This window comes from Cervus canadensis, chromosome 2 (genome assembly GCF_019320065.1).
Source record: "Cervus canadensis isolate Bull #8, Minnesota chromosome 2, ASM1932006v1, whole genome shotgun sequence".
NCBI classification, from domain to species: domain Eukaryota; kingdom Metazoa; phylum Chordata; class Mammalia; order Artiodactyla; family Cervidae; genus Cervus; species Cervus canadensis.
The window spans coordinates 20,427,925-20,492,155 of record NC_057387.1 but is presented as its reverse complement, the minus strand read 5'-3'; the positions used below and the strand labels follow the sequence as shown (position 1 = coordinate 20,492,155).

At 40.7% G+C, this 64,231-nt stretch overlaps 5 protein-coding genes and 1 long non-coding RNA gene across 6 annotated transcripts; 4 read left to right on the top strand and 2 right to left on the bottom strand.

Moving 5' to 3' along the window:
* Window positions 1–8,172: 8,172 nt before the first annotated feature.
* Window positions 8,173–9,674, top strand: LOC122434996 (small proline-rich protein 2D-like). Its single transcript, XM_043458830.1, has 2 exons — window positions 8,173–8,296; window positions 9,019–9,674. The coding sequence occupies exon 2, from the start codon at window positions 9,038–9,040 to the stop codon at window positions 9,281–9,283; it is 246 nt and encodes an 81-aa protein (XP_043314765.1). The 5' UTR covers window positions 8,173–8,296; window positions 9,019–9,037; the 3' UTR covers window positions 9,284–9,674.
* LOC122435029 lies at window positions 9,043–25,084 on the bottom strand. Its single transcript, XR_006267562.1, has 2 exons — window positions 24,990–25,084; window positions 9,043–9,149 (listed from the first exon to the last, which is right to left on the bottom strand). It is a non-coding gene; the product is annotated as an uncharacterized LOC122435029 (long non-coding RNA).
* Window positions 24,072–25,484, top strand: LOC122435000 (small proline-rich protein 2E-like). The gene is made up of 2 exons (XM_043458845.1): window positions 24,072–24,156; window positions 24,859–25,484. Exon 2 carries the CDS (start codon window positions 24,878–24,880, stop codon window positions 25,094–25,096), a length of 219 nt encoding a protein of 72 aa, XP_043314780.1. The 5' UTR covers window positions 24,072–24,156; window positions 24,859–24,877; the 3' UTR covers window positions 25,097–25,484.
* A 15,444-nt stretch (window positions 25,485–40,928) lies between these two features.
* Window positions 40,929–42,343, top strand: LOC122435013 (small proline-rich protein 2E-like). Its single transcript, XM_043458856.1, has 2 exons — window positions 40,929–40,978; window positions 41,715–42,343. Exon 2 carries the CDS (start codon window positions 41,734–41,736, stop codon window positions 41,950–41,952), a length of 219 nt encoding a protein of 72 aa, XP_043314791.1. The 5' UTR covers window positions 40,929–40,978; window positions 41,715–41,733; the 3' UTR covers window positions 41,953–42,343.
* A 5,522-nt stretch (window positions 42,344–47,865) lies between these two features.
* LOC122435005 (small proline-rich protein 2E-like) lies at window positions 47,866–49,319 on the bottom strand. The gene is made up of 2 exons (XM_043458855.1): window positions 49,226–49,319; window positions 47,866–48,494 (listed from the first exon to the last, which is right to left on the bottom strand). The coding sequence occupies exon 2, from the start codon at window positions 48,473–48,475 to the stop codon at window positions 48,257–48,259; it is 219 nt and encodes a 72-aa protein (XP_043314790.1). The 5' UTR covers window positions 48,476–48,494; window positions 49,226–49,319; the 3' UTR covers window positions 47,866–48,256.
* Window positions 49,320–59,939: 10,620 nt separating this feature from the next.
* On the top strand, window positions 59,940–61,393 carry LOC122435022 (small proline-rich protein 2I-like). The gene is made up of 2 exons (XM_043458864.1): window positions 59,940–60,067; window positions 60,793–61,393. The coding sequence occupies exon 2, from the start codon at window positions 60,812–60,814 to the stop codon at window positions 61,001–61,003; it is 192 nt and encodes a 63-aa protein (XP_043314799.1). The 5' UTR covers window positions 59,940–60,067; window positions 60,793–60,811; the 3' UTR covers window positions 61,004–61,393.
* The last annotated feature ends 2,838 nt before the right edge of the window (window positions 61,394–64,231 follow it).

Genomic DNA, 64,231 nt, shown 5'->3' with positions numbered 1-64,231 from the left:
AAAAAATAAAGAATAAAAAGATATGAAAGTTCTATTCATTAATGCATTGACAACATGTCAATGCACCAAGCTGGACAGTTAAGAGGTGTACATTGGGGAGCAAAGTGTAATATGGGTCTGGAAAATCTGTAAAAGGGGCCTGGAAGTTTGAAGGAAAAAGTAGAGAATAAGCATTAAAATATTTTTTAAAAAGATAAATGTCTTTTAAAGTCCTAAAACATGTTTGGAAAGAGTAGAAGAAGGCAAATATATCAGATTAGTCCTAAGTTTAAATGCCACCTAGATTTCTATGCCAACTAAATTTCAGAACTTTCTTCTCTCATCCTTTCTTCCCTCCCACACCTACTCTCAACCACTTATATGTGACAGTGTGAGTCTTAAATGGTATCTTAGATTTCTTTTTGGTTTCATGAAATTTAAATCTGATATTTCATTATGAAATAAAAAGATTTATTTCCTGATAAAAGAATTTTAAGTACATGAGAGCAGTCTAAGGAAATGTTGGGGGTGAGGAGAGATGAGTTATCCTGATTTCATTAGAAACGTGTTTCCACATTCTACAGTAACATGAACTTTTGTGGTGGCTCAAATGGTAAAGAAACTGCCTGAAAAACCCAGTTTGATCCCTGGGTCAGGAAGGCCCCCTGGAGAAGGCAATGGCTCAGTTCAGTCCCTCAGTTGTGTCTGACTATTTGTGACCACATGGACTGCAGCAAGCTAGGCTTTCCTGTCCATCACCAGCTCACGGAGCTTGCTCAAACTCATGTCCATCAAGTTGGTGATGCCATTCAACCATCTCATTCTCTGTTGTCCCCTTCTCCTCCTCCCTTCAACCTTTCCCAGCACTAGGGTCTTTTCCAGTGAGTCAGTGGACTCTCAAGAGTCTTCTCCAACAACACGGGTCAAAAGCATCAATTCTTCGGTGCTCAGTTTTCTTTTTATAGTCCAACTCTCGCATCCATACATGAACACTGGAAGAACCATAGCTTTGACTAGATGGGCCTTTTTCAGTAAAATGACATCTCTGCACTTCAATATGCTCTTGAGATTGGTCATAGCTTTTCTTCCAAGGAGCAAGTGTCTCTTAATTTCATGGCTGCAGTCACCATCTGCAGTGATTTTGGAGCCACCAAAAATAAAGTCTCTCACTGTTTCCATTGTTTCCCCATCTATTAGCCATGAAGTGATGGGACCAGATGCCTTGAGCTTCGTTTTTTGAATGTTGAGTTTAAAGCCAACATCTTCACTCACCTCTTTCACTTTCATCAAGAGGCTCTTTAGTTCTTCTTTGCTTTCTTCCATAAGGGTGGTGCCATCTGTGTATCTGAGGACATTGATATTTCTCCCAGCAATTTTGATTCCAGCTTGTGCTTCATCCAGCCAGGCATTTCATATGATGTACTCTGCATATAAGCTAAATAATCAGGGTGACAATATACAGCCTTGACGTACTCCTTTTCCTATTTGAAACCAGTTTGTTGTTCCATGTCCAGTTCTAACTGTTCTAACCAGTTCTAACTGCTAAGCTCAGTCATTTCTGATTCTTTGTTACCCCAGGAACTGCAGTACACCAGGCTTCCCTGTCCATCACCAACTCCCAGAACTTGCTCAAACTCATGTCCACCGAATCAGTGATGCCATCCAACCAGCTCATCCTCTGCTGTCCCCTTCTCCTCTTGCCTTCAATCTTTCCCAGCATCAGGGTTTTTTTTTTCCCAATGCATCACTTCTTTGCATCAGGTGGCCAAAATGTTGGAACTTCAGCTTCAGCGTCAGTCCTTCCAATGAATATTCCAGACTGATTTCCTGTGGGATTGACTGGTATGATCTCCTTACAGTCCAAGGGACTCTTAAGAGTCTTCTCTAGTACCACAATTTAAAAGCATCAATTATTCAGTTCTCAGCTTTCTTTATGGTCCCACTCTCATATCCATACATGACTACTGGAAAAACCATAGCTTTGACTAAATGGGCCTTTGTTGGTAAAATAATATCTCTGCTTTTTAATATGCTGTCTAGGTTGGTCATAGCTTTCCTTCCAAGGAGCAAGCGTCTTCTAATTTCATGGCTACACTCACCATCTGCAGTGATTTCAGAGCCCAAGAAAATAAAGTCTGTCACTGTTTCCATTGTTTCCCCATCTATTTGCCATGAAGCGATGGGACCAGATGCCATGATCTTCGTTTTTTTGAATGTTGAGTTTTAAGCCAACCTTTTCACTCTCCTCTTTCATAAAGAGGCTTTTTAGTTTCTTTTTGCTTTCTGCCATAAGGGTGGTGTCATCTGCATATCTGAGGTTACTGATATTTCTCCCGGCAATTTTGATTCCAGCTTGTGCTTCATCCACCCAGGCATTTTGCAGGATGGACTCTGCATAAAAGTTAAATAACTAGGGTGACAATATACAACCTTGACATACACCTTTTCCAATTTGGAACCAGTCTGTTGTTCCATGTCCAGTTCTAACTGTTGCTTCTTAACCTGCATGCAGATTTCTCAGGAAGCAGGTAAGGTGGTCTGGTATTCCCATCTCTTGAAGAGTTTTCCACATTTTATTGTGATCCACACAGTCAAAGGCTTTGGTATAGTCAATAAAGCAGAAGTAGGTGTTTTTCTGGAACTCTCTTGCTTTTTCTATGATCCAACAGATGTTGGCAATTTGGTTTCTGGTTCCTCTGACTTTTCTAAATCAAACTTGAACATCTGGAAGTTCTCAGTTTACTTACTATTGAAATCTTGCTTGGAGAATTTTGAGCATTACTTTGCTAACATGTGAGCTGAGTGCAACTGTGCAGTAGTTTGAACATTTTTTTTGGCATTGCCTTTCTTTGGGATTGGAAGGAAAACTGACCTTTTCTAACCCATTTGGACTGTTATCTAAGGCCAAAATCAAAGTTGTACAAGAGTCCATAATATTTGATGAATGCAGCAGCACTCTTCAGTCCTGAGTACCCATATATGTTGTTTGCCCCAGGAGAAATATTTGGTCCAATATCTGAGATGGATTGTGCCTCTACCCATTTGGCAAAATTTTATTTAACAGTGAATGCAGCTGCATTATCTAGTGTCTGAGCTAGTCCTCTGTATGAATGGCAATAGACAGACAGGGAGTCCTTGCTAGACTGGTATTTCTCTTGCAAATCTGGATAAGCACAATGGCTGAACCTAATGTCCCTTCCAGACATGGAAAGTTTAGGTTTAAATTTGTGACAAATGGATAGAAGGAGAAATAGTAGCTGAGGACAAAATGATAAATAAATGCATTATGCAAAGAGGGAAATCAACATTACCTTGAGAGAGACTCAGAGCAAAAGAATAAAACTATCTCTTAGCACAATTATGCAAACTGCCAGAGAGAGTGAAGTCATATGTTGGCCTGGCTGAGACCATTCCTGCTTTTGGAAACTTATAAGACCAGATAGAATTTTTTAAAAGTGGAATCCTCTGGGAGACATTGTGATCGTAAAGTATGATGATTAACTGTACCAAATGTTATTGACTGAGCAGAACTGTAGTAATGTGTCAATAGCTTTTGAGTTTTGTTTTGCAGAGTACATCTATTACAAAATACATTATTTGGATGTGCAGGGAAGTTTGTAATTTCCTCTGTTCTGTCTCGCCACAGCAAAAATTTGAAGTGACGGACAGACCAGTGTTCAGTTCAGTTCAGTCACTCAGTCATGTCCGACTCTTTGTGACCCCATGAACCGCAGCACACCAGGCCTCCCTGTCCATCACCAACTGCTGGAGTCTATCCAAACCCATATCCATTGATTCGGTGATGCCATCCAACCATCTCATCCTCTGTCATCCCCTTCTCCTCCTGCCCTCAATCTTTCTCAGCATCAGGGTCTTTCCCAAAGGTCTTTTCCAGCTCTTCACATCAGATGACCAAAGTATTGCAGTTTCGGCTTCAACATCAGTCCTTCCAATGAACACCTAGGACTGATCTCCTTTAGGATGGACTGGTTGAATCTCCTTGCAGTCCAAGGGACTCTCAAGAGTCTTCTTCAACACCACAGTTCAAAAGCATCAATTCTTCAGTGCTCAGCTTTCTTCACAGTCCAACTCTCACATCCATACATGACCACTGGAAAAACCATAGCCTTGACTAGGCGGACTTTTGTTGGCAAAGTAATGTCTCTGCTTTTTAATATGCTGTCTAGGTGGGTCATAACTTTTCTTCCAAGGAGTAAGTGTCTTTTAATTTCATGGCTGCAATCACCATCTGCAGTGATTTTGGAGCCCAAGAAAATAAAGTTAGCCTCTGTTTCCATTGTTTCCCCATCTATTTCCCATGAAGTGATGGAACCAGATGCCATGATCTTAGTTTTCTGTATGCTGAGCTTTAAGCCAACTTTTTCACTCTCCTCTTTCACTTTCATCAGGAGGCTCCTTAGTTCTTCTTTGCTTTCTGCCATAAGGGTGGTGACATCTGCGTATCTGAGGTTATTGATATTTTTCCCGGCAATCTTGATTCCAGCTTGTGCTTCCTCCAGCCCAGCATTTCTCATGATGTATTCTGCATATAAGTTAAATAAGTAGTTACAGCTCGGTTTTGTTTGGCAAGCAAGGGAAAATACATCCTCCAGGTGTGAGGGCTCAATTTTGTCTCCTCTTTTTATATGTTTTTTCTCCTCCCTCTGAGCCTGCCCTATGTAAATTGGGCTGGCCAGGAAGGCTGTTTGTTTTACCTGAGGTTCTCACTCTGGTCCTTGGACCTCCTTTTGTTTTATTTTCATGGGCTTTTCCCTTCTTTGTTTTTTAGCCACTGCCATTCTGGACTCCTTTTTCCTATTCTAACTAGCTAACAGGTGGAATCTAGGAAACACTCCCTACAAGGCTACATAATAATGTGGCGTATGAATCCCTGTAGGTGGATCAATATGTAACTATAAACCTTGAAGACTGAATGGAAGAAAAATTTTGAGTTATAATGGAGAAAATGTAGCAGTAGGTTGCCTGATGAAATGTAGGGTTCAGTTATCACCTTTTTTTTTTTTTTTGCTATAAATGGAAAACCAATAAACAGAATAAATAAGAGTGTGAGGTTTTTGTTTTTTTTTTTTTTAGAGTGTGAGTTTTTGATGGGATTAAAGCATTAGGCATGTCATGGCGGATCAAATTACCCTGAGGCCCCACCCTGAGATGAGAGAGGCTATGAAAGTCCTTATGGCATACTCAGGGGAAATCACATCAAAATGTGACTACTAGTGTCTCTTCCTACTATATGGGTCCCCATTATTGAGTACAAAACACGTATTCTGATTGCACTCAGGTAATTAGTACACAGCGGCAACTGTAATAGTTTACATGAACCATTTGGTGATGACACTGCTTGTAGACATTAATCCTTAAGGTGCTATAGTGATGGCTCTGTTCCTGGATGGTCATGGTCAGCAGTTACCTTGGTCAACAGCAGCTCCTTACTGACAGGAGCAGTGACAGTTCAGGAAACCTAACCTGTTTAACTAATGTGATGATGGCTTGATTCAGTAATCCTTTATTTGCTGGAGCATAGCCAGTAACTCTGTCACAGGTTTCACATATCTCCACTTCCTCTTCCTCCTCATCCTCCTATTCTTCCTCCTTTTCCATTTATCAAACCACATTCTTGAAAAGCATCCTGATAATTTGGCCAAGACAAGGAAGGGAGATCTACCGATATTACTTTAGATGTTTAATTGGCAACAATTCGTCAGCCCTCCTGACCACAGGAAGACTTTGAAAAGATATGAAAGGACTATTCAGTAAATGTATTGACAACATGTCAGTGTACCAATGTTGGAGAGTTAAGAGGTATACATTGGGGAGCAAAGTGTAATATAGCAAGCTGAGGCATCTGAACAGTTGAAGGAGAAGACAGAGAATAAACATTAACATAATTTTTTAATTATTGTCTTTTAGAAGCCTAAAACATCTTGGGAAAGAGTAGAAGAAAGCAAATGTATCAGATCAGCCCTAATTTCATAATTACCCTAGATTTCAGACCTTTAGTGTTCTGATTCTCTCTCCCCTTACAAACTTGCTTTCAATCATTTCTTTGTGATGGTGTGAGTCTTACACAGTATCTTACATTTATTATTGTTTCACACAATTTAAACCTGAAATTTAATTGGAATACAAAGATTTATTTCCTGATAAAGAATTTTAAGCACTTCATAGCAATCTAAGGAAGCATAGGGGTGAGGAATAGAGGGTTCCTGAGTTCGTTAAAAATGTGTTTCCACATTCTACAGTAATATAAACCTAGTATTATAACTTATTTCTAAACTAGACAGGAACCCTCAAAAGCCAAGGCCCACCATAAAAAGCCTGAGTGCCCAAAGGGACATCACAGGAAAGAGGACTGTTCAGCTCTGGGAAAGAACAGAGAACTGTAGAGGCAAAGCATTATTGAGGGCTAAATCTATAAATCTATGAAAGGCAGAACAAGATCTTTGGTCAGAGTTGGAAAACATACTAGGGCACTATTCACAGAATGTTAGTTATTCCCTAAAGGCTCATTATATTTGTCAAAATTATAGATCACATGAATCATGTAATATTAATAGTTTTGCTTTAACTTCAATTCACACCAACTTCTTGAATTTCTAATTTAATTAGCCACAGAAAATCATGTACATGAAGTTACAGATGAAATTGTGTATTACAATGCATATATTGTATATATAAAGAAAGAGTGAGAGACACACAGAGAGACAGAGAAAGAGAGAGAAATAACTAAAGTTGGAAAATTCAAACTCTACAGAGCCAAAATCCTACTGAAGGCCAACAGGCAGGGGAATTATCTCTTACCAGGAGAGGGTGAGTCTTGTTCTATTCAGGTCTTCAATGCACTGATGAGAACTACCCACCTTATAGAAGGCAACCTCTTTTATTCAGGCCACTTATTTAAACATTGCATGTGCCTGCTAAGTCACTTCAGTTGTGTCCAACTCTGTGCCACACTGTGGACTGTAGCATGCCAGGCTCCTCTTATCTCATCCACAAACAGCCTTAAAGAAATGCACAGGATAGTGTTTAACCAAATATCTGGGCACCCTGTGCCAGTCAAATTCACCCATAAATGAACTATTAAACCTTCCAGCACACTGACAAATTTCATGAAGCAAGCAGAGCAGTAAATAGGATCATTTGATTTATATTCCACTGTGACTGATATGGAAAATCTTTTAACATTTTAAAATGGATTTTTAAATGAATTGAAAGTATATTAAAATTATTATTAATGATTAAGATGTTATGCATGAATGGCAATTAACTACACTGAATGAATTATTAATAAAGTGATTTCAACTTTCATATATAATTAGGTGTTTGATTGCCCTTGCTTTCTAGATTAGGTTTTCCAATCATTTCAAAGGGGCAGGAAGCCAGAAATTTTGAACAATTCTCTAAACTTTATTCAAAAGTGGAAGAAATAAAGAGGGGCCACTTGGGAGAAATTATGTAGGAGCAGGTGGTATGTCAAGTTGGGGAGTTATGATCAAAAAGCTTGCTTTCAGTTGTAGATCTAGGGCCTAAGCTACTGGAACATCTGAATTGCTATAGGTAATGTTACACTTGTATTGAGTTCTCTGTGATCTATGGTAAAACAGATTTATAAGGGTCAGAGGAATTTGCTTGATGACTTGTTTTTTATGGAGCGTGGCAGTGAAAGGAAGGTTCTACAGGTCACCACCTCACTGAACACATCTAAGTATCATGACTGGAAGGCTACTGAGGTGATCTACAACCCACCCTCAGTGCATTTTATAAGAAGAAAGGAGACTTAGATTAGCAGGCCATGGATCAAGGGGGAAACCATTATAAGAAGAACTTGAAGTAAAGAGAAAGCTGTCACCAGGCAGCCAGGCCTTTTTCACCTCAGTATGTACAACAAAATGGCAACCAGTTCAAGTGGAACAAGATAGGAAGTTTTATAACTCAAGGAAGGTGAAAGATAGAAAAGAGCCATCTTCCTCAAACAAGAAGGGGAGCCTTTGAGTACAAGTTAGAGAATCTGCTAAATCCTCCCACTGCTGAAAATCCCTGAGAGTTAAGGCAGAGGCTCTGTGAGTCATGAGAACATAATCCAGTGAGGAGATCCTGGAGCAGGATGTTTCTTCTTTTCAGAGTCCCTGTCAAGCCACTTATGGATGGATTTGCATTTTGCTTGGGAAATGACTGAACCAGGCCAGTTTTGGCAGCTTCACTTCCCCTGGGTGGGGCAGTAAGCCCCAATAAAAAGGCCCTCTGCTGCACCACCACCATCCTCCTGCTACTCAAGTCCCGATTGATTTTGGAGAAACTGGTAAGCCTGATCCTTCAGTTCTACTTTGTTCTGGGGCTCCCAATGTTGAATTTATGCTGGAGAGAACAAATATGCTGTGTCCAAAGTTATGATCATGTATTTAATGCTACTTTGTTGATGGTTGATGGGAACTTGAAATTTAAACCCAATGATATATGGTATTTATTAAGTTTCTGGTACAGAGTTCAAATTCTCTTATTGAAATATAAAATAAATATGAAGTTTTTGACATGAAGAAGTAAGGACAAAAGTACTTTTCCTTTTTCTGTATATTTTGGTATCCCTCCACCCTGGTACAGACCCATTTATCTTAGAAGGTGTAGAGTCCTTGTATCCTTCCTGGTGACCCTTTGCTCTACAAAAGTCATCCTGTTTGGACTTCATGAGAGATAATGATGATGGAAATTGCTTGTGAGCTTACACAGAATTTTAGAACTTATGATGGGTTTTCTTAAAGATGCTATTTTCATAAAATCAAAGTAACAACTAAAAATATTGCTTCTTTCAAACAAAAAACAAATTTTGGAATAATTGAATGAGAGAAGGTTTTCTTCTAATTAAAAACTCTTTTAATGAGGGAGAAGTAAGAAATTTGTTAAAAGGAGGAGAAGAAATAAAGCATGTTAGAGACTAGAGAGATTCTCTCTGATGGTATTACATAAGCTCACTTTTCTCCCTGTAGCAGTTTCTTCTTTTGAACACTGCCATGTAATTTCTTTCAGATTCTGAGACTCCAGAAAGATGTCTTATCAGCAGCAGCAGTGCAAGCAGCCCTGCCAGCCACCTCCAGTAGTGTGCCCTCCCAAGTGCCCTGAGCCTTGCCCACCTCCAAAGTGTCCTGAGCCTTGCCCACCTCCAAAGTGCCCTGAGCCTTGCCCACCTCCAAAGTGCCCTGAGCCATGCCCACCTCCAAAGTGCCAGCAGAAATGCCCTCCTGTGCCACCTCCCCAACAATGCCAGCAGAAGTGCCCACCCAAAAGCAAGTAGAAGCATCAGCCTGTATCTGGATCAGGAAAGGATGAGGACAGCTGACTCACCTGGCTCCACAGCTCCACCTTCATCTTCCCTTTAAAGCCTATCACGGTTATAGAAGAAGCTTCTCCATCCTTCAGCCTGCAGTATGCCTGTGGTGATACCTAACAGCCACAGGTTTCCTTCCTGAGGCTGCTGTTCTGCTCTCCTCTGGGAGAACAGCTGAGAGAGCATCACAGAGCTTCAGATGGAAGAGCAGCAGCTTTTCTCCTGGGCACCATCAGAGGATTCTCACCCTCTCTTGGGTCTGTCTTTCACCTGGGCAGGGGTTTCTACCAGCTGGTCAGCTGTTGCTTATCCTCCTCCTCACGAATAAACTACAGTGCCTTTGTGTGTTGTCAAAAAATGTTTTCTTTCTTTTAAAACTGTTTTTAGCAATATCATATCGTCATCTTGTTGTGTGTCTATCTTTTCATGCCAAGGTTCAAGCTCTCACAATCAGCGGTGTCTAAATTTTGAGTCTTATCAAAGAATCAGTTGATTTTGGTTCAGTTGTTCAGTCGTGTCCGACTCTTTGCGACCCCATGAATCGCAGCACGCCAGGCCTCCCTGTCCATCACAAACTCCCGGAGTTTACTCAAACACATGTCCATTGAGTCGGTGATGCCATCAAGCCATCTCATCCTCTTTCATCCCCTTCTCCTCCTGCCCCCAGTCCCTCCCAGGATCAGGGTCTTTTCCAATGAATCAACTCTTTGCATGAGGTGGCCAAAGTATTGGAGTTTCAGCTTCAGTATCAGTCCTTCCAATGAACACCCAGGACTGATCTGCTTTAGGATGGACTGATTGGATCTCCTTGCAGTCCAAGGGACTCTCAAGAGTCTTCTCCAACACCACAGTTCAAAAGCATCAATTCTTCAGTGCTCAGCTTTTTTCACAGTCCAACTCTCACATCCATACATGACCACTGGAAAAATCATAGCCTTGACTAGGCAGACCTTTGTTGGCAAAGCAATGTCTCTGCTTTTTAATATGCTATCTAGGTTGGTCATAACTTCACTTTTACACAATTTCAATTCCATATTATTTGCTTAATTATCACTTGACTGTTTGAGGAGCAAAGCATTTACCTCTCCAGGTTTTCAGTCCCTTTAGTAAAATCTATGGAAAATTTTATTTTCACTGCAAACTTTTGAGGAATCAATATTCAATGAATGTGTATAATTTAGTTGGCACATGCCAGACTCATAAACAGCACTTGGAAGACAGCAGGTGGTCATTGTCTCCATCATTACCACCATCACCACCCCTGTTACCCTCACCACCATATTTATAGATAATAATTGACTCATCTAGCTCCACAGCTCCACCTTCATCTTCTCTTCAAAGCCTGTCATGAATACAGAGGAAGCTTCTCCATCCTTAAACCTGCAATATGCCTGTGGGGACTCCTGACAGCCAGAGGCTTCCTTCCTGAGGCTGCTACATCACTTGCCTCTGGGAAGACAGCTGAGAAAACTCAGTACTTCAGAGGGAAGAGCAGCAGCTCTCCTCCTGGGCACCATCAGAAGATCCTCTCCCTGTCTTCTGTGTCTGTCTGTCACCTGGGCAGGGCTTTCTACCAACTTGACAATTGTTACTTCTTCTCCACTTCCTGAATAAGCTACAATTCTCTTTTGTGATAGTAAAATTTTTTTTTCTATTAAAACCACGTACAACAATAGCATATTGTATTTGGGTTTATTGCTATCCTTCTTTGATCCTAAAGTTCTAGCTCCCACAATCAGTGTTATCTGAATTTTGAGTAATATCAGAGATCCTTCTGATCTTCCCTGATGGGTCAGTGGTAAAGAATCCACCTGCCAATGCAAGAGACATGGGTTCGATTCCTACTCCGGGAAGATCCCACGTTCCGTGGAGCAACTAAGCCCATGTGACACAAGTAGTGAGCCTCTGCTCTAGAGCCCAGAAACCGCAACTCCTGTGCCCACAAGCTGCAGCTACTGAAGTCCAAGCACCCTAGAGCCTGTGCTCCGCAACAAGAGAAGTCAGTTCAGTGTGAAGTCCGCACACCACAATGAGATAGCAGCCTGACTCATGGCAACTAGAGCAAAGCCCATGTACCAATGAAGACCCAGCATTGCCAAAATAAATTAATAAATCAATACACTGTTTAAAAAAGAAAGAAAGCTTTTTTTAAAAAAGATTATTGCTCTATAATTTAAAATCCATGTTAATTACTGCTTGACTAATTTGAGTAAAAAATTATTTCACTCCTCACAAAAAAAGTCCCTTTACTGAAATGGGGAAAACAGTATTACACTGCAAAATACCTGAGGCATAAACATTACACGATTGTGTGTACTTTATTTTGCACATGTTGGGGCACATAAATGGCACTGGGAAGACAGCAGGTCATCATTGTCTCCATCACCACCATCACCATCATCGCCTCACCACCATGCTTGCTCCAGCAGGGAGGTGAGACAGACGTAACTAGCAGAGCAACCAGGAAGATTCTTACACTCCATTGCCCCTTTATATTCTTGTTGTGCTTTTTCTTTCCTAATTTAACCTCATGTTTAATGTGATACTGAAAATAAAGGGCTTTTGGAATATAGTGGAGCATTCTGCATGAAATTACAGTAGCTCTGAAAACATGGGTAGTACAGAAAGATGGGAAACTTAAAGCATCCTTACCAGGTAAAGTTTTGCCGCCTTTCCATGCGTGCTACTTCCTCTTCTTACTCAAACAACTCATTAAACTCAGAGCCTTAAATATTTTTTCACATCTGAAATTCCTTCTCTGTTTTGACACCAACTTTGAAGAACATTGAGGTTTACAATGTTTATTTAGATTTACAAAGTCACTGTAGCTAGGCAACTTTTTTCTAATGTTTAGCTTACTAGTCAAGTAAGCTGTGAAAAAGGATATGTTCTTAACCAAACTATTCTTTATTTTACCTTTTTTTGTATATTTGAGTATAGCTGGTTAACAACGTGTAAATGGCCTAATTTCAATCATTTTTATAGTTGAGTAATATCTGTATGTAGGTCAAAAAACAACAGTTAGAATCAGACATGGAAAAACAGACAGGTTCCAAATTGGGAAAGGAGTATGTCAAGGCTGTATGGTGCTTATTTAACTTCTATGCAGAATATTTCATGCAAAATGCCATGCTGGATGAAGCACAAGCTGGAATCAAAATTGCTTCGAGAAATATCAATGACATCAGATATGCAGATGACACCACCCCTATGACAGAAAGTGAAAAGGAACTAAAGAGCCTTTTGATGAAAGTGACACAAAAGAGTGAAAAATCAGGCTTAAAACTCAATGTTCAAAAAATGAAGATCATGGCATCTGGTCCCATCACTTCATAGAAAATAGATATGGAAACAATAAGGACTTAATTTTGGGGGGCTCCAAAATCACTACAGATGGTGACTGCAGCCATGAAATTGAAAGGTGCTTGCTCCTTGGAAGAAAAGCTATGACAAATTTAGACAGCATGTCAAAAAGCAGTGACATTACTTTGCCAACTAAGGTCCATCTAGTCAAAGCTATGACTTTTCCAGCAGTTATGTATGGATGTGAGAGTTGGATGATAAAGAAAGCTGAGCACCAAAGAATTGATGCTTTTGAACTGTAGTGTTGGAGAAGACCTTTGAGAGTCCCTTGGACTACAAGGAGATCAAACCAGTCTATCCTAAAGGAAATCAGTCCTGAATATTCCTTTGAAGCACTGATGCTGAAGCTGAAACTCCAATCCTTTGACCACCTGATACAAAGAACTGACTCACTGGAAAAGACCCTGATGCTGGAAAGATTGAAGGCAAGAAGAGAAGGCAACAACAGAGGATGAGATGGTTGGATGGCATCACTGACTCAATGGACATGAGTTTGAGTTTGAGCAAGCTCTGGGAGTTGATGGACAGGGAAGCCTGGTGTGCTGCAGTCCATGGAGTCGATGCTGGGACAGACTGAAGGCAGGAGGAGAAGGGGACAACAGAGCATGAGTAGGTTGGATGGCGTCACTGACTCTATGGACATGAGTTTGAACAAGCTCCAAGAGTTCATGGACAGGGAATCCTGGCATGCTGCATGCAGTCAATGGGGTCGCAAAGAGTCAGTCACCACAGTGACTGAACTGAACTGAGTATTCCATTGTATATATGTACCTTGTCTTCTTTATCCATTCATCAACTGATGAACATTTAGGCTGCAGCAAAGTCCTGTGACGCAAAAACCATTATTGATTTCTCAGGGAATATGCCCAGTGGTGTGCTTTCTGGATCATATAGTAACTCTATTTTCAGTTTTTTGAGGAACCTCCATATCATTCTCCACAGTGGCTTCATCAGTTAACATTCTTACCAACTGGAGTGGGTTGCTATTCTCTTCTTCAGAGGATCTTCCCTACACAGGGATCAAACCTGGGTTTTGTGCACTACAGGCAGATTTTTTACCATCTGAGCCATCAGGGAAACCACAACAATGCCTGAGGGTTCCTTTTTCTCCACACCCGTCGGGCATTTATTGTTTGTAAATTTTTTTGATGATGACCATCCCCACCAGGATGTATATTGTCACCCTGCTTATTTGACGTATATGCAGAGTACATCATGAGAAACCCTGAGCTGGAAGAAGCACTAGCTGGAATCAAGATTGCTGGGAGAAATATCAATAACCTCAGATATGCAGATGACACCACTCTTATGGCAGAAAGTGAAGAGGAACTAAAGACCTCTATGAAAGTGAAAGAGGAGAGTGAAAAAGTTGGCTTAAAGCTCAACATTCAGAAAACAAACATCATGGCATCCGGTCCCATCACTTCATGGGAAATAGATGGGGAAACAGTGGAAACAGTGTCAGACTGTTTTTGGGGGGGCTCCAAAATCACTGCAGATGGTGATTGCAGCCATGAAATTAAAAGAGGCTTACTCCTCGGAAGGAAAGTTATGACCAACCCAGATAGCATATTTTAAAGAAGAGACATTACATTGCCAACAAATGTCCATCTGGTCAAGGCTGTGGTTTTTCCAGTGGTCATGCACTGATGTGAGAGTTGGACTGTGAAAAAAGCTGAGCACTGAAGAGTTGATGCCTTTGAACTGTGGTGTTAGAGAAGACTCTTGAGAGTCCTTTGGGCTGCAGGGAGATTCCAACCCATCCATCCTAAAGAAGATCAGTCCTGGGTTTTCATTGGAAGGACTGATGCTGAAGCTGAAATTCTAATACTTTGGCCACCTCATGCAAAGAGTTGACTCATTGGAAAAGACCCTGATGCTGGGAGGGATTGGGGGCAGGAGGAGAAGGGGACGGCAGAGGATGAGATGTCTGGATGGCATCACCAACTCGATGGACATGAGTTTGAGTAAGTTCTGGGAGTTGGTAGTGGACAGGGAGGCCTGGCTTGCTGCGATTCATGGGGTCACAAAGAGTCGGACATGACTGAGGGACTGAACTGAACTGAATCTGACCAGTGTGAGGTGATACCTCGTTGTAGTTTTGATTTGCATTTCTCTAATAATTAATAATATTGAGCATCTATCCATGTGGCTCTTGGCCATATATATGTCTTTGGAGAAATGTCTATTTATGTTTTGTACCCATTTTTTTTGCTTGTGTTGCTTGTTTTTTTTTTTTTAATATCAAGCTTCATAAGCTGTTTGCTTATTTTTTGGACATTAACCTCCTATCAGTTGCTTTATTTAAAAAGATTTTCTTCTAATCTGAGGGTTCTCCTGTTGTGGTTTCCTTTGTGGTGCAAAAACCTTTACGGTTAATTAGCTCTCATTTGTTTAGTTTTGTTTTTATTCTTGTTTCTCTAGGAGGTGGTTCAAAAAAGACCTTGCTGTAATTTATGCCACAGAGTGTTCTTCCTGTGTTTTCCTCTAAGAGTTTTGTAGTGTCTGGTGTTATATTTAGGCCTTTATTCCATTTTTAGTTTATTTTAGGCTTTGGTGTTAGGGAATATTCTAATTTCATTTTTCTACATATAATTGTCTAGTTTTCACAGCACCGCTCACTGATGAGACTGTGTTTTCTCCATTGTATATTCTTGCCTTCTTGTCATAATTTAGGAGACCATAGTTGCATGGGTTTAATTTCTGAACTTTCCATCCTGTTCCATTCATCTGTATTTCAGTTTTTATGCCAGTACCATACTGTTTTGATGACTGTAACTTCATACTATATTCTTATGTCAGGAAGCCTGATTCCTCAAGCTCCATTTTTTTTTTTCCTCAAGATTCCTTTGGCTGCTTGCGGTTTGTTGTGTTTCCAAACAAATTGCAAATTTGTTCTTCTAATTCTGTGAAAAATGCCATTGGTGATTTGATAAGGATTACACTTAATCTGTTGATTGCTTCAGGTACTATAGTCATTTCACAATACTGAGTCTCCTAATTCATGAACATTGTATATCTCTCCATCTGGCTGTGTCCTGTTTGATTTCTTTCATTGGTGTCTTATAGTTTCCTGAGTATAGATCTTTTACCTCAGTAGGTAGCTTTAGCCCTTAGTATTTTATTATTTTTGTTGCAGTGGTAAATGTAATTATTACCTTAATTTCTCTTTCTGATCTTTCATAGCTAATATATAGAAATGCAAGGAATTTCTGTGCATTAATTTTGTATCCTGCAACTTTACCAGATTCATTGATTAGCCCTAGTAGTTTTCTTGTAACCTCTTTACAATTTCCTATGTATAGTATCATGTCATCTGCAAGCAGTGACAGTTTTACTTCTTCTCTTCCAGTTTAGATTTCTTTTTATTTATTTTTCTACTCTGAATAACATGACTAGGACTTCGAAAACTATGTTGACTAATAGTGGTGAGTGTGGACATCCCTGTCTTGATCCTGATCTTAGAGGAAGTGCTCTCAGTTTTTCACTATTGAAAATTATATTTGCTGTGAGTTTGTCGTTTTCACCTTTTCCTTTGAGGTAGGTTCCCTCTACTTACCCACTTTCTGGAGAATTTTTAATCATGAATGAGTGTTGAATTTTGTCAAAAGATTTTTCTGTATCTATTGAGATGATCATATGGTTTTTATTCTTCAGTTTTTTGGTGTTGTGTATCATACTGATTGATTAGGAGATAGCAAAAAATCTTTCCATCCTTGAGATAAATTTCACTTGATCATGGTGTGTGTTCCTTTTACTGTGTTACTGGTTTCTGCCTGCTAGTATTTTGTTGAGGACTTTTGTGTCTATGTATATTAGTGATTTTGACCTCTATTTTTCTCTTTTTGGGGTCTTTTGTGTTTCCATACTAGTTTTTATATCAGGGTGATCTTAGTCTCATATAAAGAGCTTGGGAATGTTCCTCTCTCTGCAATTTTTGGAAGAGCTTGAGAAGGATAGGTGTAACCTCTTCTCTAAATGTTTGATAGAACTTGCCTGTGAGGCCATCTGGTCCTGGACATTTGTTTGTTGGAAGATTTTTAATCACAGTTTCTGTTTCAGCCCTTGTGAGTGGTCTATTCATATTTTCTATTTGTTTCTGGTTCAGTCATGAGAAGTTGCACTTTTCTAAGTATTTATCCATTTCTTCCAGGTTGTCCATTTTATTGCCATATCATTGCTTGTAATAGTCTCTTGTAATCTTTTGTATTTCTATGGTGTCAATTGTAACTTCTCCTTTTTCCTTTCTAATTTTATTGATTTGAGTCTTCTCCATTTTTTTCTTGATGAGTCTAGCTAAATATTTATCAATTGTGTTTATCTTCACAAAGAACCACCTTTTAGCTTCATTAATCTTTGCTATTGTTTTCTTTGTTTCTATCTCTGATCTTCATGATTCCTTTTCATAATGTTCAGGGGGTTCTCAAAGCAAGAATGTTGGTGGTTTACCATTCCCTTCTCCAGTGACCACATTCTGTCGGAACTCTCCACCATCTCTGTCTTCGGCGGCACTTCATGGCATGGCTCATAGTTTCATTGAGTTAAATGAGGCTGTGATCCATGTGATCAGTTTGCTTAGTTTTCTGTGATTGTGGTTTTCATTCTGTCTACCCTTGATGGAAGAGGATACAAGGCTTGTGGAAGCTTCCTGATGGGAGGGACTGGCTGTGGAGAATCTGGTTCTTGCTCTAGTGGCCATGCTCAGTGCATCTTTAATCCAACCTTCTGCTGATGGATGGGGCTCTGTTCCCTCCCTGTAGTTTGACCAGAGGTTAACCTACGGTAAGGGTAATGGCAGTAATTCCGACTGCCATAAAGAAGCAAGAGAATTTCAGAAGAAATAAATAATTTCTGTGTTTTGACTACCCTAAAACATTTGACTGTGTGGATATCAACAAAGTGTGGAAAACTCATAGAGATATGGGAATACCAGATGGGAATACCACCATACCTGCCTCCTGAGAAATCTGTATGCAGATCAAGAGGCAATAGTTAGAACCAGACATGGAACAAAGTTTAGTTCAGTTAAGTTCAGTCACTCAGTCATGTCCAATTCTTTGCGACCCCATGGACTGCAGCACACCTAGCTTCCCTGTCCTGAGGTTGCTCAAACTCACATCCTTCAAATTGGTGATGCCATCCAACCAGCTCATCCTCTGTCATCCCTTCTCCTCCTGCCTTCAATCTTTCCCAGCATCAGAGTCTTTTCAAAGGAGTCTGTTCTTCGCATCAGTTGGCCAAAGTATTGAAGTGACAGCTTCATCATCAGTAGTCCCAATGAATCCTCAGGCCTGATTTCCTTTAGGATGCACTGTTTTGATCTCCTTGCAGTTTGAGGGACTCTCAATAGTCTTCAACACCATAGTTCAAAAGCATCAAATTTTCAGTGCTCAGCTTTCTTTATAATCCAACACTCACATCCACACATGACTGTTGGAAAAACCATATCTTTGACTTGATGGACTTTTGTTGGCAAAGTAATGTCTCTGCTTTTTAATATGCTCTCTAGGTTGAAAAAACAGACCAGTTCAAAATCTGGAAAGGAGGAAGTCAAGGCTGTATATTGTCCCGCTGCTTATTTAAATTATATGCAGAGTAAATCATGAGAAATGCTGGGCTGGATGAAGCACAAGCTGGAATCAAAATTGCTGTTGGGAAAGTCAATAACCTCAGGTATTCAGATGATACCACCCTTCTAGAAGAAAGTGAAGAGGAATCAAAGAGCCTCTTGATGAAGTGAAAGAGAAGATTGAAAAAGCTGGCTTAAAACTCAGCATTCAAAAAACTAAAATCATGGCATTTGGTCCATCACTTCATGGCAGATAGATGGGGAAACAATGGACACTGAATTCTGAATACTCAGAATTCTTTATCAGATAAATTGCCTGTTTTTCTTCATTTGTTTGGTCTTCTGGGATTTTACTTTGCTTCTCCATCTGCAACATATTTCTCTGTCATTTCATTTTGTCTATCTTACTGTTTTTATGGTCTCCTTTTCACAGGTGGCAGGGTTGTAGTTCTGTTTGCTTCTGTTGTCTGTCTCCTGGTAGGTGAAATTGGTCCAGGGGCTTGTGTAAGCTTCCTGGTGGGAGGGCTTAGTGTCTGCACTCTGGTGATGGGAACTGAGTCTTTTCCCTCTGATGAGCAGGGGTTGTTTGGGATGTCTGTGAGCCTAGAATTACTAGGCAGCCTATCTACTGATGGGTGGGGTTGTATTTCTGTCTTGCTGCTAGTTTGGCATGGAGTCTATAGGCACTGGAGTCTACAGGCAGTTGGATGGAGTGAGGGCTTGGTGTTGAAATACACACTTCCTGGATAGCACATGCAAATTAATATTCTATGGACCCGGGTTCTCTGGCAGTACAGCATCCTGGACTCAGTGCTCCCACCACAGAGGGACAGAGGTCTGATTCCTGCTGGAGACCAAGAGTCCACAAGCCACAACTGTGGCCAGAGAAAAGAAGAAAAATAAATAAAAGGAAATGAAAACAAGCAAAACCCAAGACAAATAGTAAAAATATAAACAGGCAGCAAGAAAAACAAAATACAGTCACACACATACAAAGAAAACAGACACACCAAATCCAACACAAATGATAGCAACAAAACCAAACTTACAGATACAAAGATCCAGAGAGAATAGACAAAAAAGGAAACAAGCCAAACAAGATAACAAACAAAAGAACTCAAAAATGAGGCTAATAAATATAGGCTAAGCTAACGAACAGTGAAAAATAAATCAAACAAGAGAAAACAATCTAAAAAAATGGAAAGAAAGCATAAAGAAAACACATAAAAACAATAAAAAATAAAAGATAATAAAAACAACAACTGAACAAAATGAAACAAAGCAAAATAGAACAATAGTAATAAAAACATTTTCCTGGAGCTTCCTCTGTCAGTGCTGTTGCTTCTACAGGGAGCCAGAGCCAACCCCTGCCTCTCCAAATTGCCTTCCAAAACTTCTAAGTAAGTCTCTGGATCTGCTTGTGGGCACTGCAGAACCAGCTCAGACTGTGACCTGCCCCAACTCCCATGTGTACTTGCCCCCAAAGTTCACTGCTGCTAAAGCTGGACCAGCCTCAGTGGTAACAGTCATTATCTATTCAGATATTCCACAGACACAGGAATTACCAAGCTGATCACAGGGATTTAACCCACAGCTTGTGGAGCTGCATGGAGTGATTTCTGCTCCTCTTCTTCAGTTACACCGCCCCTGGGGTTCAGCTTTGGTTTGGTCCCCACTTGTGTGTGTGTGTGTGTGTCTGTGCACGCCACCCTCAGACATCTGTTCCCCACCCAGATGAGAGAGAAAATAGTGTCTGAGTGGCACACACTTACTTACTCAGACCAGCTTCAACAATTGGAGTGTGCACAAATTGCCTGTGGTGATGTAGACCAGCAGGCAGTTGCAACAGATGGGGGCACACTTGCACTGGTGGGAATCCCTCCCAGTGCCCAGAGAGGCAGGGGCTGGTATGTGGTGTGGGGACTGTAATGACCCTACCCTTTGCATGCTACTTAACAATGGTGCCTCGTTTCCTGGGCAGAACACACTTCCTCCAGTTGGCATTCCCAGCCTCAGATCCCCTAGCTCCTGTCCTGTCTGTTGTATCTGTGATCCTCTCCCAGGATCCACTCTCTTAACCCCACACTTTAGCATTCAGCCCCTGCCAGCTCAAAGGCTCTCAGAGCTAATTCTGAATCTGGCTTTAAGAGGGGCAGTGGTCCTCAGGACCACTGAGCCTACTTGTGTAGAAGAGGCCTTGGCTTGAGAGATGGGCAAGATGACTCAAGGGGAGCCCCTTCAATTGCCTGTGAAGGCCAAGGAAGTTGGCCAGTGGGAAAGGGGTTATGATGGCAGCCCTGCCCCTTGCATGCCACTCAACAATGACACCTAGCTTCTGTGGTGTCCCAGGCTTTATCTGCAAACTTTCTCGGCTGTAGAACTCCTTACTCCTGCCCCTTCAGGCTGTCTTTTCACAGCCAACAACTGTTCCCTCCCTGAATCTTCACTCCAAACCCCATGTTCCAGCACCCAGCCCCACTCTGCAACAGGAGACACATAATTCAGGCTAGGATGAGCAGGGCTGTGGCACACACCATGCATGCAGCTCTTAGTCTTACCTTTCACAGACCATCCTCTGCTTTGATCCCCTGAAGGCTCATTTCTGTCCCAGCTGATTCCCCCACTGTGATGGGCTTTTCCTCTCCATCTTCAGCTTCCTGTCAGGGTTGCTGGTCCCTGTTTTGATTCCTCTTTCTGTTTTACTTTTTTCATTTTGCCTAATTATGAGTGTATTTTTCTTGTCCTTTTAGGTTTCCAAAGACTTCCAGTAATATTCACCAAGTTTTCTGTTGAAAATTATTAAGTTTGGAGATGTATACTTGAAATATATATGTGAGGAAGGACGAGTTTAACATCCTCCTATTCTACCAGTTTGAGTTCTCCTCTTTATTATAATATTTAAAAATATATGGTATTCAGTGGAGATGCTGCTGAGCTAAAGGAAAATATTACGTCCTGACTTCTGGAACATGCATACCTGGTGACTGTTACAGAGCTTTCAAGTGTTTCCTCTTTCTCTTCCTCTTCATTCTTCTCCTCTTTTTCCCGTCCTATTTATATAACTACATTCTTGAAAAGCTTCCTGATTATTTGACCAAGACAAGTTAGTAGGTCAATTATTCCACTGATTGCAGGAAGAAATAAGAAAGATATGAAAAGACTATTACTAAATGCTTTGCCAACACCTCAGTGTATTAAATTGGGCAGTTAAGACATATATTAATACATTAGGAAGTGAAGAGTGATATGGCAGGATGAGAGGTCTGAAGGGTTGAAGGAGAAGTTAGAGAATAAACATTAAAAACATTTAAAGAAAGAAAGTGTGTACTCGCTCAGTCCTGCCCGACTCTTTGCGACCCTGTGGACTGTAGCCCACCTGGCTCCTCTGTCCATGGGATTCTCCAAAACCACACTCTTTTAAAGATATAAAGCATGTTGGGATGGAGTAGAAGAAAACAAACTCATCAGATATACCCTAAGCATGTATTTAACTATTTCAGACGTTTGGTTCTCTGATCCTCATTCCCTTCCCAAACCTACTCTCAATCACTTGTATGTGGTGGTGTGAGTCTTAAATAGTATATTACATTCATTTTTGCTTCTATGCAATTTAAACCTGATATTTACTATTAGAATAAAAATGATGTATTTCCTGGTAAAGTAATCCTCAGCACGAGTCAGCATGCTAGGGTACTGTAGGGTTATGGTGAAAGGGGACATCCTGATTCCATTAACTGTGTTCCCACATTCTATAGTAATATAAAGTCAGCATTGTAACTTTACTCCTAAACCAGACATGATTCCTCACCAGCAACAGCCTATTATGAAAATCTTCAGTGCCCAAGAGGATAGTACAGAAAAGAGGATAGTTCAGCTCCAGGCCTGAACAGAGGAACTGTAGAAGAATTATTGAGAGCTAAATCTCTGACAAGGAATAATGAAATATTTTGCCAAGGTTGGAGAACATGCTAGGGCATTCTCTCTTGAACTTCAGTTATTCTCTAAAAATTTATTATATTTGTCATATTTACACTTCACATGTATCATGTAATATTTACATTTTTACTTTAATCACTTTACCCAATCTTCTTGAATTTTTAATTTGATTGAACTTAGGAAATGATGTATATGAAATGGCAGATGAAATTTTCAAATTATAATATAATGCATGTTATACATATATTTTATATGAGAGAGTGACAAACACAGGGAGAAACAGGAAAGAGAAAGGATGAGATATTATAAAGGCTGGCAAATTCAAAATTTGTGGAACTGAAAACCTGTGGAAGGCTATCATGCAAGAAGATTATTTCTTATCCAAGAAAGGCTTAGACTATTGGTCTAACCAGGCCTTCAATGGATGAAAGACTACCCATCTTATAGAGGGCACCTCCTTGACCCAAACCACTGACTTATATATTAAAAGGTGGAAGTCTGTTACTAAGTTGTGTCCGACTCTTTGTGACCCCCTGGAATGTAGCCCTCTCTCTGTGGGATTCTCCAGGCAAGAATACTTGAGTTGGTTTCAATTTCCTTATCCAGGGGATTTTCCTGATCCAGTGACCAAACTGGCATCTCCTGCCTGTTAGGCAGATACGTCACCAGTGAGCCACCAGGGAAGCCCTTCCATTGAAAAACATCCTTAAAGAAACACATGGAATTTGACAAAATATCTGGGCACCCTGTGCCATTCAAGATGACTCATAAATTAACCATGCTTCCTTCTAGAACACTGACAAATTATCTGAAGGAAGTGACCAGGAAAGAGGTTTCTTTAACATATATTCCCTGTAACCAGTAATGGTAAATCTGAAAAATTGGTTTAAATTACAGTGAAATTCTTATCAATGATTGAGAAATTGTATATGAATGGCAATTAACTTCAATGATTGAATGGCTCATAATGATTTCACTTTCATTAAAAAATAGTTGTTTTACGGCATTACTTCCCAGATTGGGCCTTTCAATATTTCAAAGGGGAAGGACTTCAGAAAATTTGAACAATGCTCTGAGCTTCTTTCATAGAGTGAAGTAGTACAAAGAGGACAGTTGGGAGAAATTATGTAGAAGTAGGTGGTACGTCATGTTGGGGAGTTATGTGCAAAAAGCTTGCTTTCTGTTGTTGGCCTAGTCGGGGCTGCGGCCAAAACTAAATTAGAGTAGATGATGCTAAACTAGTGAATTCCCTGGGACCCAAGGTGAAACAGATTTCTAAAGGCTGCAATAAACAGCTTGATGTCTTTTATCTGAGGGAGAAAAGCAGTGAAAGGAGGATCCTAGAGGGCACCACTTTACTGAACATATCTAAGTATTATGATGGGAAGGCTGGAGAGATGATCTGCAACCTGCCCTCAGTCCAGTTTAGAAGAAGAAAGGAGACAGATTAGCAGGTCATGGATCAAAGGGAAAAGCATTATAAGAAGGACTTGAGGTAAAGAAAAAGGTGTCACTAGATAGCCAGGCTCTTTTCAACCCAGTATGTACAACAAAATGGCACCCAGTTCAAGTGGAACAAGACAGGCACTTTTATAATTCATAGAAGGTGAAAGGTATCAAGGAGGAATCTTCCCCAATCAAAAAGGGGAGGCTTTGACTCCTAGTTAAAGAACCCTCCCAAATTCTCCCACTGCCATATACCTCTGAAACTGAGAGCTTAAGACAAGGATGCTGTGGTCATGGGAAGATAATCCAGGGAGGAGATCCTGGAGCAGGACATTTCCTCCTTCTGGAGTCCTTGTCAAGCCGCTTATGGATGGATTTGCATTTTGGTTGGGAAATGACTGAACCAGGCCTGTTTTGGCAGCTCTGCTTCCTCCTGGGTGGGGCAGCTAGTCCCTATAAAAAGGCCCTCTGCTGCATCACTGCCATCCTCCTGCTACTCAAGTCCAGATAGATTTTGGAGAACCTGGTGAGTCTGATTCTTCAGTTCAACTCTATTCTTGGGCTCTCTACTTATGAATTAATTCTGGCTATAGCAAATTTGGTGTGTCCAAAGTTATTGTCATGACTTTAATACTCCTTAGTGGATGGGAGTTTGGAATTTGAAAACAGTGATATGGAGTATTTATTAAGTTCCTGTTACAGAGTTTGAATTCCTTTACTGAAGAGATTTTTTAAAAATCTGTGACAAGAGGCAAGGAACGAAGTATTTTTCCTCTTTCTGTATCTTTCTTGTGTCCTTCTGCTGTTATTGAAGAATCAATTATCTTAGAAGGTATGGGGCCTTGTATCCTTCCTGGTGATCATTTGCTCTGTACCCAAGTTATACTTCTGGGAATTCATGATAGGTAATGATGATGAGAATTGCTTGTGAGCTTAGATTTTGGAATATGATGGCCTTTATTGAAGATGCTCTTTTCAGAAAAAAAAGGAAAACAGAACAACATTGATTGGTTTTTTGAAAAGTTGTATGTAAAAAGATTTTCTCTGAGCCAATAATACAATTTGTTAAAGAGAGAGAGAGAGACCAGAAGTTCATTGGAAGGGATTAAAGAGATCAAAGCACATTCTTAGGGACTGCAAAGATTCTATCCTATGTTATTAAACAAGCTCAGACTTTTCTCCCTGTAGCAGTTCCTTCTTGTGAACACTGTCATGTAATTTCTTCCAGATTCTGAGACTCCAGAAAGATGTCTTATCAGCAGCAGCAGTGCAAGCAGCCCTGCCAGCCACCTCCAGTAGTGTGCCCTCCCAAGTGCCCTGAGCCTTGCCCACCTCCAAAGTGTCCTGAGCCTTGCCCACCTCCAAAGTGCCCTGAGCCATGCCCACCTCCTCAGTGCCAGCAGAAATGCCCTCCCGTGCCACCTCCCCAACAATGCCAGCAGAAGTGCCCACCCAAAAGCAAGTAGAAGCATCAGCTTGTATCTGGATCAGGAAAGGATGAGGACAGCTGACTCACCTGGCTCCACAGCTCCACCTTCATCTTCCCTTTAAAGTCCATCATGGATATAGAAGAAGCTTCTCCTTCCTTCAGCCTGCAGTATGCCTGTGGTGATACCTGACAACCAGAGGTTTCCTTCCTGAGGCTGCTGTTCTGCTCTCCTCTGGGAGGACAGCTGGGAAAGCATCACAGAGCTTCAGATGGAAGAGCAGCAGCTTTTCTCCTGGGCATCATCAGAGGATTCTCTCCCTCTCTTGGGTCTGTCTTTCACCTGGGCAGGGGTTTCTACCAGCTGGTCAACTGTTGCTTATCCTCCTCAACGAATAAAGTTCAGTTCCTTTGTGTGATGGCAAAAATGTTTTCTTTCTTTTAAAACTGTTTTTAGTAATACCATATCATCATCTTGTTTTGTTTCTATCCTTTGATGCCAAGGTTCAAGCTCTCACCATCAGTGCTGTCTGAATTTTGAGTCTTAACAAAGAATACTTCTACACAATTTCAATTCCATCTTATTTCCTTAATTATCACTTGACAGTTTGAGGAACTAAATATTTACCTCTCCAGGTTTTCATTCTCTTTAGTAAAGTGTAGGGAAAATTGTATTTTCATTTCAAACTTCTGAGGAATCAATATTCAAGTAATGTGTATAATTTAGTTGGCACATGCCAGACTCATAAACAGCACTTGGAAGACAGCAGGTCATCATTGTCTCCATCATCACCACCATCACCACCCCTGTTACCCTCACCACCATATTTGTAGCTGACTCATCTAGCTCCACAGCTCCACCTTCATCTTCTCTTCAAAGCCTATCATGAATACAGAGGAAGCTTCTCCATCCTTCAGTCTGTAATATGCCTGTGGGGGCTCCTGACAGCCAGAGGCTTCCTTCCTGAGGCTGCTACACCACTTGCCTCTGGGAAGACAGCTGAGAAAACTCAGTGCTTCAGAGGGAAGAGCAGCAGCGCTCCTCCGGGGCACCATCAGAAGATCCTCTCCCTGTCTTCTGTGTCATCTGTCACATGAGCAGGAATTGCTACCAACTCGACAACTGTTACTTCTTCTCCACTTCCTGAATAAACTACAATTCTCTTTTGTGATAACAATGTTTGTTTGTTTGTTTGTTTCTATTAAAAGCACTTATAGTGATGGCATCTTTTCTTTGGTTTTATGGCTATCCTTCTTTGATCATAAATTCCAGCTCCCACAATCAGTGTTGTCTGAATTTTGAGTAATATCAGAGATCCTTTCTGATCTTCCCTGACGGGTCAGTGGTAAAGAATCCACCGGCCAATGCAGGAGACATGGGTTCAATTCCTACTCCGGGAAGATCCCACGTTCCGTGGAGCAACTAAGCCCATGTGACACAAGCAGTGAGCCTCTGCTCTAGAGCCCAGTAAGCACAACTCCTGCGCCCACAAGCTGCAACCACTGAGGTCCAAGCACCCTAGAGCCTGTGCTCCACAAGAAGAGAAGTCAGTTCAGTGTGAAGTCCGCACACCACAATGAGATAGCAGCCCGACTCATGGCAACTAGAGCAAAGCCCATGTACCAATGAAGACCCAGCATTGCCAAAATAAATTAATAAATCAATACACTGTTTAAAAAAGAAAGAAAGCTTTTTTAAAAAAAGATTATTGCTCTATAATTTAAAATCCATGTTAATTATTGCTTGACTAATTTGAGTAAAAAGTTATTTAACTCCTCAGAAAAAAAAGGCCCTTTACTGAAATGGGGAAAACAGTGTTACACTGTAAAAATACCTGAGGCATAAAAATTACATGATTGTGTGTACTTTAATTTGCACATGCTGGGGCACAGAATTGCCACTGGAAAGACAGCAGATCATCATTGTCTCCATCACCACCATCACCATCATCGCCTCCCCACCATGCTTGCTCCAGCAGGGAGGTGACACAGACATAACTAGCAGAGCAACCAGGAAGATTCTTATACTCCATTGCCCCTTTATATTCTTGTTGTGTTTTTTCTTTTCTAATTTTACCTTATGTTTAATGTGATACTGCAGATAAAGGACCTATAGAATGTAGTGGAACATTCTGCATGAAACTATAGTAGCTCTGAAAACATGGGTAGTACAGAAGGATGGGAAACTTCGCCTTTCCATGTGTGCTACTTGCTCTTCTTACTCAAACAACTCATTAAACTCAGAGCCTTAAATATTTTTTCACATCTGAAATTCCTTCTCTGTTTTGACACCAACTTTGAAGAACATTGAGGTTTACAACGTTTATTTAGATTTACAAAGTCACTGTAGCTAGGCAACTTTTTTCTAATGTTTAGCTTACTAGTCAAGTAAGCTGTGAAAAAGGATATATTCTTAACCAAACTATTCTTTATTTTACCTTTTTTTTTTTTGTATATTTGAGTATAGTTGGTTAACAATGTGCTAATGACCTAATTTCAATCATTTTTATAGCTGAGTAATATCTGTATTTAGGTCTAAAAACAACAGAACCGGACACTGAAAAACAGACAGGTTCCAAACTGGAAAAGGAGTATGTCAAGGCTGTACAGTGCTTATTTAACTTCTATGCAGAATATTTCATGTGAAATGCCAGGCTGGATGAAGCACAAGCTGGAACCAAAATTGCCGGGAGAAATATCAGTGACCTCAGATATGCAGATGCCACCACCCTTATGGCAGAAAGTGAAAAGGAAGTAGAGTATCTTGATGAATGTGACACAAGAAAGTGAAAAATCTGGCTTAAAACTCAACTTTCAGAAAACAAAGATCATGGCATCTGGTCCCATCACTTCATGGAAAATAGATGGGAAACAATGGAAATTGTAAAAGACTTTATTTGGGGGGCTCCAAAATCACTGCAAATGATGACTGCAGCCATGAAGTTGAAAGATGCTTGCTCCTTGGAGAAAAGCTATGACCAACCTAGACAGCATGTTAAAAATCAGAGACATTACTTTGCCAACAACAGTTCATCTAGTCGAAGCTCTGGTTTTTCCAGCAGTTATGTATAGATGTGAGAGTTGGATGATAAAGAAAGCTGAGCACCAAATAATTGATGCTTTTGAACTGTGGTGTTGGAGAAGACTCTTGAGAGTCACTTGAACTACAAGGAGATCAAACCAGTCTATCCTAAAGGAAATCGGTCCTGAATATTCCTTGGAAGCACTGATGCTGAAGCTGAAACTCCAATCCTTTGACCACCTGATTCAAAGAACTGACTCATTGGAAAAGACCCTGTTGCTGGGAAAGATTGAAGGCAAGAAGAGAGGTAACAACAGAGGATGAGATTGTTGGATGGCATCACCGGCTCAATGGACATGAGTTTCAGTTTGAGCAAGCTCTGGGAGTTGATGGACAGGGAAGCCTGGTGTGCTGAGGTCCATGGAGTCAATGCTGGAAAAGACTGAATGCAGGAGGAGTGGGGGACAACAGAGAATGAGATGGTTGGATGGCATCACTGACTCAATGGACATGAGTTTGAACAAGCTCCAGGAGATGATGGACAGGGAAGCGTGGCATGCAGTCAATGAGGTCGCAAAGAGGCAGTCACCACAGTGACTGAAATGAACTGAGTATTCCATTGTATATATGTACCTTGTCTTCTTTATCCATTCATCAACTGATGAACATTTAGGCTGCATCAAAGTCCTGGCGATTGTAAATAGTGATGCAATGACCATTATTGATTTCTCAGGGAATATACCCAGTGGTGTGCTTTCTGGATCATATAGTAACTCTATTTTTAGTTTTTTAAGGAACCTCCATACCACTCTCCATAGTGGCTGCATCAGTTAACATTCCTACCAACTGGAGTAGGTTGCCATTCCTTTCTTCAGAGGATCTTCCCTACGCAGGGATAAATCTGGGTTTTGTGCACTGCAGGCAGACTTTTTATCATCAGGGAACCCACAACAGTGCACGAGGGTTCCTTTTTCTCCACACCCATCGGGCATTTATTGTTTGTAGATTTTTTTGATGATGACCATCATGACCAGTGTGAGGTGATACCTCATTGTAGTTTTGATCTGCAGTTCTCGAATAATTAGTAATGTTGAGCATCTATCCATGTGGCTCTTGGTCATCTATATGTCTTTGGAGAAATGTCTATTTATGTTTTCTACCCACTTTTTTGCTTGGGTTGCTAGGTTGTTTTTTTTTTTTAATATCAAGCTTCATGAGTTGTTTGCATATTTTTAGAGATTAATCTCTTGTCAGTTGCTTTATTTAAACATATTTTCTTCCAATCTGAGGGTTCTCCTGTTGTGGTTTCCTTTGTGGTGCAAAAAATTTTAAGTTTAATTAGCTCTCATTTGTTTATTTTTATATTTGTTACTCTAGGAGGTGGTTCAAGAAAGATCTTCCTGTAATTTATGCCAAAGAGTGTTCTTCCTTTGTTTTCCGATAAGAGTTTCATAGAGTCTGGTCTTATATTTAGGCTTTTATTCCATTTTTAGTTTATTTTTGGGTATTTTTTTAGGGAGTGTTCTAATTTCATTCTCTTACATAAAATTATCCAGTTTTCACAGCACTACTCATTGATGAGACTGTGTTTTCTCCATTGTATATTCTTGCCTCTTTGTCATAGATTCAGTTCAGTTCAGTTCAGTTCAGTCGCTCAGTCGTGTCTGACTCTTTGGGACCCCATGAATCACAGCATGCCAGGCCTCCCTGTCCTTCACCAACTCCCGGAGTTAACTCAAACTCATGCCCATCGAGTCAGTGATGCCATCCAGCCATCTCATGCTCTGTCGCCCCCTTCTCCTCCTGCCCCCAACCCCTCCCAGCATCAGGGTTTTTTCCAATGAGTCAACTGTTCTCATGAGGTGGCCAAAGTATTGGAGTTTCAGCTTCATCATCAGTCCTTCCAATGAACACCTGGGACTGATCTCCTTTGGGATGGACTGGTTGGATCTCCTTGCAGTCCAAGGGACTCTCGAGAGTCTTCTCCAACACCACAGTTCAAAACCATCAATTCTTCGGTGCTCAGCTTTCTTCACAGTCCAACTCTCACATCCATACACTATCACTGGAAAAACCATAGCCTTGACCAGACGGACCTTTGTTGGCAAAGTAATGTCTCTGCTTTTTAATATGCTATCTAGGTTGGTCATAACTTTCCTTCCAAGGAGTAAGCGTCTTTTAATTTCATGGCTGCAGTCACCATCCACAGTGATTTTGGAGCCCCAAAAAATGAAGTCTGACACTGCTTCCACTGTCTCCCCATCTATTTCCCATGAGATGATGGGACCAGATGCCATGATCTTAGTTTTCTGAATGTTAAGCTTTAAGCCAACTTTTTCACTCTCCTCTTTCACTTTCATCAAGAGACTTTTTAGTTCCACTTCACTCTGCCATAAGTGTGGTGTCATCTGCATATCTGAGGTTATTAATATTTCTCCCAGCAATCTTGATTCTAGCTTGTGCTTCTTCCAGCCCAGCGTTTCTCATGATGTACTCTGCATATAAGTTAAATAAGCAGGGTGTCATAGATTAGGAGACCATAGTTGCATGGGCTTACTCTCTGCACTTTCCATCCTGTTCCATTCATCTATATTTTAGTTTTTATGCCAGTACCATACTGTTTTGATGACTATAACTTCATGGCATATTCTGGCATCAGGAGGCCTGATTCCTCAGGCTCCATTTTTCTTTCTCAAGATTCCTTTGGCTGTTTGTGGTCGTTTGTTTTTCCATACACACTGTAAATTTGTTCTTCTAATTCTGTGAAAAATGCCATTGGTAATTTGATAAGGATTACACTGAATCTGTACAGTGCTTCAGGTACTACAGTCATTTCACAATAGTGAGTCTTCTAATTCATGAACATTGTATATCTCTCCATTTGGCTGTGTCCGTTTTGATTTCTTTCATCAGTGTCTTATATTTTCCTGAGTATAGTTCTTTTACCTCAATAGGTAGCTTTAGCCCTTGGTCTTTTGTTATTTTGTTGCCGAGGTAAATGGGACTGTTTACTTAATTTCTCTTTCTGATCTTTCATAGCTAGTATACAGGAATGCAAGGGATTTCTGTGCATTAGTTTTGTATCCTGCAACTTTACCAGATTCATTGATTAGTCCTAGTTGTTTTCTTGTAACCTCTTTACAATTTCCTATGTATAGTATCATGTCATCTGCAAGCAGTGACAGTTTTACTTCTTCTCTTCCAGTTTAGATTTCTTTTATTTATTTTTCTACTCTGAATACCAGGGCTAGGTATTCAGACTATGTTGACCAAAACTATGTTGACTAATAGTGGTGAGTGTGGACATCCCTGTCTTGATCCTGATCTTAGAGGAAGTGCTCTCAGTTTTTCACTATTGAAAATTATATTTGCTGTGAGTTTGTCATTGTCACCTTTTCCTTTGAGGTAGGTTCCCTCTACTTACCCACTTTCTGGAGAATTTTTAATCATGAATGAGTGTTGAATTTTGTCAAAAGATTTTTCTGTATCTATTGAGATGATCATATGGTTTTTATTCTTCAGTTTTTTGGTGTTGTGTATCATACTGATTGATTAGGAGATAGCAAAAAATCCTTGCATCCTTGAGATAAATTTCACTTGATCATGGTGTGTGTTCCTTTTACTGTATTACTGGTTTCTGCCTACTAGTATTTTGTTGATGACTTTTGTGTCTATGTATATCAGTGATATTGACCTCTATTTTTCTCTTCTTGGGGTCTTTTGTGTTTCCATGCTAGTTTTTATATCAGGGTGATCTTGGTCTCATATAAAGAGTTTGGGAATGTTCCTCTCTCTGCAATTTTTGGAAGAGCTTGAGAGGGATAGATGTAACCTCTTCTCAACTTGCCTGTGAGGCCTCTGGTCCTGGACATTTGTTTGTTGAAAGATTTTTAATCACAGTTTCTGTTTCAGCCCTTGTGAGTGGTCTATTCATATTTTCTATTTTTTCTGGTTTAGTCATGAAAAGTTGCACTTTTCTTCAAGGTTGTCCATTTTATTGCCAGATCACTACCTGGAGTAGTCTCTTACAATCTTTTGTATTTCTATGGTGTCAATTGTAACTTCTCCTTTTTCCTTTCTAATTTTATTGATTTGAGTCTTCTCCCTTTTTCTGTTGATGAGTCTAGCTAAATATTTATCATTTGTGTTTATCTTCATGAAGAACCACCTTTTAGCTTCGTTAATCTTTGCTATTGTTTTCTTCGTTTCTATATCTGATCTTTATGATTCCTTTTCATAATGTTCAGGGGGTTCTCAAAGCAAGAGTGTTGGTGGTTTACCATTCCTTTCTCCAGTGACCACATTCTGTCAGAACTCTCCACTGTCTCTGTCTTGGGTGGCGCTTCATGGCATGGTTCATGTTTCATTGAGTTAGACAAGGCTGTGATCCATGTGATCAGTTTGCTTAGTTTTCTGTGATTTTCATTTTCATTCTGTCTGCCCTTGTTAGGATACGAGGCTTGTGGAAACTTCCTAATGGGAGGGACTCACTGTGGGGAAAACTGGTTCTTTCTCTGGTGGGCAAGGCCATGCTCAGTAAATCTTTAGTCCAACATTCTGCTGATGGATGGAGCTGTTTTCCCTCCCTGTAGTTTGGCCTGAGGACAAACTATGATAAGGGTAATGGCAGTAATTCTGACTGCCATAGATAAAGCAAGAGAATTCCAGAAAATATTTATTTCCGTGTCATTGACTACCCTAAAACCTTTGACTTTCTGGGTCACAACAAATTGTGGGAAATTCTTAAATAGATAAGAATATGAGACCACCATACCTGCCTCCCGAGAAATCTGTATACAGATCAAGAAGCAACAGCTAGAGCCAGACATGGAACATCAGTTCAGTTCAGTACAGTTCAGTCGCTGTGTCATATCTCTGTCTTTGCAACCCCTAGCACACCTGGGTTCCCAGTCAGAGGTTGTTCAAACTCATGTCATTGAATTGGTGATGCCATCCAGTCAGCTCATTCTCTGTCATTCTTTCTCCTCCTGCCTTAAATCTTTCCCAGCATCAGGGTCTTTTCAAATGAGTCACTTTTTCACATCAGGTGGTCAAAGTATGGAAGTGTCAACCTCAGCATTAGTCCTCCCAATAAATCCTCTGGACTGATTTTCTTTAGGATGCACTGGTTTGATCTCCTTGCAGTTTGAAGGACTCTGAAAAATATTCTTCAACACAATAGTTCAAAAGCATCAGTTCTTTGGGGCTCAGCATTTTTATAGCCCAACACTCACATCCATACATGACTGTTGGAAACACCATTGGTTTGATTTGATGGGCCTTTGTTGGCAAAGTAATGTCTCTGCTCTTTAATATGCTGTCTAGGTTGGAACAACAGACCAATTCAAAATTAGGAAATAAGGAAGTCAAGGCTGTATATTGTACCCCTGCTTATTTAACTTATATGCAGAGTAAATCATGAGAAATGCTGAGCTGGATGAAGCACAGGCTGGAATCAAGATTGCCGGGAGAAATGTCAATAACCTCAGGTATACAGATGATACCATCCTTCTGGAAGAAAGTGAAGAGGAACTAAAGAGCCTCTTAGAAGGTGAAAGAGGAGATTGAAAAAGCTGGCTTAAAACTCAACATTCAAAAAACTAAAATCATGGCATCTGGTCCCATCACTTCATGGCAAATAGATGGGGAAATAGTGACAACAGAATTCTGTATACTCTGAATTCTTTATCAGATAAATTGCCTGTTTCTTCTTCATTTATTTGGTCTTCTGGGTTTTTACTTTGCTTCTCCATCTGCAACATATTTCTCTGTCATTTATTTTGTCTATATTATGGCTTTTATGGTCTCCTTTTCAAAGGTGACAGGGCTGTAGTTCCATTTGCTTCGATTGTCTGTCCCTCGGTATGTGAGATTGGTCCAGGGACTAGTGTAAGCTTCCTGATGGGAGGGGATAGTGCCTGTGCTCTGGAGAATGGAAATTAGTCTTTTCCCTCTGATGAGCAGGGATTGTTTTGGGATGTCTGTGAGCATAGCATTACTAGGCAGCCTATCTACTGATGGCAGAGAGTGAAGAAGAACTAAAAAGCCTCTTGATGAAAGTGAAAGAGGAGAGTGAAACAGTTGGCTTAAAGCTCAACATTCAGAAAACTAAGATCATGGCATCTGGTCCCATCATCTCATGGGAAATAGATGGGGAAGCAGTGGAAGCAGTGTCAGACTTTATTTTGGGGGGCTCCAAAAGCACTGCAGATGGTGATTGCAGCCATGAAATTAAAAGATGCTTACTCCTTGGAAAGAAAGTTATGACCAACCTAGATAGTATATTAAAAAGCAGAGACATTACTTTGCCAACAAAGGTCCGTCTAGTCATGGTTTTTCCACAGTGGTCGTGTATGGATGTGAGAGTTGGACTGTGAAGAAAGCTGAGCACCAAAAAATTGATGGTTTTGAACTGTGGTGTTGGAGAAGACTCTTGAGAGTCCCTTGAACTGCAAGAAGAGCCAACCAGTCCATCCTAAAGGAGATCAGTCCTGGGTGTTCATTGGAAGGACTGATGCTGAGGCTGAAACTCCAATACTTTGGCTACCTCGTGCGAAGAGGTGACTCATTAGAAAAGACCCTAATGTTGGGAGGAATTGGGTGGAGGAGGAGAAGGGGACCACAGAGGATGAGATGGCTGGATCACATCACCAACTCAATGGACATGAGTTTGAGTAAACTCTAGGAGTTGGTGATGGACAGGGAGGCCTAGCCTGCTGTGGTTCATGTGGTTTCAAAGAGTCGGACACGACTGTGCAAATGAATGGAACTGAACTGAACTGAATTGAAGCTTACAAAAAGTCAAAAAATAAATCAAACAATAGAAAGCAATCTAAAATAAATAAATGCAAAGAAAACATAAAGCAAACACATAAAAACAATCAAAAATAAAAAAATAATAAAAAACAACAACTGAACAAAATGACACAAATCAACACAGAACAATATTAATAAAAAACATTTTCCTGGCACTTCCTCTGTCAGTGTCCTTGCTTCTACAGGGATCCAGAGCCAACCCCTGCCTCTTCAAGAGACCTTCCAAAACTTCTAGGTATTTCTCTGTATCTGCTGTGGGCACTGCAGATCCAGCTCAAACTCTAACCAGCCCCAATTCCATGTGAACTTGCCCCCAAAGTTCACTGCTGCTAAAGCTGGACAGTCTCAGTGGTAACAGTCATTATCTATTCAGATACTCCATAGACACAGGATTTACTGAGCCGATCACAGGTATTTAACCCACAGCTTGTGGAGCTGCATGGAGTGATTTTGGCCCCTCTTCCTTAGTTGCTCTGCTCCAGGGGTTCAACTGTGGTTTGGGCCACATTTGTGTGTGTGTGTGTGTGTGTGTGTGTGTGTGTGCGTGCATGCACCATCCTCAGACATCTGTTCCCCACCCAGATGAGATAGAGTGAAAATAGTGTCTGAGTGACACACACTTACTTACTCAGACCAGTGGTCACAATTGGAATGTGCACAAATTGCCTGTGGTGATGTAGACCAGCAGGCAGTTGCAACAGATGGGGGCACACTTGCCCTTGCGGGATTCCCTCCCTGTGCCCGGAGAGGCAAGGGCTCATATGTGGTGCAGAGGCTGTAAAGGCCCTACCCTTTGCATGATACTTAACAATGGTGCCTTTTCTCCTAGGCAAAACACACTTCCTCCAGTTGGCATTCCCAGCCTCAGAGCCTCTTGCTCCTGTCCTCTATCTTGTATCTGTGAAGCCAACAGTGATCCTCTCCCAGGATCCACTCTCTTAACCCCACACTTTAGCATTCAGCCCCAGGCAGGGCAAAGGCTCTCAGAGCTAATTCCAAATGTGGCTTTAAGATGGGCGGCACTCAGGACCACTGAGCCTACTTGTGTAGAAGCAGCCTTAGCTGGAGGGAAGGGCAAGATGAATCAATGGGAGCATCTTCCAGTGCCTGTGAAGGCCAAAGAAGTTGGCCGGTGGGAAAGTGGTTATGATGGCAACCCTGCCCCTTGCATGCCTCTCAACATTGACACCTAGCTTCTATGGTGTCCCATGCTTTATCTGCAAACTTTCCCGGCTGTAGAACTCCTTACTCTTGTCCCTTCAGGCTGTCTTTTCACAGCCAACAACGGTTCCCTCCCTGAATCTTCACTCCAAACTCCATATTCCAGCACCCAGGCCTCCTCTGCAACAGGAGGCATATTATTCAGGCTAGGATGAGCAGGGCTGTGGCACAGACCATGCATGCAGCTCTTAGTCTTACCTTTCACAGACCATCCTCTGCTTTGATCCCCTGAAGTCCCATTTCTGTCCCAGCTGATTTCCCCACTGTGATGGGCTTTCCCCTCCATCTTCAGCTTCCTGTCAGGGTTGCTGGTCCCTGTTTTGATTCCTCTTTTCTGTTTTACTTTTTCATTTTTCCTGATTATTAGTGGACTTTTTTGTCCTTTTAGGTTTCCAAAGACTTCCAATAATGTTCACCGGGTATTCTGTTGAGAATTACTCCATTTTTAGATGTATATTTTAAATATATATGTGAGGAAAGACAAGGAAATAAATCTACCTAAAGAAACAAAAGACCTATATATAGAAAACTATAAAACACTGGTGAAAGAAATCAAAGATGACACAAATAGATGGAGAAATATACTGTGTTCATGGGTTGGAAGAATCAATATAGTGAAAATGAATATACTAAGCAAAGTAGTCTATAGATTCAGTGCAATCCCTATCAAGCTACCAACGGTATTTTTCACAGAACTAGAACAAATGATTTCACAGTTTGTATGGAAATATAAAAAACCTTGAATAGCCAAAGCAATCTTGAGAAAGAAGAATGGAACTGGAGGAATCAACCTGCCTGACTTCAGGCTCTACTACAAAGCCACAGTCATCAAGACAGTATGGTACTGACATAAAGACAGAAATATAGATCAATGGAACAAAATAGAAAGCCCAGAAATAAACCCACATACCTTGGGATGGACACCTTATCTTCGACAAAGGAGGTAAGGATATATAATGGAAAAAAGACAACCTCTTTAGCAAGTGGTGCTCGGAAAACTGGTCAATCACTTGTAAAAGAATGAAACTAGAACACTTTCTAACACCATACACAAAAGTAAACTCAAAATGGATTAAAGATCTAAACGTAAGACCAGAAACTATAAAACTCCTAGAGGAAAACATAGGCAAAACTCTCTCCGACATAAACCACAGTAGGATCCTCTATCTCCCACCTCCCAGAATATTGGAAATAAAAGCAAAAACAAACAAATGGGACCTAATTAAAATTAAAAGCTTCTGCACAACAAAGGAAACTATAAGCAAGGTGAAAAGACAGCCATCAGAATGGGAGAAAATAATAGCAAACGAAGCAATGAACAAAGATGAATCTCAAAAATATACGAGAAACTCCTGCAGCTCAATTCCAGAAAAATAAAAGACCCAATCAAAAAGTGGGCCAAAGAATTAAGCAGACATTTCTCCAAAGAAGACATACAGATGGCTAACAAACACATGAATAGATGCTCAACATCACTCATGATCAGAGAAATGCAAATCAAAACCACAATGAGGTACCATTTCACGTCAGTCAGATTGACTGCTATCCAAAAGTCAACAAGCAATAAATGCTGGAGAGGGTGTGGAGAAAAGGGAACTTTTCTTACACTGTTGGTGGGAATGCAAACTAGTACAGCCACTATGGAGAACAGAGTGGAGATTCCTTAAAAATCTGGAAATAGAACTGCCATACAACCCAGCAATCCCACTTCTGGGAATACACACCGAGGAAACCAGAATCGAAAGAGACATGTGTACCCCAATGTTCAGCATGGCACTGTTTATAATAGCCAGGACATGGAAGAAACCTAGATGTCCATCAGCAGATGAGTGGATAAGAAAGCTGTGGTACATATACACAATGGAATATTACTCAGCCATTAAAGAGAATACAGTTGAATCAGTTCTAATGAGGTGGATGAAACTGGAACCTATTATACAGAGTGAAGTAAGCCAGAAGGAAGAACACCAATACAGTATACTAACACATATATATGGAATTTAGAAAGAAGGTAATGATAACCCTATATGCGAGAGAGCAAAAGAGACACAGATGTATTGAACAGTCTTTTGGATTCTGGGAGAGGGCAAGGGCAGGATGATATGGGAGAACAGCATTGAAACATGTAAAATATCACATGTGAAACAAATCACCAGTCCAGGTTTGATGCATGATACAGGAGGCTCGGTGCTGGTGCAATGGGATGACCCAGAGGGAGGTGGGAGGGAGGTGAGAAGGGAATTCAGGATGGGGAATACATGTACATTCATGGCAGACTCAAGTCATTGTATGGCAAAATCAATACAATATTATAAATTAATATAAATTAATTAATTAAAAAATAAAACCTTTAAAACTACTCTCTTTTAAAGGTCAATAACATGTTGGGATAGAGTAGAAGAAAACAAACTCATCATAAACCCTAAGCATGTATTAAACGTTTAGTTCTCTGATCCTCTCTCCCCTCCCAAACCTACTCTCAATCACTTGTATGTGGCAGTGTGAGTCTTAAATGGTATCTTACATTCATTTTTGTTTTTATGCAATTTAAACCTGATATTTACTATTGGAATAAAAATGATTTATTTCCTGGTAAAGTAATCTTCAGCATGAGATAGCATTCTAGGGGATTGTAGTGGTCAGGTGAAATGGGACATTCATTAATGTGTTCCCACATTCTATAGTCATATAAAGCCATCATTGTAACTTTGCTCCTAAACCAGATGTGATTCATTTCCAGCCATAGACTATTATGAAAATCTTCAGTGCCCAAGAGTATAGTACAGAAAAGACGATAGTTCAGCTCCAGCTGAACAAAGGAACTGTAAAAGAATTATTGAGAGCTAAATCTCTGAAAAGGCATAAATGAAATATTATGCCAGGGCTGGAGAACGTGCTAGGGCATTCTTTCTTGAACTTCAGTTATTCTCTAAAAATTCATTATATTTTTCATAATTACACTTCACATGTATCATGTAATATTTATAGTTTTACTTTAATCACTTTACACAAACTTCTTGAATTTTTAACTTGATTGAACATAGGAAATGATGTACATCAAATGGCAGATGAAATTTTTAAATTATAATAATGCATGTTATACATGTATTTTATATGAGAGAGTGACAGACACAGAGAGAAACAGCAAAGAGAGAGAATGAGATTATAAAGGCTGACAAATTCAAACTCTGTGCAACTGAAAACCTGTGGAAGGCCATCAGGCAAGAGGATTATCTCTTACCCAAGAAAGACTCAGATTTTTGCTCTACTCAGGCTTTCAATGGATAAAGGACTACCCACCTTATAGAGGGCAACCTCCTTTACCCAGACCACTGATTTATATATTGAAAGGTTTTGTCTGTCACTACATTGTGTCCAACTCTTCGTGACCCCACAGAATGTAGCCAGCCAGGCTCTTCTCTCTGAGTGATTCTCCGGGCAAAGATACTGGGTTGCCATTTCCTTACCCAGGTGATTTTCCTGATCCAGTGATCAAACTGGCATCTCCTCCCTGTTAGGCAGACACTTTACCACTGAGTGACCAGGAAAGACCATCTCATTCAAAAACATCCTTAGAGAAGCACATAGAATAATATTCGACCAATTATCTGGGCACCCTATAGCAGTCAAAATGACTCATAAATTAACTATGCTTCCTTCTGGCACACTGACAAAATATATGAAGGAAGTGACCAGGAAAGAGGTTTACTTAACATATATTCCCTGTAACCAGTATGGTAAATCTGAAAAATTGGTTTAAATTACAGTGAAATTCTTATTAATGATTGAGAAGCTGCATATGAATGGGAATTAACTTCAATGACTGAATGGCTCATAATGATTTCAACTTTCCTTAAAAAATAGTTATTATATGGCATTACTTATCAGATTGGGTCTTTCAATATTTCAAAGGGGAAGGACGTCAGAAAATTTGAACAATGCTCTGAGCTTCTTTCATAGAGTGACATGGTACAAAGAGGACAGTTGGGAGAAATTATATAGGAGTAGATGGTACATCATGCTGGAGAGTTATGTGCAAAAAGCTTGCTTTCTGTTGCTGGTCTAGAGTCTGGGCTGCGGCCAAAACTGAATTACAGTAGATGATGCTAAACTCTTAGTGAATTCCCTGGGACCCAAGGTGAAACAGATTTCTAAAGGCTGCAATAAACAGCTTGATGTCTTTTATCTGAGGGAGAAAAGCAGTGAAAGGAGGATCCTAGAGGGCACCACTTTACTGAACATATCTAAGTATTATGATGGGAAGGCTGGAGAGATGATCTGCAACCTGCCCTCAGTCCAGTTTAGAAGAAGAAAGGAGACAGATTAGCAGGTCATGGATCAAAGGGAAAAGCATTATAAGAAGGACTTGAGGTAAAGAGAAAGGCATCACTAAATAGCCAGGCTCTTTTCAACCCAGTATGTACAACAAAATGGCACCCAGTTCATGCGGAACAAGACAGGCACTTTTATAATTCATAGAAGGTGAAAGGTATCAGAGAGGAATCTTCCCCAAACAAGAAGGGGAGGCTTTGACTCCAAGTTAACCCTCACAAATCCTCCCACTGCTATAAACCCCTGAAACTGAGATCTTAAGACAGGGATGCTGTGCATCATGGGATGATAATCCAGGGAGGAGATCCCTGGATTATAATCCAGGGAGGAGTAGGACATTTCCTCTTTCTGGAGTCCCTGTCAAGCCACTTATGGATGGATTTGCATTTTGGTTGGGAAATGACTGAACCAGGCCTGTTTTGGCAGCTCTGCTTCCTCCTGGGTGGGGCAGCTAGTCCCTATAAAAAGGCCCTCTGCTGCATCACTGCCATCCTCCTGCTACTCAAGTCCAGATAGATTTTGGAGAACCTGGTGAGTCTGATCCTTCAGTTCAACTCTATTCTTGGGGTCTCTACTTATGAATTAATTCTGGCTATAGCAAATTTGGTGTGTGCAGAGTTATTGTCATGACTTTAATGCTCCTTAGTGGATGGAAGCTTGGAATTTGAAAACGGTAATATACAGTATTTATTAAGTTTCTGGGACAGAGTTTGAATTCCTTTATTGAAGAGACTGTAACAAATTCTGTGACAAGAGGCAAGGAAAGAAGTATTTTTCCTTTTTCTGTATCTTTCCTGTGTCCTTCAGCTGTTATTGAAGAGTCATTTATCTTAGAAGGTGTGGGGCCCTTGTATCCTTCCTGGTGGCCATTTGCTCTATACACAAGTCATACTTCTGGGACCTCATGATAGATAATGATGATGAGAATTGCTTGTGAGCTTATCCAGGATTTTGGACCTTATGATAGCATTTCTTGAAGATGCTATTTCCAGAAAAAAAAAAAGAAGAAGAAGAACAGAAAAACATTGATTGGTTTTTTGAAAAAAGAAATTTTTTGAAAAGTGGTATGTAAAAAGATTTTCTCTGAGCCAATAATACAATTTGTTAAAGAGGGAGAGAGAGACCAGAAGTTCATTGGAAGGGGTTAAAGAGATCAAATGACATTCTTAGACACTGCACAGATTCTATCCTAGGTTATTAAACAAACTCAGACTTTTCTCCCTGTAGCAGTTCCTTCTTGTGAACACTGTCATGTAATTTCTTCCAGATTCTGAGACTCCAGAAAGATGTCTTATCAGCAGCAGCAGTGCAAGCAGCCCTGCCAGCCCCCTCCAGTAGTGTGCCCCCCTAAGTGCCCTGAGCCTTGCCCACCTCCAAAGTGTCCTGAGCCTTGCCCACCTCCAAAGTGCCCTGAGCCATGCCCACCTCCTCAGTGCCAGCAGAAATGCCCTCCTGTGCCACCTCCCCAACAATGCCAGCAGAAGTGCCCACCCAAAAGCAAGTAGAAGCATCAGCTTGTATCTGGATCAGGAAAGGATGAGGATAGCTGACTCACCTGGCTCCACAGCTCCACCTTCATCTTCCCTTTAAAGTCCATCATGGATATAGAAGAAGCTTCTCCTTCCTTCAGCCTGCAGTATGCCTGTGGTGATACCTGACAACCAGAGGTTTCCTTCCTGAGGCTGCTGTTCTGCTTTCCTCTGGGAGGACAGCTGGGAAAGCATCACAGAGCTTCAGATGGAAGAGCAGCAGCTTTTCTCCTGGGCACCATCAGAGGATTCTCTCCCTCTCTTGGGTCTGTCTGTCACCTGGGCAGGGGTTTCTACCAGCTGGTCAACTGTAACTTATCCTCCTCTTCACGAATAAAGTACAGTTTTTTTGTGTGATGGAAAAAAATGTTTCTTTTCTTTTAAAACTGTTTTTGGTATAATACCATACCATCATCAAGTTTTGTCTCTATCCTTTTTTTTTTTTTTCTCCATTTATTTTTATATGTTGGAGGCTAATTACTTTACCATATTGTAGTGGGTTTTGTCATACATTGACATGAATCAGCCATGGATTTACATGTATTCCCCATCCCGAACCCCCCTCCCCCCTCCCTCTCCACCCGATTTCTCTGGGTCTTCCCAGTGCACCGGGCCCGAGCACTTGTCTCATGCATTCAGCCTGGGCTGGTGATTTGTTTGATGCCAAATTTCAAGCTGTCACAATCAACGCTGTCTAAATTTTGATTCTTATCACAGAATACTTCTACATAATTTCAATTCCATGTTATTTGCTTAATTATCACTTGATTGTTTGAGGATCAAAATATTTACCTCTCTAGGTTATCAGTCCCTTTATTAAAATGTAGGGAAAATTGTATTTTCATTTCAAACTTCTGAAGAATCAATATTCAAGGAATGTGTATAATTTAGTTGACACATACCAGACTCATTAATAGCACTTGGAAGATAGCAGGTCATCATTGTCTCCATCATCACCACCATCACCACCACCCATTTTCCTGACCATATTTGCAGCTGACTCATCAGCTCCACAGCTCCACCTTCATCTTCTCCTAAAGCCTGTCATGAATACAAAAGAAGTTTCTCCATCCTTCAGCCTGCAATATGCCTGTGGGGGCTCCTGACAGTAGAGGCTTTCTTCCTGAGGCTGCTACACCACTTGCCTCTGGGAAGACAGCTGAGAAAACTCAGTGCTTCAGAGGGAAGAGCAGCAGCGCTCCTCCTGGGCACCATCAGAAGATCCTCTCCCTGTCTTCTGTGTCTGTCTGTCACCTGGGCAGGGGTTTCTACCAACTAGAAAATTATTACTTGTTCTGTACTTCCTGAATAAGCTACAATTCTCTTTTGTGATGGCAAAAATGTTTCTTTCTATTAAAAGCACTTATAGCAAAAGCATATTGTGTTTGGGTTTATTATTTTCCTTCTTTGATCCTAAAGTTCCAGCTTCCACAATCAGTGTTGTCTGAATTTGAGTAATACCAGAGATCCTTTCTGATCTTCCCTGATGGGTCAGTGGTAAAGAATCCACCTGCCAATGCAGGAGACGTGGGTTTGGTCCCTGGTCTGGGAAGATCCCACATTCCGTGGAGCAACTAAGCCCAAGTGACACAACTATCGAGCCTGTGCTCTAGAGCCCAGAAACTGCAACTCCTGTGCCCACATGCTGCAACTACTGAATCCAAGCACCCTAAAGCCTGTGTTCCGCAACAAGAGAAGTCAGTTCAGTGTGAAGTCTACACACCACAACTAGATAGCAGTCCGACTCATCGCAACTAGAGCAAAGCCCATGTAGCAATGAAGGCCCAGCATTGCCAAAATAAATTAATAAATAAATACACTGTTTAAAAAAGAAAGAAAGGTTTTTTTTAAAAAAGATTATTGCTCTATAATTTAGAATCCATGTTAATTATTGCTTGACTAATTTGAGTACAAAATTATTTAACTCCTCAGAATTAAAGTCCCTTTTCTGAAATGGGGAAAATAGTGTTACGCTGCAAAATATCTGAGGCATAAAAGTTACATGATTGTGTATACTTTAATTTGCACATGTTGGGGCACAGAAATGGCAGATCATCATTGTCTCCATCACCACCATCAACATCATCACCTCACCACCATGCTTGCTTCAGCAGGGAGGTGAGACAGACGTAACTAGCACAGCAACCAAGAAGACTGTTACACTCCTTTGCCCCTTCATTTTCTTCTTGTGCTTTTTCTTTTCTAATTTAACCTTATGTTTAATGTGATACTGCAGATAAAGGACTTTTGGGATGTGGTGGAACATTCTGCATGACATTACGCTATGCTATGCTATGCTAAATCACTTCAGTCGTGTCCGACTCTGTGCGACCCCATAGACGGCAGCCCACCAGGCTCCGCCGTCCCTGGGATTCTCCAGGCAAGAACACTGGAGTGGGTTGCCATTTCCTTCTCCAATGCATGAAAGTGAAAGTGAAAGTGAAGTCGCTCAGTCGTGTCCGACTCTTCGCGACCCCATGGACTGCAGCCTACCAGGCGCCTCCATTCATGGGATTTTCCAGGCAAGAGTACTGGAGTGGGGTGCCACTGCCTTCTCCACATGACATTATAGTAGCTCTGAAAACATGGGAAGTACAGAAGAATGGGAAATTTAAAGGATCCCTACTAGGTAAAGTTTTGCCCACTCTCCATGTGTAATATTTGCTCTTCTTACTCCAACAACTCATTAACCTCAGAGCCTTAAATATTTTTCCTCATCTGAAATTACTTCTCTGTTTTGACACCAACTTTGAAGAACATTGAGGTTTACAATGTTTATTTACATTTACAAAGTCACTATTGCTAAGCAAGTTTTTCTCTAATGTTTAGCTTACTAATCAAGTAAGCTGTGAAAAAGGATATATTCTTAACCAAACTATTCTTTAACTTTTTTTGTATGTTGGAGTATAGTTGGTTAACAATGTGTTAATTTCAGGCATACAGCAAAGCCATTCACTTCTACATATACATGTATCATTCTTATTCAAATTCTTTTCCCATTTAGGATGTTACATGATTATTGAGCAGAATTCCATGTTCTATACACTAGGTCTTTGTTGGTTATCCATTTTATTTTTATTTTATTTTTTATTGGGGTTATTTTATGACACTGTATTAGAATCTTCTAGAAAATGAAGCAAATCAGTTATTTGCATACCTATTTCACCTCCCTCTTGGCTTTCCCTCTCATCATCCCCCACCCCATTTCACCCGTATTGGGAGCAGTGAGCTGAGCTCCCTGGGTTATCTGGCAGGTTCCCACTAGTCATTTTACACAAGGTAGTATATGTATGTCAATCTTAATCTCCCAAATCATTCCACCCCCTCTTACCCACCCACTCTGTATCCACATGTCCTTTCTCTATGTCTGCATCTCTATTTCTGTGCTGCAAATAAGTTCATCTGTTCCATTTTCCTAGATTTCACATATATACACTAATATATGACATCTGTTTTTCTCTTTCTAACTTCACTCTGTATGATAGACCCTGGATCCATCCATGTATCTACAAATGACCTAATTTCAATCATTTTTATAGTTGAATAATATCTGTATGTAGGTCAAAAAGCTACAGTTATAACCGGACATGGAAAAACAGACTGGTTCCAAAGTGGGAAAGGAGTATGTCAAGGCTGTATATTGCTTATTTAACTTCTATGCAGAATACATCATGCGAAATACCAGGCTGGATGAAGTACAAGCTGGAATCAAAATTGCAGGGAGAAATAACAATGACCTCAGATATGCAGATGACACCACCTTATGACAGAAAGTGAAAAGGAACTAAAGAGCCTCTTGATGAAAATGAGAGAGGAGAGTGAAAAATCTGGCTTAAAACTCAACTTTCAGAAAATGAAGATCTTGGCATGCGGTCCCATCACTTCATAGCAAATAGAAGGGGAAACAATGGAATCAGTGAGAGACTTTATCTTAGGGGGCTCTAAAATCACTGCAGATGGTGATTGCAGCCATGAAATTGAAAAACACTTACTCTTTGGAAGGAAAATTATGACCAGCCTAGACAGAGTATTAAAAAGCAGAGACATTACTTTGCCAACAAAGGTCCATCTAGTCAAAGCTATGGTTTTTCCAGCAGTTATGTATGGATGTGAGAGTTGGATGATAAAGAAAGCTGAGCACCAAAGAGTTGATGCCTATGAACTGTGTGTTAGAGAAGACTCTTGAGAGTCCCTCATATTACAAGGAGATCAAATCAGTCTATCCTAAAAGAAGTAAGTCCTGAATATTCCTTGCAAGCACTGATGCTGAAAGTGAAACTCCAATATTTTGACCACGTGATGCGAAGAACTGACTCATTGTAAAAGACTCTGATGCTGGGAAGGATTGAAGGCAAGAAGAGAAGGCGACAACAGAGGATGAGATGGTTGCATGTCATCACCAACTCAATGAACATGAGTTTGAGTTTGAGCGAGCTCTGGGAGTTGATGGACAGGGAAGCGTGGCATGCTGCATGCAGTCAATGGGGTTCGCAAAAAGTCCGTCACTACAGTGACTGAACTGAACTGAGTATTCCATTGTATATATGTACCATGTCTTCTTTATCCATTCATTGACTGATGAACATTTAGGCTGCATCCAAGTCCTGGCAAATGTAAATAGTGATGCAATGACCATTATTGATTTCTCAGGGAATACGCCCAGTAGTGTGCTTTCTGGATCATATAGTAACTCTATTTTTAGTTTTTTAAGGAACCTCCATACCATTCTCCATAGTGGCTGCATCAGTTAACATTCCTACCAACTAGAGTGGGTTGCCATTCCCTTCTCCAGAGGTTCTGCCCTAGACAGGGGTCAAACCTGGGTTGTGAGAACTGCAGGCAGAATTTTGTACCATCTGAGCCATCAGGGAAACCAAAACAGTGCGTGAGGGTTCCTTTTACTCCACATGCATGCAACACTTATTGTTTGTAGATTTTTTTTTTTTTTTTTTTTTGATGATGACCATCATGACCAGTGTGAGCTGATACCTCATTGTAGTTTCGATCTTAGAATCATAACTTTCCTTACAAGTTGTAAGCATATTTAAATTTCATGGCTGCAATCACCATCTGCAGTCATTTTGAAGCCCAAAAATCTAAAGTCAGCCACTGTTTACACTGTTTCCCCACCTATTTGCCATGGAGTGATGGGACCAAATGCCATGATCTTAGCTTTCTGAATGTTGAGTTTTAAGCCAGCTTTTTCACTCTCCTCTTTCACTTTCATCAAGAGGCTTTTTAGTTCTTTGCTTTCTGCCATAAGGGTGGTGTCATCTGCATATCTGAGATTATTGATATTTGTCCCAGCAAACTTGATTCCAGCTTGTGCTTCTTCCAGCCCAGCGTTTCTCATGATATACTCTGCATACACATTAAATAAGCAATAGTTTGGCACATTGTAGGCAGAAGGATGGAGAAGCTTCTTCTGTATTCATGACAGGCTTTGAACAGATGAAGGTGGAGCTGAGGAGATAGATGAGTCAGCTGCAAATATGGTGGTGAGGGTAACAGGGGTGGTGATGGTGGTGATGATGGAGACACTGATGACCTGCTATGTTCCAAGTACTATTTATGAGTCTGGCATCTGCCAACTAAATTATACACATTCATTTGATATTGATTCCGCAGAGGTTTGAAATGAAAATAAAATTTTCCATAGATTTTACTAAAGGGACTGAAAACCTGGAGAGGTAAATATATTGTCCTCAATCCACCAAGTGATAATTAAGGAAATAACATGTAATTGAAATTATGTTAAAGCATTCTTTGATAAGACTCAAAATTTAGACAGCACTGATGGTGAGAGCTTGAACCTTGGTATCAAAGGATAGAAACAAAACTTGATGATTTTATGGTATTAGTAAGAACAGTTTTAAAAGAAAGGAAACATTTTTTGACATCACAAAAAGGAGCTGTACTTTATTCGTGAAGAGGAGGATAAGCAACAGTTGACCAGCTGGTAGAAACCCCTGCCCAGGTGACAGACAGACCCAAGAGAGGGAGAGAATCCTCTGATGGTGCCCAGGAGAAAAGCTGCTGCTCTTCCATCTGAAGCTCTGTGATGCTTTCCCAGCTGTCCTCCCAGAGGAGAGCAGAACAGCAGCCTCAGGAAGGAAACCTCTGGTTGTCAGGTATCACCACAGGCATACTGCAGGCTGAAGGAAGGAGAAGCTTCTTCTATATCCATGATGGACTTTAAAGGGAAGATGAAGGTGGAGCTGTGGAGCCAGGTGAGTCAGCTGTCCTCATCCTTTCCTGATCCAGATACAAGCTGATGCTTCTACTTGCTTTTGGGTGGGCACTTCTGCTGGCATTGTTGGGGAGGTGGCACAGGAGGGCATTTCTGCTGGCACTGAGGAGGTGGGCATGGCTCAGGGCACTTTGGAGGTGGGCAAGGCTCAGGACACTTTGGAGGTGGGCAAGGCTCAGGGCACTTGGGAGGGCACACTACTGGAGGTGGCTGGCAGGGCTGCTTGCACTGCTGCTGCTGATAAGACATCTTTCTGGAGTCTCAGAATCTGGAAGAAATTACATGACAGTGTTCACAAGAAGGAACTGCTACAGGGAGAAAAGTCTGAGCTTGTTTAATAACATAGGATAGAATCTTTGCAGTCCCTAAGAATGTGCTTTGATCTCTTTAATCCCTTTCACTGAACTTCTGGCCTCTCTCTCCCTCTTTAACAAATTGTATTATTGGCTCAGAGAAAATCTTTTAACATACAACTTTTCGAAAAAAAAATTTTTTTTCAAAAAATCAATCAGTGTTGTTCTGTTCTTTTTTTTCCGGAAACAGCATCTTCAAGAAAGGCCATCATAAGTTCCAAAATCCTAGGTAAGCTCACAAGCAATTTCCATCATCATTATCTATCATGAGGTCCCAGAAGTATCACTTGTGTACACAGCAAAAGGCCACCAGGAAGGATACAAGAGCCCCACACCTTCTAAGATAAATGACTCTTCAATAACAGAAGAAGGACACAGGAAAGATACAGAAAGAGGAAAAGTGCTTCATTCTTTACCTCTTGTCACAGATTTTGTTTTAATCTTGTCACTTCAGTAAAGGAATTCAAACTCTGTCCCAGAAACTTAATAAATACTCTATATCACTGCGTTCATATTCCAAGCTCCCATCCACTAAGGAGCATTAAAGTCATGACAATAACTTTGGACACACCAAATTTGCTGTAGCCAGAATTAATTCATAAGTAGAGAGCCCAAGAATAGAGTTGAACTGAAGAATCAGACTCACCAGGTTCTCCAAAATCTATCTGGACTTGAGCAGCAGGAGGATGGCAGTGATGCAGCAGAGGGCCTTTTTATAGGGACTTGCTGCCCCACCCAGGAGGAAGCAGAGCTGCCAAAACAGGCCTGGTTCAGTCATTTCCCAACCAAAATGCAAATCCATCCATAAGTGGCTTGATGGGGACTCCAGAAAGAGGAAATGTCCTGCTCCAGGATCTCTTCACTGGATTATCTTCCCATGACACACAGCATCCCCATCTTAACCTCTCAGTTTCAGGGATTTATGGCAGTGGGAGGATTTGTTTGGGTTCTTTAACTTGGAGTCAAAGCCTCCCTTTCTTGATTGGAGAAGATTCCTCTTTGATACCTTTCACCTTCTATGAATTATAAAAGTGCCTGTCTTGTTCCCCTTGAACTGGGTGCCATTTTGTTGTACCTACTGGGTTGAAAAGAGCCTGGCTATCTAGTGACACCTTTCTCTTTACCTCAAGTCCTTCTTATAATGCTTTTCCCTTTGATCCATGACCTGCTAATCTGTCTCCTTTCTTCTTCTAAACTGGACTGAGGGCAGGTTGCAGATCATCTCTCCAGCCTTCCCATCATAATACTTGGATATGTTCAGTAAAGTGGTGCCCTCTAGGATCCGCCTTTCACTGCTTTTCTCCCTCAGATAAAAGACATCAAGCTGTTTATTGCAGCCTTTAGAAATCTGTTTCACCTTGGGTCCCAGGGAATTCACTAAGAGTTTAGCATCATCTACTGTAATTCAGGTTTGGCCGCAGCCCAGACTCTAGACCAACAACAGAAAGCAAGCTTTTTGCACATAACTCCCCAACATGATGTACCACCTACTCCTACATAAATTCTCCCAAGTGTCCTCTTTGTACTATGTCACTCTATAAAAGAAGCTCAGAGCATTGTTCAAATATTTTGATGTCTTTCCCCCTTTGAAATATCGAAAGGCCCAATCTGGGAAGTATTGCCATAAAACAACTATTTTTTAGTGAAAGTTGAAATCATGAGCCATTCAGTCTTTGAAGTTAATTGCCATTCATATACAACTTCTCAATCATTAGTAAGAATTTCACTGTAATTTAAACCAATTTTTCAGATTTACCATACTACAGGGAATATATGTTAAGTAAACCTCTTTCCTGGTCACTTCCTTCATATGCATTGTCAGTGTTCTAGAAGGAAGCATGGTTAATTTATGAGTCATCTTTACTGGCACAGGGTGCCCAGATATTTGGTCAAATTCCATGTGTTTCTCTAAGGATTTTTTTTAATGAGAAGGGCTTCCCTGGTGGCTCACTGGTGACGTATCTGCCTAACAAGCAGGAGATGCCAGTTTGATCACTGGATCAGGAAAATCCTCTGGATAAGGAAATGGCAACCCACTGAAGTAGTCTTGCCTGGAGAATCCCACAGAGAGAGGGCTACATTTCATGGGGTCACAAAGAGTCGGACACAACTTAGCGACAGTCTTTCACTTTTTAGTATATAAATCAGTGGTCTGGGTCAAGGAGATGCCCTCTGTAAGTTGTGTAGTCTTTCATCCATTGAAGGCCTGAATAGAGCAAAAGTCTAAGTCTTTCTTGGGTAAGAGATAATCCTCTTGCCTAATGGCCTTCCACAGGTTTTCAGTTCCACAGATTTTGAATTTGCCATCCTTTGTAATCTCTCATCCTCTCTCTTTCCTGTTTCTCCCTGTGTTTGTCACTCTCTCATATAAAAAATATATAATATGTATTATATCATAATTTGAAAATTTCATCTGCCATTTCCTGTACATTATTTCCTATGTTCAGTCAAATCAAAATTTGTGTAAAGCGATTCAAGTATAAATATAAATATTACATGATACATGTGAAATATAAATATGACAAATAAAATAATTTTTAGAGAATAACTGAAGTTCAAGAGAGAATGTGCTAGCATGTTCTCCAGCCTTGGTAAATTATTTCATTATGCCTTTTCAGAGATTTAGCTCTCGATAATTCTACAGTTCCTCTGTTCAGGTCTGGAGTTGAACTATCCTCTTTTCTGTACTATCCTCTTGGACACTGAAGATTTTTATAATTAGGTTGTGGCTGGTGAGGAATCATGTCTAGTTTAGGAGTAAAGTTACAATGCTCGCTTTATATTACTGTAGAATGTGGAACACAGTTAATGGAATCTGGCTGTCCCATTTCAACATAACCCTACAATTTGCTAGAACGCTGTCTCATGCTGAGGATTACATTACCAGGAAATAAATAATTTAATAGTAAATATCAGGTTTAAATTGCATAAAAACGAAACTGAATATAAGATACCATTTAAGACTCACACTGCCACATACAAGTGATTGGTAGTAGGTTTCGAAAAGGAGAGAGGATCAGGGAACTAAAAGTCTGAAATAGTTAAATACATGCTTAGGGTTTATCTAATGAGTATGTTTTCTTCTACTGTATGCCAACAAGTTTTAGATCATTAAAAGAGAGTGGTTTTAAATGTTTTTAATGTTTATTCTCTAACTTCTCCTTCAACCATTCAGACCTCTCAAACTGCCATATTACTCTTCACTTCCTAATGTATTAATATATTTCTTAACTGTCCAACTTAGTACACTGATGTTTTGGCAATGCATTTAGTAATAGTCTTTGCATATCTTCTTATTTCTTCCTGCAATCAGTGGAATAATTAACTTACTAACTTGTCTTGGCCAAAAAATCAGGAAGCTTTTCAAGAATGTAGTTATATAAATAGGAAGGGAAGAGGAGAAGAATGAAGAGGAAGAGAAAGAGGAAACACTTGAAAGCTCTGAAATAGTCACCAGATACATATGTTCCAAAAGTCAGGATGTAACATTTTCCTTTAGCTCAGCAGCATCTCCACTGACTACCATATATTTTTTAAATATTGTAATAAAGAGGAGAACTCACGTCGGTAGAATAGGAGGATGTGAAATTTGTCTTTCCTCACATTTATATTTCAAGTATACATCTACAAAGGGAATAATTCTCAACAGAAAACATGGTGAATATTAGTGGAAGTCTTTGGAAACCTAAAAGGACAACAAAATCCACTCATAATCAGGCAAAATGAAAAATGTAACACAGAAAAGAGGAATCAAAACAGGGACCAGCAACCCTGACAGGAAGCTGAAGATGGAGGGGAAAGCCCACCACAGTGGGGAAATCAGCTGGGACAGAAATGAGCCTTCAGGGGATCAAAGCAGAGGATGGTCTGTGAAAGGTAAGACTAAGAGCTGCATGCATGGTCTGTGCCACAGCCCTGCTCATCCTAGCCTGAATCATGTGTCTCCTGTTGCAGAGGGGGGTTGGGTGCTGGAACATGGGTTTTATAGTGAAAACTCAGGGAGGGAATCATTGTTGGCTGTGAAAAGACAGCCTGAAGGGGCAGGAGTAAGGAGTTCTACAGCCGGGAAAGTTTGCAGATAAAGCCTGGGACACCACAGAAGCTAAGTGTCATTGCTGAGTGGCATGCAAGGGGCAGGGCTGCCATCATAACCACTTTCCCACCTGCCAACTTTTTTGGCTTTCAGAGGCACAGGAAGGGGCTCCCACTGATTCATCTTGCCCATCTCTCAAGTCAAGGCCTCTTCTACACAAGTAGGTTCAGTGGTCCTGAGTGCCGCCCATCTTAAAGCCACATTTGGAATTAGCTCTGAGAGCCTTTGCCCTGCCTGGGGCTGAATGCTAAAGTGTAAGGTGCTGGGAGAGGATCACTGTTGGCTTCACAGATACAACAGAGAGGACAGGAGCAAAAGACTCTGAGGTTGGGAATGCCAACTGGAGGAAGTGCGGTCTGCCTAGGAGAAACGGCACCATTGTTAAGTAGCATGCAGAGGGTAGGGCCATTACAGCCCCCACACCACATACCAGCCCCTGCCTCTCTGGGACCTGGGAGGGAGTCCCAACAGGGCAAGTATGTCCCCATCTGTTGCAACTGCCTGCTGGTCTACATCACCGCAGGCAATTTGTGCACACTCCAATTATGGCTGCTGGTCTGAGTAAGTAAGTGTGTGCCACTCAGACACTATTTTCACTCTGTCTCCTCTGGGTGGGGAACAGATGTCTGAGGGTGACACACACTCAAACACACACAACTGAGGCCCAAACCAAAGCTGAACCCTAGGGGCGATGCAACTAAGGAAGAGAGCAGAAATCACTCCATGCATCTCCACAAGCTGAGGGTTAAATCCCTGTGATCGGCTCAGTAAATCCTGTGTCTGTGGAATATCTGAATAGATAATGACTGTTACCAGTGATACTGTCCAGCTTTAGCAGCAGTGAACCTTGGGGGCAATTACACATGGGAGTTGGGGCTGGTCACAGTCAGAGCTGGTTCTGCAGTGCCCATAGCAGATCCAGAGACTTACCTAGAAGTTTTGGAAGGCCGTTTGGGGAGGCAGGGGTTGGCTTTGTCTCCCTGTAGGAGCTAGGACACTGACAAAGGAAGCTCCAGGAAAATGTTTTTATTCCTATTGCTCTGTTTTGGTTTGTTTCATTTTGTACAGTTGTTTTTATTATTTTTTATTGTTTATTGTTTTTATGTGTTTGCTTTATGTTTTCTTTGCATTTATTTATTTTAGATTGCTTTCTATTGTTTGATTTTTTTTTCACTTTTTGTAAGCTTCAGTGCAGTTCAGTTCACTTCAGTTGCTTAGTCGTGTCCGACCCTTTGCGACCCATGAGCCACAGCATACCAGGCCTCGCTGTCCATCACCAAACCTCGAGTTTACCCAAACTCATGTCCATTGAGTCAGTGATGCCATCTCATCCTCTGTCATCCCCTTCTCCTCCTGCCCTCAATCTTTCCCAGCATCAGGGTCTTTTCCAATGAGACAGCTCTTCGCATCAGGTGGCCAAAGTATTGGATTTTCAGCTTCAACATCAGTCCTTCCAATGAACACCCAGGACTGAACTCCTTTAGGATGGACTGGTTGGATCTCCTTGCAGTCCAAGGGACTCTCAAGAGTCTTCTCCAACACCACAGTTCATAAGCATCAATTCTTCGGCACTCAGCTTCTTTACAGTCCAACTCTCACATCCATACATGACTACTGGAAAAATCATAGCCTTGACTAGACGGACCTTTGCTGACAATGTATTGCCTCTGCTTTTCATATGCTGTCTATGTTGGAACAACAGACCAGTTCAAAATTTGGAAAGGAGGAAGTCAAGGCTGTATATTGTCCCGCTGCTTATTTAACTTATATGCAGAGTAAATCATGAGAAATGCTGGGCTGGATGAAGCACAAGCTGGAATCAAGATTGCTGGGAGAAATGTCAATAACCTCAGGTATACAGATGATACCACCCATCTGGAAGAAACTGAAGAGGAACTAAAGAGCTTCTTTAAGAAGGTAAAAGAGGAGAGTGAAAAAGCTGGCTTAAAACTCAGCATTCAAAAGTCTAAAATCATGGCATCTGGTCCATCACTTCATGGCAAATAGATCGGGAAACAATGGAAACAGAATTCTGAATACTCAAAATTCTTTATCAGATAAATGGCCTGTTTTTTCTTAATTTATTTGGTCTTCTCAGTTTTTACTTTGCTTCTCCATCTGAAACATATTTCTCTGTCATTTCATTTTGTCTATCTTACTGTTTTTATGGTCTCCTTTTCACTGGTGGCAGGGTTGTAGTTCCATTTGCTTCTGTTGTCTGTCTCCTGGTAGGTGAGATTGGTCCAGGGGCTTGTGTAAGGTTCCTGGTGGGAAGGCTTAGTGTCTGCGCTCTGATGATGGGAACTGAGTCTTTTCTCTCTGATGAGCAGGGGTTGTTTTGGGATGTCTGTGAGCCTAGAATTACTAGGCAGCCTATCTACTGATGGGTGGGGTTGTATTTCTGTCTTGCTGCTAGTTTGGCATGGAGTCTATAGGTATTGGAGTCTACAGGCAGTTGGGTGGAGTGAGGGCTTGGTGTTGAAATACACACTTCCAGGATTGAACATGCAAATTAATATTCTATGGACCTGGGTTCTCTGCCAGTACAGCATCCCAGACTCAGTGCTCCCACCACAGAGGGACAGAGGTCTGATTCCTGCTGGAGACCAAGAGTTCACAAGCCACAACTGTGGCCAGAGAAAAGAAGAAAAATAAATAAAAGGAAATGAAAACAAGCAAAACCCAAGACAAATAGTAAAAATATAAACAGGCAGCAAGAAAAACAAAATACAGTCACACACACACAAAGAAAACAGACACACCAAATTCAACACAAATGATAGCAACAAAACCAAACTTACAGAAACAAAGATCCAGAGATAATAGACAAAAAAGAAAACAAACCAAACAAGATAACGAACAAAAGAACTCAAAAATGAGGCTAATAAATATAGACTAAGCTAACAAAAAGTGAAAAATAAATCAAACAATAGAAAGCAATCTAAAAAAAAATCAAAAGAAAACATAAAGCAAACACATAAAAACAACAAAAAATAAAATATAATAAAAAAACAACTGAACAAAATGAAACAAAGCAAAACAGAACAATAGTAATAAAAACATTTTCCTGGCGCTTCCTCTGTCAGTGTCCTTGCTCCTACAGGGAGACAGAGCCAACCCCTGCCTCCCCAAACGGCCTTCCAAAACTTCTAGGTAAGTCTGGATCTGCTGTGGGCACTGCAGAACCAGCTCAGACTGTGACCAGCCCCAACTCCCATGTGTAATTGCCTCCAAAGCTCACTGCTGCTAAAGCTGGACCAGTCTCAGTGGTAACAGTCATTATCTATTCAGATATTCCACAGACACAGGATTTACTGAGCCGATCACAGGGATTTAACCCTCAGCTTCTGCAGCTGCAGGGAGACATTTCTGCTCCTCTTCCTTAGTTGCACCATCCCTGGGGTTCAGCATTGGTTTGGGCCCCCGTTGTGTGTGTGTGTATGTGTGCGTGCCACCCTCAGACATCTGTTTCCCACCCAGAGGAGACAGAGTGAAAATAGTGTCTGAGTGGCACACACTTACTTACTCAGACCAGCGGCCACAATTGGAATGTGCACAAATTGCCTGTGATGTAGACCAGCAGGCAGTTGCAACAGATAGGGGCACACTTGCCCTTGTGGGACTCCCTCCCAGTGCCCAGAGAGGCAGGGGCTGGTATGTGGTGTGGGGGCTGTAATGGCCCTACCCTCTGCATGCTACTTAACAATGGTGCCTCGTTTCCTGGGCAGAACACACTTCCTCCAGTTGACATTCCCAACCTCAAAGCCTCTCACTCCTGTCCTCTCTGTTGTATCTGTGATCCTCTCACAGGATCCACTCTCTTAACCCCACACTTTAGCATTCAGGCCTCCCAGCACAAAGGCTGTCAGAGCTAATTTCAAACGTGGCTTTAAGATGGGCGGCACTCAGGACCACTGAACCTACTTGTGTAGAAGAGGCCTTAGCTGGAGGGATGGGCAAGATGAATCAATGGGAGCCCCTTCCAGTGCCTCTGAAAGCCAAAAAAGTTGGCAGGTGGGAAAATGGTTATGATGGCAGCCCTACCCCTTGCATGCCACTCAACATTGACACTTAGCTTCTGTGGTGTCCCAGGCTTTATCTGCAAACTTTCCCAGCTGTAGGACTCCTTACTCCTGCCCCTTCAGGCTGTCTTTTCACAGCCAACAACGATTCCCTCCCTGAGTTTTCACTATAAATCCCACGTTCTAGCACCCAGCCCCTCTGCAACAGGAGACACATGATTCAGGCTAGGATGAGCAGGGCTGTGGCACAGACCATGCATGCAGCTCTTAGTCTTGCCTTTCACAGACCATCCTCTGCTTTGATCCCCTGAAGGCTCATTTCTGTCCCAGCTGATTCCCCCACTGTGATGGGCTTTTCCTCTCCATCTTCAGCTTCCTGTCAGTGTTGCTGGTCCCTGTTTTGATTCCTCTTTTCTGTGTTACATTTTTCATTTTGCCTGATTATGAGTGGATTTTGTTGTCCTTTTAGGTTTCCCAAGACTTCCACTAATGTTCATCAAGTATTCTGTTGAGAATTACTCCATTTGTAGATGTATATTTGATGTATATATGTGAGGAAGTATGAATTTCACATCCTCCTATTCTACCAGTTTGAGTTCTCCTCTTTATTATAATATTTAAAAAATATATGGTAGTCAGTGGAGATGCAGCTGAGCTAAAGGAGAATGTTATGTCCTGACTTCTGGAACATGCATACCTGGTGACTATTTCAAGGCTTTAGGTGTTTTCTCTTTCTTTTCTTCTTCTTCCCTTCCCATTTATAAAATTACATTCTTGAAAAGCTTCCTGATTTTTTGGCCAAGGCAAGTTAGAGTAGGTCAATTATTCCACTGATTGCAGGAAGAAAAAAGAAAGATATGCAAAGACTATTACTAAATAAAACCACTCTCTTTTAAAGATCTAAAACATGTTGGGATAGAGTAGAAGAAAACAAACTCATCAGATAAACCCTAAGCATGTATTTAACTATTTCAGACATTTAGTTCTCTGATCCTCTCTCCCCTCCCAAGCCTACTCTCAATCACTTGTATGTGGTGGTGTGAGTCTTAAATGGTATCTTACATTCATTTTTGTTTTTATGCAATTTAAGCCTGATATTTATTATTGGAATAAAAATGATTTATTTCCTGGTAAAGTAGTCTTCAGCACGACACAGCATTCTAGGGGACTGTAGGGATCAGGTGAAATGAGACATCCTGATTCCATTAACTGTGTTCCCACATTCTATACTAATATAAAGCCATCATTGTAACTTTACTCCTAAACCAGATATGATTCCCCACCAACCACTGAAGAGTGCCCAAGAGGATAGTATAGAAAAGAGGATAGTTCAGCTCCAGCTGAACAAAGGAACTGTAGAAGAACTGTTGAGAGCTAAGTCTCTGAAAAGGCATAAATGAAATATTATGCCAGGGCTGGAGAACATGCTAGGGCATTCTTTCTTGAACTTCAGTTATTCTCTAAAAATTCATTATATTTGCCATAATTACACCTCACATGTATCATGTAATATTTATATTTTTACTTTAATCACTTTAGACAAGCTCCTTGAATTTTTAATTTGATTGAACATAAGAAATGATGTACATGAAATGGCAGATAATATTTTCAAATTATAATATAATACCTGTTATATATATTTTTATATGAGAGAGTGACAGATGCACAGAGAAACAGGAAAAAGAAAGAGAGATTATAAAGGCTGACAAATTCAAAATCTGTGGAACTGAAAATCTGTGGAAGGCTATCAGGCAAGAGGATTATCTCTTACCCAAGAAAGGCTTAGACTTTTGCTCTATTCAGGCCTTCAATGGATGAAGCACTACCCACCTTATAGAGGGCAACCTCCTTTACCCAGACCTCTGATTGAAGGGTATTGTCTGTTGCTAAATTTTGTCCAACTCTTTGTGACCCCATGGAATGTAGACCGCAAGGCTCCTCTTTCTGTGGGATTCTCCGGGCAAAGATACTGAGTGGGTTGCCATTTCCTTATCCAGGGGATTTTCCACATCCAGTGATCCAACTGGCATCTCCTGCTTTTTAGGCAGATACTTTACCACTGAGCCACTAGGGAAGCCCATCTCATTCAAAAACATCCTTAGAGAAACACATAGAATAACATTTGACCAATTATCTGGGCACCCTGCGCCAGTCAAGATGACTCATAAATTAACTATGATTCTTTCCAGCACACTGACAAATTTTATGAAGGAAGTGACCAGGAAAGAGATTTATCTAACATATATTCCATGTAATCAGTATGGTAAATCTAAAAAAATGGTTTAAATTACAGTGAAATCCTTATTAATGACTTGAGAAGTTGTATATGAATGGGAATTAACTTCAAAGACTGAATGGCTCATGATTTCAACTTTCACTAAAAAATAGTTGTTTTATGGCAATATTTACCAGATTGGGCCTTTCGATATTTCAAAGGAGAAGCATGTCAGAAAATTTGAACAATGCTCTGAGATTTTTTTCATACAGTGACATAGTACAAAGAGGACAGCTGGGAGAAATTATGTAGAAGTAAGTGGTACATTATGTTGGAGAGTTATGTGCAAAAAGCTTGCTTTCTGTTGTTGGTCTAGAGTCTGGGCTGCGGCCAAAACTGAATTACAGTAGATGATGCTAAACTCTTAGTGAATTCCCTGGGACCCAAGGTGAAACAGATTTCTAAAGGCTGCAATAAACAGCTTGATGTCTTTTATCTGAGGGAGAAAAGCAGTGAAAGGAGGATCCTAGAGGGCACCACTTTACTGAACATATCCAAGTATTATGATGGGAAGGCTGGAGAGATGATCTGCAACCTGCCCTCGGTCCATTTTGGAAGAAGAAAGGAGACGGATTAGCAGGTCATGGATCAAAGGGAAAAGCATTATAAGAAGGACTTGAGGTAAAGAGAAAGGTGTCACTAGATAGCCAGGCTCTTTTCAACCCAGTATGTACAACAAAATGGCACCCAGTTCAAGGGGAACAAGACAGGCACTTTTATAATTCATGGAAGGTGAAAGGTATCAAGGAGGAATCTTCTCCAATCAAGAAAGGAGGCTTTGACTCCAAGTTAAAGAACCCAAACAAATCCTCCCACTGTCATAAATCCCTGAAACTAAGAGCTTAAAACAAGGATGCTGTGTGTCATGGAAAGATAATCCAGGGAGGAGATCTTGGAGCAGAACATTTCCTCTTTCTGGAGTCCCCATCAAGCCACTTATGGATGGATTTGCATTTTGGTTGGGAAATGACTGAATCAGGCCTGTTTTGGCAGCTCTGCTTCCTCCTGGGTGGGGCAGCAAGTCCCTATAAAAAGGCCCTCTGCTGCATCACTGCCATCCTCCTGCTACTCAAGTCCAGATAGATTTTGGAGAACCTGGTGAGTCTGATTCTTCAGTTCAACTCTATTCTTTGGCTCTTTACTTATGAATTAATTCTGGCTATAGCAAATTTGGTGTGTGCAGAGTTATTGTCATGACTTTAATGCTCCTTAGTGGATGAGAGCTTGGAATATGAACGCAGTGATATAGAGTATTTATTAAGTTTCTGGGACAGAGTTTGAATTCCTTTATTGAAGAGATTGCAACAAAATCTGTGACAAGAAGAGGTAAAGAATGAAGTTCTTTACCTCTTTTTGTCTTCCTTGTGACCTTCTGCTGTTATTTAAGAGGCATTTATCTTAGAAGGTGTGGGGCCCTTGTATCCTTCCTGGTGACCTTTTGCTCTGTACACAAGTGATACTTCTGGGATCTCATAATAGATAATGATGATGAGAATTGCTTGTGAGCTTACCTAGGATTTTGGAACTTATGATGGCCTTTCTTGAAGATGCTATTTCCAGAAAAAACAGAACCGAACAACATTGATTGGTTCATTGAAAAACATTTTTTTTAAGTTTTATGTAAAAGTAAAGATTTTCTCTGAGCCAATAATACAATTTGTTAAAGAGGGAGAGAGAGGCCAGAATTTCATTGAAAGGGATTAAAGAGATCAAGGCACATTCTTAGGGACTGCAAAGATTCTATCCTATGTTATTAAACAAGCTCAGACTTTTCTCCCTGTAGCAGTTCCTTCTTGTGAACACTGTCATGTAATTTCTTCCAGATTCTGAGACTCCAGAAAGATGTCTTATCAGCAGCAGCAGTGCAAGCAGCCCTGCCAGCCCCCTCCAGTAGTGTGCCCTCCCAAGTGCCCTGAGCCTTGCCCACCTCCAAAGTGTCCTGAGCCATGCCCACCTCCAAAGTGCCAGCAGAAATGCCCTCCTGTGCCACCTCCCCAACAATGCCAGCAGAAGTGCCCACCCAAAAGCAAGTAGAAGCATCAGCTTGTATCTGGATCAGGAAAGGATGAGGACAACTGACTCACCATGCTCCACAGCTCCACCTTCATCTTCCCTTTAAAGCCTATCATGGATATAGAAGAAGCTTCTCCTTCCTTCAGCCTGCAGTATGCCTGTAATGATTCCTGACAACCAGAGGTTTCCTTCCTGAGGCTGCTGTTCTGCTCTCCTCTGGGAGGACAGCTGGGAAAGCATCACAGAGCTTCAGATGGAAGAGCAGCAGCTTTTCTCCTGGGCACCATCAGAGGATTCCCTCCCTCTCTTGGGTCTGTCTGTCACCTGGGCAGGGGTTTCTACCAGCTGGTCAACTGTTGTTTATCCTCCTCTTCATGAATAAACCACAGTTCCTTTGTGTGATGGCAAAAATGTTTTCTTTTCAAAAGTTTTTAGTAATACCATATCATCATCTTGTTTTCTTTCTATCCTTTGATGCCAAGGTTCAAGCTCTCACAATCAGCGTTGTCTAAATTTTGAGTCTTACCAGGGAATGCTTCTACATAATTTCAATTCCATGTTGTATCCTTAATTATCACTTGATGGTTTGAGGATCAAATATTTATCTCTCCAGGTTTTCAGTCCCTTTAGTAAAATGTAGGGAAAATTGTATTTTCATTCCAAATTTCTGAGGAATCAATATCCAATGAAGGTCTATAATTTAGTTGGGACATGCCAGACTCATAAATAGCACTTGGAAGACAGTTCGGTTCAGTTCAGTGCAGTCACTCAGTCGTGTCAGACTCTTTGTGACCCCATGGACTGCAGCATGCCAAATTTCCCTGTCCAGGTCCTCATTGTCTGCATTATCACCACCGTTACCAGCACCTCTGTTACCCTCACCACGATATTAGCTCCAGAAGGACAGTAGCTCAGAAATAGCTTCTGTTTCAAACAAGAAGTTTCTTAACACTGTACTGTACTTTCATATTCTGTTTTTTTTTTCCTTTTCTAATTTAGCCATATTTTTTAGATGCTATTGCTGATAAAGGGCTTTTGGAAATTAATGAAATAGTCTGCATAAGGTTATAGTAGTTCTTAAAAGATGGGTAGTACCAAAGAAAGGTAAATATAAGGGGTACTTACCAGGTAAGGTGCTGCCTCCTCCCCATGTGTACCACCTTATATATTTTTTCACATCTGAAATTGCTTTCCTGATTATCTTGATCCCACCTTTGAAGAAATTTGAGGTTTACAGTGTCCATTGAGATTTACAAAGTCACTATTGCTAGGCAGCTTAGTGTCTAAGTGCTTAGCTGTGAAATTGAGCTGAGGAAAAAGGTAATCTTTGTTATTTCTTCTTGTGGCCCTAAGAGTCCACAAGTCAAATAGTTCATTCAGATCAAACACACACAAGCACACACACACACTAAAAATAACATTATTCTTAAATGTAACCAAGTCTTCAAATCAAATCATTCTGTACCTATACACAAGATAGATTCAATCTTTCTCTTTCTACAGTCTTCATTCACAAACCTAGAAGTAAAGGACTCTATAAAGATAGAACTGTAGATGGAAAAAGATACCCAAATTACTGCTCAATCCTCATTAGACTATGACATGAATGAAAAAAAAAAAAAAACCTGATATTTGGGATCTGTTCCTACTGTAGCTAGTGTTATTCAACCTAACACAAAAATTAGTTTTCTGAGATGGGATGCTACTGTAACAAATCTTAGAAATGTAGCCTTAGCTTAGAAATCTGCAGGTGGTTGGCAAAGAAGCTGATATTGAAGACCATAAATGTGATGATACATGTTATTCAATGGCAAATAGTTTGAAAAATGACTTGCAAGGTTGAGCATATGTTGGTTATTTGTTGTATTGATCAGGGTATTTTGATACACATATGTTCAGAAAATAGTTGTCTGGTTTGCAAACCAGAAATGAAAAAAATGGAAAGAAAAATGTAGCCAAGATATTCAAAAACTTGTTGAACTAGAAGGCTCACCAGTTGTAATCCCCAAAGAGGAAGAGATGAGATTTTACATGGCTTTGAAGTTTGCATCCACTTCCATTTGACTGTAGCAACATAGAAAAGAGAGAAAATTTATAGTCTGCCCATCTGTGTGCCAAGGAGTTCCAGTGGTAGCTCTATTATGTTCAGAGGAAAAGGCAGCAAAATAAATCAAGCCAGAAAATTACTTCTAGGAAAGGACCTGAGTGTGGTCTCTAGAACACAGAATGGTTGGAGGAATGAAATACATTAGATGTCTAATAAGTTTTTGAGGAAATTGATACGATATGCCAAAACTAAAGACACCTTGATTTTTCAATAATAGAAACAACTTTCCATCCCTTCTTTCCCCTGTTTCCGCACTACCCATTTCAGATGTGGTCCATGCAGGTGACTAATGGGAATAACCACTATGAAATGGATACAAGGCCCACAGAGAATAACTGATGAGGGAAGCTGTCTCAGAGAATAGTATCAGAGCCTAACAGAGGCAAGGAGAAGAAGGAACACAGAAATTCTCAAACTTTGTTACTCTTCTGTGTGATGGTTATTCTTTCATCTTTTCCCCTACAGCCTTAGTCAGGTATAACTGACAAATTAAAATGTATATATTTATGGTGTATAATGTGATGATTTGATGTATAATGTATACATTATACGTGATTTGATGTATAATTGTATAATGTGATGACCTATGCATACTTTGTGCAATGAGTACCACCATCAGCTACTTAACATGTTAGTTACCTCAACAGTAATCATTTAAATGTGTGTGTGAGTGCACATGGGTGTGTGTGTTTGATGAGAATGTTTAAGATTTACTCTCTTAGCAAGTCTCAAGTGTACAACAGTGTTATTAACTAGACTCACCATCATTTACATTGTCTCCCAGAGCTCTTTCATCTTATAACCGAAGCCTTGGACCCTTTATCCAGCATCTCCACTTTTACCTCACCCCTCAGCCTCTCCTAACCACCATTCTACTCTCTGCTTCTGTGATATATATGAGTTTGGCAACACATTCCTGAATAACTGATGGCTCAAAGAAGAAATAATAAATAAAATTGCAAAATACTTTGGGAGGAATGAAAATGAAGGAGCAGTATACCAGAACTTCAGTGATACATGTAATGCAGTGCATAGAGAGAAATTAGTGGCCGGACACATCTATATTAAAAAAGATCAAAGGTCTCAAATCAATATATCAGTATCCTTATAGACATATATACACAGGTGTGGGTTTATGGAAA

What these genes read in the sequence shown, in the direction of transcription:
- LOC122434996 (XM_043458830.1), top strand. Translation starts at nt 9,038, where the DNA reads ATGTCTTATCAGCAGCAGCAGTGCAAGCAGCCCTGCCAGCCACCTCCA.
- LOC122435000 (XM_043458845.1), top strand. Translation starts at nt 24,878, where the DNA reads ATGTCTTATCAGCAGCAGCAGTGCAAGCAGCCCTGCCAGCCACCTCCA.
- LOC122435013 (XM_043458856.1), top strand. Translation starts at nt 41,734, where the DNA reads ATGTCTTATCAGCAGCAGCAGTGCAAGCAGCCCTGCCAGCCCCCTCCA.
- LOC122435005 (XM_043458855.1), bottom strand. Translation starts at nt 48,475, where the DNA reads ATGTCTTATCAGCAGCAGCAGTGCAAGCAGCCCTGCCAGCCACCTCCA.
- LOC122435022 (XM_043458864.1), top strand. Translation starts at nt 60,812, where the DNA reads ATGTCTTATCAGCAGCAGCAGTGCAAGCAGCCCTGCCAGCCCCCTCCA.